General features: G+C 42.0%; 1 protein-coding gene across 1 annotated transcript; it reads left to right on the forward strand.

Annotated features, from left to right (window-relative positions):
• Nucleotides 1-3,953: 3,953 nt before the first annotated feature.
• Nucleotides 3,954-42,906, forward strand: LOC116333143 (alpha-2-macroglobulin-like). Its single transcript, XM_039609203.1, has 37 exons — nt 3,954-3,971; nt 4,267-4,391; nt 4,471-4,651; nt 4,746-4,899; nt 6,633-6,685; nt 6,783-6,803; nt 7,353-7,518; nt 7,594-7,678; nt 7,777-7,927; nt 13,758-13,875; nt 13,969-14,078; nt 14,176-14,343; nt 14,581-14,808; nt 19,769-19,832; nt 19,927-20,072; nt 20,479-20,628; nt 28,566-28,709; nt 28,816-28,918; nt 29,013-29,160; nt 29,479-29,704; nt 30,052-30,178; nt 31,449-31,570; nt 31,668-31,719; nt 31,943-32,026; nt 33,951-34,127; nt 34,378-34,453; nt 35,306-35,462; nt 36,045-36,119; nt 40,228-40,390; nt 40,461-40,648; nt 41,159-41,371; nt 41,868-41,992; nt 42,103-42,193; nt 42,281-42,349; nt 42,430-42,535; nt 42,683-42,727; nt 42,840-42,906. Exons 2-36 carry the CDS (start codon nt 4,312-4,314, stop codon nt 42,718-42,720), a joined length of 4,359 nt encoding a protein of 1,452 aa, XP_039465137.1. The 5' UTR covers nt 3,954-3,971; nt 4,267-4,311; the 3' UTR covers nt 42,721-42,727; nt 42,840-42,906.
• The last annotated feature ends 29,183 nt before the right edge of the window (nt 42,907-72,089 follow it).

The following is a 72,089-nucleotide window of genomic DNA, read 5'->3' on the forward strand; positions in this document are numbered from 1 at the left end:
TGATGTTTTCTTTGACTGTACTTTTGGGAATACTGGTCATCGCTAGTTGTTGTATCATTCCTTGTGTCAGAGGATTGTTGGTAAAAGTAATGGTGAGGGTTCCTAACCCTGGCTGGGTTGAGGCCATCTACCAGCCAGGGTTCCTAACCCTGGCTGGGTTGAGGCCATCTACCAGATGAACTTAGAACCCCTAGAGTGGGGCAGGGAGTGATACAACATGAAGTGTGGTGACATTCCTTGATGGAATGTCAAAAGAGGGAATGTTGGGATTTAGAGATTCTTTTATTGCTGCCATATACTCTGCCTTATGATAAATGCATTAATAACATGTTCTACAGTATTATTTTATCAGTAATATTGTTTACAGGGTTCATATTGCATTGAATATGTTTGTCATCACATTCATTCTATTCACAGGTTGAGTTCATTCTATACACAATGCATAACTGTGCTTGCTTAGAGTTGATGTTCTATCCAAGAGGGTTTTAAGCTTCACTGGTGAGAGTGTCCAGGTGATACATGTTGAGGGAAGATGAGAACATAGCAGGTTAATTGCATGCATGCTTACAATACACATAAATCTAGTAGCAGGCCTGAGCGAAGGCCCAAGTGTCTTCTGCTTCTTATTTGAGACCTGCGCCAATTCAGTCTACTTAGTGATTGAGGACGAGGGTCCATTATTAGCCCTTAGAGGCCCTGAAGCTTGAAGTTATTACCTTAAAAGGAAGGTGTTATCAAAGAGAGAAGTTATATGTCTGTTTATAGTTATTAGAGATGTACAAGATGTACCCTTGTCTGTAAACAATGACTGGACATAATGTATTTTTGACCTGTATTGACGTGTATGTGGGGGTGTGATCCTCTATGCTATAAAACCAGAACTCAGTGTATTTTTGTCAGAGCAAAACAGGCCATATGCTGATGGTTGTTCTCCGTTGTCAATAAACTCATCGTTTGATTGCACTTTTCTGGGCCTCCGTCGTTTGTTGTCTGGGCTGCAGTTGATCGATCTCGCTTCAAACTGTTCGTAAAGGTTATTATCAGTTAGGTGTAGATGGACTTGTGAAACAACTACTTTTCAAGAATTTTTGAGAGAAATGGTAGATTGGAGATAGGACGAACATTGTTAAAGTTGTTGGGATCTAGACCTGTTTTTTTTTTGTTTTTTTTTTCAGGATTAGGGTGATGGTGGCAACTTTGAAGGCGTCAGGAACAGTTCCAGCAGTGAGTGAAGAGTGAATAATAGCAGATATGAGGGGAAGGAGAGGGGGTAGACAGGCTTTGACAAGGACTGTGGGAATAGGATCAAGCTGGCAGGTAGAAGGCTTTGATTTGTGGATGAGATCAGCGATATCAGTTAGAGACGGAAGTTGAACAACAGAAAGGAAGTGAGAAGGGAGTGGAATTAACACGGAGGAGCTACATTGAGCATCAATGATTGAATGATTCAAAAGCATTTAAGATTATACATTCAACTCAACAGTTTAAAGTGGTTATCACTGCACCTATAATAAAGGTTAATTGGGTGCCAATATGTTTAAACATCTGAATACAATATCAATGCTGTAGATTATGTTATTAATGCAATGGTAATGATGACGATTATGAACAACAGCAGTAAAATATTTCCCCGATCTCCACACATCCCATTTGTCCATGGAACTGAATTTGTGTTGCTGGAGTCCGGTTTGTATTTCTATGAGAAACCTCTGGGGGAGTATCCCCTTTTCCTGAGGCTGCGAACCAGAATGGTGATGGACTCCTGGAGAGCTCCGTGTTTTGGAAGGGATTCTGTGGAACCTGATTGAGATTTTTACAATGCCTTTGTTTTGTGTTTCCTTTTTTGTTGTTGTTGCTGTTCTGTCTGAAGATCACCTGCTCGGGATTTAACTTATTAAGAACCGCAACTGGCAGATGCACATAAGCAGATTTGGTCAAGTTACTTGAAAATAGTACTTAGTTATTAATTACTTCTTCAAGAAAGTAAACCAGTTACTTTACTGATTACTTATTTTCAAAAGTAATTAGTTACTTAGTTACTTTTTAAAACATGTCACACAACTGGAATACGTAATAAAGCAATAGACCTTTCAGCACAATTCTATTTTTTTCTGTGTAATATAAATATAAAATGTAATCAAATGAAAAAGGTTTTATTAGTTTCAGTCCTTTAACTTTATCTGCCAAGCAAAAATAAAATTATATGCAACAGTCTCTGACTGGTAGAAATGTGTTTAACATTTAAACGTATTTTCTGCATATTCCAGCATCAAAGAAATAAATTTTTTGTGTTGACACTCACTCTTGTGAGTAAAAACACAGTAAAAAAGATTCAGCAGCTCTTAAATCTATTGTCACCTGTGTAGCAGGAGTGGGGCTGGTGGAGGTTTGTGTGGTGCCACAGCGGTCATGTCAGAGGGGGGATCCGGGGGTTTCTCTGTGAATTAAATTTTTCGCTGTAGAAAGAAGTTTTCTTCCCATGCAGAGTGTACAGCGGATGCTAATGTTTTTGTCACTTTTTACAGAATCAAACTTAAAGTAATGTCAGTATTTCCAAGATTTAAACGCTGCGTGGTCGGACTCTCTCCTGCACTCCATGTTATCCATCGTTGATTTACACAAGTCTGTTGCCACCGACGTCGCACACTCGTACATCATTGTCATAAAACACTCTCACAAACTAAATTGCAGTTAACACAGTGTGCTTACGGGAAAGTAAATGTAATCTAATTACTTTTTAATAATCCCTTACAATACTCATTACTGGAAAAAAGTAATCGGATTACTTGTAACATGTTACTGCCCATCTCTGCACATAAGTATGTCATTGTTTTAGTCCAGAGTTACTCATACATGCCTAAGAAATGCTCCAGCTCCTCATATAAGTGAGGTAATACAGGTGGATGCCAGTAAGGTGGGTGCTAGAGCTGCTTTTCTGCCTTGCAACACCCTTCGTGTTTTAATTAACCAATGTGCACGAAATAAAATTGGTATTTACTGTTTTGAAATTGATTTCATGAAAGTAGTTAACTTCATTTGGCATAACGGACTTTATTGCAGAATTCCTTAGTGTAGTCAAATTTATAAGAGAAAATTGTTGAGCTGTTAAAATGGGAGACAATCCAACTGAATGTTTCACCCAGATTTATGAAGTTTGTCACGATTTAAGACTTTTAAATATTGACATAAATGAACATGCTGTTCAGGGTCCTTGACCACAGGTTTCAGCACATTAATCATGAGTGAGCTCATATCATAAATACATGTATCATAATAAATATATAATAATATCATAACAGCAGCAGATATTCAGTATATCAGTACAGACTTCAGTCCTTCATGCGTTCAGTGCTGTTAACTGTTTTTTCTGTTATTTTCTGGATTTGTTAATAAGGATGAACACATCTGTATGTGTGTTTAAACATGCCTCACTGCAACACATTAGTAAGATAGAACAAATAAAAATCCTTTTCCCGTAAAGGCAAATCAAATAAGGCAAATAGAATGACATGGGGTAATACTGCTGGGTCCGGAGGGTCAGAGATAATGACTCATTCTCAGCAGTTTTACATCTCAGTTTAAAAATGAGAAAACATATCCATCCACAGCAGCAGTGTGACTGTCACTGCAGTTATTTCAGTGGGCTGAAGTTTGATCTGTGGTGTTTACTAAAGTACAACAAATAGCTGTTTAACATGTTTCATTTTTCATTCGGACAGAAACATTGTTATATTTGTCTTTTAAGCAAATATAACAGTCTGTGACATCACTGATGAATCCATCAGTTGTGTTTGAGCCTGTTATCACTACACAAACGTTTGTTTAGTCTTTCCCGAGAAATAACGTCACAAACATGGCAGTCAGACATCCCACGCTGGGTAAAGGTCACGGTTGGTGGCTACACTTAACTCCCAGTGATTTTAGAGAATATCAGTGGTTACACACTACAGTGGGATAGCCCACCACTGACGGTAAGAAAATGCACATTATTAAGTAACACAAGCACATTCGGAACAGAAATAACTTTTTGTAACAGCTGCATTACACTTGGAGCTGATTTAGAAACATCACCTCGGAGCACTGTATGTTACTGTAATGTTTTACACTGAATGACAAACTTTAGTGTCGTGTATAGTTTAGTGTTCAGTGCTGAAAGCAGGATTGGGATTTTGTAAATGTGTAAGTTATTGACTTTGTGGAGCTCAGAGTACATGAGTGCGTTTCAAACACGTGGCTGTAACAGTGTATGTGGGTGGGGACGATCAGCCGATATTTAGCAGAAGCTGACACTGAGGATTATCACAACCAGTCATGGACTGTCTCTGGATCCTGAGCTGCACTCTGTGTGTCCTCCTGAGCTGGATACATGTGGATCAAGCGGTGGCTGAACCGTGAGTTTGTCTTCAGCGTGTTTTTGTCTGTGTGAGTTGTTCACTGCAGTAACTGCTGTATGTGCGATGCTGTATGCAGCCAGTACCTGGTGGCCATTCCTGCAGTTATTGAAGCTGGAGCTGAGGCCAAATTCTGTGCAACTCTCCGACAGCCCAGTGGGACTCTGGTCATGACTGTCACTTTGATGTCCCGAGAGAAGAACACGACCTTATTCACACATACGTCAAATGAGGCCTTTCAAACCTGTGTTCAGTTTAAGGTCCGCAACCAGCACTTTCACACACAAAATGCATTTGTTGTTATCGTAAGCATTATTGGCTTTAACGACTATCTACAATATCCCACTGTCTCAGGCTCCTTTGGTACAAAAGGAGGTGCAACATTTTCAGGTGGAGGTACGAGGAGACACATTTTACTCCAAACAAGTCACAAAAGTGATGATCCAAGCGTATGATCCCTTCACATTCATCCAAACAGACAAACCCATCTACCTCCCTGGACAAAAAGGTAACAATGTGTTGTTATGTTATATATGACATGTAGTTCATTCAAATTCCATCGTCAAGAGCCAGCTGCTCCACCATCTCCAATTTGTGGAACAAGTTTTGTGGTCCAAAATTTGGACACACATACAGTGATTGATGTGAAATGTTTGCTTCATATAGCAAATGTCTTTCAAGATATTTAATATAACATTTAATACGGTCGATCGACCGAGATGTTTGTTCGCACTTTGAAATCCGACTCCATCTTTGAACATAACTATCGTATTTTCCAGACTATAAGGCGCACTTAAAATCCTTTCTTTTTCTCAAAAATGTGTGAAAAAATGTTTTAGTACGCCTTTGGTAAGGTACGAAGCCGCACCGCTTGATGGATTGTTGGAGCATTACGGCTACAAGAGTCAGAAGCCTTGCGGACTCGGTCTAATCTGGGTCCTAAACGCCGTCTACTTCAGGTCCTAAAGTCAAACGAACACTGCAGCATCACTGAGAGTTAAAAACTGTCTAAATTCTTTCATCTGTAATAAAATGGTCAGTGTTGCTGCTTTACCAGGTGTAACAATTAAGTTTAACATCCAGGAATACATGACAACAGAATTTATTAAATTTAACAGAGTTAGAAGTTAGCAGGAAGTTAGCTCGCTAGTTTTGCTAGCTACCTAAACATGATATAGCATGTTCTGACTGAGAGATTTCTGGATAAAAATAAAACGTAAAGCTCTGCTATCACTTTCAACATAAATGAAGACAGAAAACTAAACAGCAGTGATGTTAGTAGGGTTACTGAAGTTGGGCTAGCTGGTATATAATGATGTGCTATGTGATCGCTAGTGACACAGCTATGTTAGCATAACATAAACACAGTGAAGCTGTAGGATGAACGCTAACTTTTTTCCGCTCAATAAAAGTTTCTGATGGTTTTTGACAAATGCAATCGCATGGAAAGATGCTTTAAATGGCCCAAACTTCAGTCAGGAGAACAACTGAGATAATCCATCCACAATACCAGGTTAGTCATTATTATAAGATAAGATAACGTTTATTAGTCCCACACGTCGGAAATTTGTTTTGTTACAGCAGAAAGTGGACAGTGCAAAGTTACATAGCAAAAATTATAAGGCGTTTAATGCGCCCTAGAATCCAGTACGCCTTATGTATGAAAACAAACCCGTTTCAGACCCGTTCTTCGTCAGTGTGCCTTATAGTCCAAAAAATATGGTATTTTAAAAAACAACAAAAGGAAAAAAAAATCCCACAAGTTTGAGACCTGCTGCTGTGATGGAGAATTAGACAGTAATTCAGCTTAACTTTGTAAACGGGGACAGATAGCAAAAAATGAATCATGTCTGAGTCAAATTCTTTTTATGTGACAGTTTAATGGTTTTAATTTTTAAAACTTCATAATAAAATAAATATGTTTGAACATGGCTTTGGAATTCAAAGTACAAAAAAATCGTGAGGGAAGAATATGGAGGGCCTCGGGTGCCAAAATGTATTAAACACATAATTAAATAATGAATTAAATGTGTCATTAATTAAAATATAAATTAGCAATATCAGTTCAATTTCAATAAATTAGATATACGTATATGTCTTATACATGTTAGTCCATTATCTGAGATCTGTCTTGGCTTGCTGTGTAGGGTAACCAATCAGATCTATGTTTGATAAGTAGCAGTGACTTTGTTTTAAAGTATAAAGAGAGAAACAGAGGTAACCTCTCAATTTTTCTCAAAGTGAATTTCAGAGTCGTTACGATGGATAATAAAATGCGACCTGCCAATCAGCTGGTGAGTTTTTAAACAGTATTATTAATAATGCTGTTTGGAATTTGGAGAACAGTTTCTTAACTCCACCTGTCTTTCTTCCTTTTGCTCTTTCTTTCAGTATGATGTCATTGAACTTCAGGTAAGGGGGCGTCTCCAGAAAAGGCTTTTACTTCTCTTGTAAATGCATCAACACAACACTGAACACATGCAGTCAGACAGCCTTGAAGGTTCCCTGCTCACTGCTTGCATACACACTGCTTCTGCAGTATTACTCCAAGTTACTGACAGTGCAAGGTTTAAAACTTGGACAAATTGGGTTGCATGTATGTAATACACACCGTGCAGGGGCCGGTTCTGTCACTTGATGCCCCACATGTAAAAATAAAATGACAGTGATTAAATCAAAATAATAATCTTGATTTAATTACTCCACAAACACAGCCACAGCTTCCCTGTCATTACAGCTTAGGTTTCTTTATATCACTTAATTTTTAAACATTTATAAACAAGTGCTTCACATCTAGAAGGGGACAAAGCTGGTTACAAATGAAGACAGGTCATTTTTAAGTCCCTCTAAATTTATATTGTCCAGTTTTAGCTCTAATGTTGTTGAAAAAGAAAATAAAGAATCTAGTTGGTACTGTATTTACACCTGTGTAGTAGCTGTCACTGTCATTTGATTTAACAGGATCCTCACAGGAACAGGATTGGACAGTGGCTAAATGAATCATCCAATAGCAGAATACTGCAGCTTTCTTACTCCTTGGACACTGAGGCCCGTGAGGGACCGTACCAGATCATTGTGTCAATGGGTGAGAGGAAAATATCTCACAATTTTAAAGTGGAGAAATATGGTAAGTCAGTCTTATTTATTTTTAAATTCTTTGTTGTAATGGAGTGCAAATGCTGACATTCATATTTTTCCCCAGTTTTACCCAAATTTGATGTGACAGTAAATACATCTGAAGAAGTGAGTATTGGGCAGGAAGACATTGAAGCTGAAGTGTGTGCAAAGTAAGGCAAAGTTCTTTCAGGACAAATTATGTGTTGTTGAAAATCTGGAGTTTGGAGAGCAAATGACTCACAATGTTTATGTATTTTTCTTTAAACAGGTACACGTATGGACAGCCTGTACCAGGACGTGTTACAGTCAATGTGTGCAGACCTATTAATAAGTACTTTTTCCGTGGTGTATCAGTGCACAGTGAGGATGATTTGGCCCTATTGCAGATAAGTGCGCCCTGCCACACAGAGACAAAGCAGGTACAGTTATGGTTTTATTTCTCTCTAACCTTTTTTCCCTGATACTTTGGGTACATTTAGGCCACTGCATTAGCATTACAGCATACAGGTTGCCTGCTCTACCCAGATGAACTGGCGCCGTATGTTCTCTTCACTGTTTTTCCCTACATGTCATCATTTCGTACTTGTTTCATCCACGGATTTGAATTTTTAGTGATATCTCATCTTTCTTGGATGGACATGTCAGTTCCAAAGGAGTGAAGTGGTTATTGTTGTGCCTAAAAGGCTGCATAGGTTGTGTTGGTGTTTCTAATATCTGCTAGATGATTAGCATTACTGGTAAGGCTAAGGCAAGTGGTGTGTCTCATTATGTCTGTTACACAAAAGAATACAACTTCTGTGAGAAATCTAAGAACTTCAAAAATACTCTGATCTGACTGTGACACCTAAACAAGCTGAATGAATATACACATATCCAAAGATTCAGCTCCTGTTTTAAGTTTGAACAATTTAGACTGATTTACTGAGTTACTGCTCAGTGTTGGGAAGGTTAAAATGTATTCCACTACAGATTACAGAATACATGCCTCAAAATGTATTTTGTAATGTATTCAGGATACGTTACTCAATGAGAGTAACGTATTCTGAATACTTTGGATTACTTAATAACTTATCATTCTTTTTACTACTACATGAATGTACTATTTCTGTGTGTTTTATTAGTATTACTGAAGGCTACTCGCCATACCAATACCAACTAGATTTTTAAATCTTAATATAAATGAGTAACAGTAGGTGGACATTAGGTAAGGCTGCACTTTTTGCAGCGAGCTCGTATAGAAAACTATTCCGCGCATTTATAAAACAGGTCAGCGACTCCGACAGTACTAAAGGGACCTCTGGCTAATACGTCGGGTTTGTGTTGGGTTCTTAGCTGAAAACTAGCTTTACTTTGTTGTGTGGGTCAACTTTGCTAGCGAGAGACAGAGAGAGGCGTTGAAAGGCTGCTCCAACGGAACTTATTGTTTCAGAGAAAAACACGAACACAGAGTACAGTCGAGTCTCAGTACAGTGGCTTGCTAAAGTATTCGGCCCCCTTGAACTTTTCCACATTTTGTCACATTACAGCCACAAACATGAATCAACTTTATTGGAATTCCACATGAAAGACCAACACAAAGTGGTGTACACGTGAGAGTGGAACGAAAATCATACATGATTCCAAACATTTGGTACAAATAAATAACTGAAAAGTGGGGGAAATAGCTACAGTGGTTTACTGAAACATGCAAACACAAATGGAAATGCAGCCTGAACTCTGTCAGGCAAGCTTTCAAGAGTTCAAGCCCCGCTGTTGTTGGATGTGTTTTTGCAACAGGCTGCTCGACAATAGGATGAAGTTCAAACTGGTTCTTTGCTAAGTTGTCTGTTATGTGTAGAAACAATAATCCATTGAGGCAGGTGTCCTTGTTGTGCTTGGATGGTTCATAGGTCAACATAAAATGACTGATCCAAATAAAGGAATGAAAAAAAGTTCTCTAAGAATGATCAGGTATGGGGACTGAACTGGAAATGACTGTAAAAGCTGCCAAAGTCTCAACACAAACTGCTCAAGCCCATTTTAAAAAATCCCAAGAAAGTTTGGCTAGTCGGAAGCCAACAAACACACAAAAAGGTAGTGGGTGAAGATTTTTTCACAGTACTGTATAATGTATATATAGTAGTACAGAGATTTTAAGGATGTAAATGAGATACTGCTGGGAAACTTAAATGATAGTGGTTTTGTGAGGTGATACCGTCATACTGCTATACAGGCCCAGTTCCAAAGCATGTTTGGGATGTTGTGGAGGATACGGCGTCCGTGTTTTCCAAAAAGAATTTCAGATTTTGAATCATCTGAGCACAGAGCACTTTTCCACTTTGTCGTTTTAAATGAGCTTTTGCCCAGAAAAGAATGCAGTGTTTCACATTCACATTTGACTTCTTCAGAGCAGCGCCCTGACATACATGGGGCGCTGCTCTTGCAACACTCAGCAGGTTGTCTCTCTCTGTCAGTGTCAGTGTTTTAACTTATTTTATTTCATTCTTTTATTCCTTTATATATATATATATATATTTTTTGCCTGAGGAAATCCTACAGCATCGGCTTGTGCTTTGTGGAACTTCTTTTAATGAAGATGGGTTTTTTATTTCGCATGGTTTTATTGGCAATCCTGACGGTTGTTTGGAGTCAGTGCTACTCTCAAACAATTACATACTCACGGGAGTTTCTTCTGGATCTTCGTGGAAAGGCCCGTCTCTGGACTCTTTTCACCCTCCAGTGTTTTCCAGCTCTGGATTATCCAGTAACCACAGGGGCACTTTTGTTTTTAACAGAGTCAAGCTAGGAAGCGGGGTAAGAAGGGAGGCCTACGTCAGCGATTGCGGAAGCAAATACGATACAATTGTATTCCTTTACCATCAATAATCCTGGCTAATGTGCAGTCTCTGAGGAGTAAATTGGATGAACTGCATTTGAATGTCGCACATTTACGTGACTACAGGGATACATGTCTGATGGCATTCACAGAGACTTGGCTCAAGGATTCTGACCCTGATTGTTCTCTGGAACTAAATGGCTTCGGGTTTCCCATACGTTTGGATCGAGACCCCGGAGCTACCCAGAAATCTCAAGGAGGAGGGTGTGTTTGTATATAAATCAGAAATTGTGTAAAAACGTGACCGTTCAGTGAGACAAGTGTGTCTGCCTGAAATTGAACTCCTCTCTGTGTCTTTGAGGCCGTTTTATCTGCCGAGGGAATTCCCACAGACCAACGTCACCGTCGTTTATATCCATCCTAAAGCGAATCCTAAGAATGCGACTGACACCATCTCCAACGTCATCCACTCACTACAATCTCTCTCTCCTGAAGCCCCTAATATTGTTCTTGGGGACTTTAATCGCTGCGACTTGAAGAAAACACTGAGCAGTTTTTATCAGTATGTGAACTGTCCCACACGCTTCAATAAGACTCTGGATCTATGTTACGGTTCCATAAAAGGTGCATACACATCTGTGCCTGGCCCCGCCCTCGGATCCTCAGATCACAACACGGGGCATCTTCTGCCAGTTTACAAGACTGTGCTGAGAAGAGAGAAAGTGAGGAAACACCACATAAAGGTTTGGAGTGACGACGCCTCTTTAGCCCTGCAGGGCTGCTTTGACTGTACAGACTGGTCAGTGTTTATAGAATCATGTAGAGACATTAATGAACTCACTGACACTGTCTGCAGCTAGATCTCCTTTTGCAGAGACATGATTATCCCTTCAAAGGTTGTGCATTTTTTCCCTAATAACAAACCATGGTCTTCAAAAGCTCTTATGAGGCTGATTCATGAAAGGAAAAAAGCTTTTTCAAAATAAAATACAAGGATAAGGTAGAGGCGGAGATGGGTAGCAATAACTTAAGGGTTGCCTGGGCAGGCATGAAACACATGACTGGTCACTGTTACAGTGACTGTAATAAGATAAGTCTCCCTGGTTTTAGTTCAGACTCTCAGTTAGCCAGTGAGCTGAATAGATTTTATTTGCGATTTAATGATAATTATAATTCAAGGAATACACCAGGGGCCCCTCAGCTTTGTTCTTTGATGAAAGAAGGGTGCAAAATCTTTTTAAAATGACTAAGACTAAAATAAGTCCAGGTCCTGATAATATATGTGGCCAGGTGCTTAGAACATGCGCTGAGCAATTATGCAGTATTTTTTATTACATCTTTCTTTTATCTCTTCAGCAACAGAAGGTTCCAGAGGTATGGAAAAAATCAATTATCTCTCCAGTTGCTGAGACCACAAAACCTACATCATTAAATGATTTTAGGCCGGTCGCTTTAACATCCTTAGTGATGAAGTCCTTTGAGAAACTTGTCAGGAAGGAAATCCTGCAGTAAGTAGAGAAGCTTATAGACTCAATACAATTTGCATACAGGCCTCGTAGAGGTGTTGATGATGCAGTGGTCACTCTGTTGAACTTCCTTTATCGCCATCTTGATGGCGCCAAAGCTCATGCTCGGCTCTTAATTATTGATTTTTTTTCAGCTTTTAATACTATCCAGCCACATCTTTTAGTTGATAAGCTTCTTAACCAGTTTAAACTTGAGTTTAATCTCGTTGGTTGGATTTTAGACTTTTTAACTGACAGATCTCAGTGTGTGAGAGTAAACGGCTGTTTTTCCAAACAGCTGAACTCTTCTACTGGCTCACCACAAGGTTGTTGTCTCTCTCCTCTACTGTATATCTTGTACAGTAATGACTGTCGCAGTACACAGGCCAACAGGCATTTCATTAAATATGCAGATGACACAGTCATTGTGAGCCTCCTTCATGGTGAAGAGGATTCCCATGGGCCTGTTGTGGATGAGTTTGTTTCGTGGTGTGATCGGTCCTTCTTAATGATCAACACCTTGAAAACCAAGGACATGGTTATTGACTTCAGGAAGACATCCCCCCATCCTGTGCTAACAGTGGTAAATGTGCAGCCATTGAACTGGTGGACAGTTATAAGTATTTGGGGGTTGTTCTTGATAAGGCTCTGTCCTTTGAGTCACATCTTGCTGCTACAGTGAAAAAGGTTCAACAAAGACTGTAGTTTTTAAGGAGGTTGAGAGGTTTCAATGTTTCATCTGAAATGATGACTCTTTTTTATAAAAGTTTAATTGAATCTGTTTTAACCTTCTGTATCATTGCTTGGTACGGTAATATGTCCTTAAATAATAAGACCAGACTTAACAACCTGGTTAAAGTGGCTGGTCAGATTTCAGGGAGGTCTCAGGTCCAGCTTGTGGACTTTAATAACAGGCAGGTGCTGAGGAAGGAAACCTCTGTCCTGTTGTGTTCAGATCATCCTCTCTTTAATGACTTTCAACTGCTTGATCGTCATTATAAAGTCCTGCAGTGAAGACAAAGAGACATAGATTGTCTTTTGTACCTACTGCTATTATCATAGCTAATAGCACTAAACCCTGAGTGTTGTTGCCATTGCACATTGCACTTTTTTGATGAAAAATCTAGGTTGTTTTCTCAGGCTTATATCATATTATATTATATTATTTTGGTGTGTGTATGTGATGTGTTGGCTGTCTGTTTGTTTGTTTGTACGGACATACTGCAAATCAATTTCCCGTTAGGGACAATAAAGTTACCATTGACCATTCTTTGCGCAATGGAGCTTTAACCTGCGTTTGTGGGTGGCACGGTGAACTTTGTGTGCAGATATTGATTTGTGAAAGTGTTCCTGAGGCCATGCAGTGATCTGAGTGGCAGAATGATGACAGTTTTTCATGCATTGCTGCCCGAGGGCCTGGAGACTGCAGCCATCTGATAGTGGATTTCAGCCTTATCCTTTGCTCGTTTTGATGACATTATGCGCTGCAGATGATGAGATATTCCCCATCTTGATAATTTTTCATTAATGAAATTATTCTGTTATTGTTCTACAATTTGTAGACACAGTCCATTGCAGATTTGTAAACCTCCGCCCATCTGTATTTCTGAGAAACTCTGCCTCTCTATGAACAGAGGCCTGTTGCCAGGTAACATAATCAGTTGCAAAATGTTCCTTCAGCTGTGTTAGTTTAGTAACACTGACCCCTCCAGACTTTTGTCCCCCCACCCTACATTTTTTAAGCATATTGCTTTCGTCAAATTCAAAATAAGCTCATATTTTTCATGATTCTGTAAAATCTCATAGTTTGAACTTTTAATATCTTTTATAGATTCGATTGTGAATGAGATTTGATTCTAATTTTGGTTTATTTCTAGTAAAATTGTATCGCACACAGCAGTGATTTTCTTTCTTTATTGTTCTTTCCAGGCAGACAAGACTGGCTGTGCAACGTTTTCCTTCAACATGTCAATTTTTACTAAAGTTGACCAAAAGGTGCTTCAAGATGTTCTGGATATCAGGGCCAAAGTGGAAGAAGAGGGAACAGGCAAGTTGTGTTTTTCCTTTAAAATGACACATCAATGTGTATTTAACCAAAAAGACATTCACAGGATTGTAACATGAATGTTTTTACATTCAGGTATTTCACACCCTCAAGAGAAGAGAATCAGGATTTCTTATGTCCTTGGAAAAGTGTCTTTCATTAACATGCCCAAGGTTTGGGAACGGGGATCTAATGTGGAAGGAAAAGTAAGCCTAACATGTTGTTTTCAGCTCAGTTTGTCGTAGGAAAGCACACTTATGTTATTTGTATTTTCCATTGATAGAGCATTGTGTTTTTCAACAGGTCAGAGCAGTGTACCACAATAATACACCAGTTTGTGACGCACCGGTCTACCTGTTCACGGGACAAATGAGACAAACACACTCACTACAAAATCTGACAACTGACAGCAACGGTGTGGCCTCATTTTCTTTCAGCACTGATAACTTTGACCAGGATATCCAACTCCATGTGAGCTGACACACTGAAACAATGTGTAATTTAATGCAGTCATCACAGCAGCCTGAAGCCACAATTGGTTTCTGATAGGCTGCAAATGTTCAAATACCTCCCACAATAAAATGTGGCAATACTGAAATAGTTTATGACTCATCTTCCTCCACCTTTGCCTTGCTTATAAAGATGGCCTTATTCACCAATGTTATTTTTAGATCAGTTTTTAAATTTTTGTTTCCTATCCTCAACTAGGCAAGCCTGACACCAACAGTGGACTACCCAAGATATAGAGCTGCATTCTATGACAGGGGATTTCACATATTATCCATGTCCCAGCCGTCTTCTCCTGATATTAAAACAATCAGCTCTCTAGAGGTACAGACGAACAATAAAGCAGTGGCCTGTGACGCAGAAGAAGACATATCAGTAAACTACACTATAGTGGGAGAGTCTCCAGGGTCTGTGGATGTCATTTATCTGGTGAGTTATCTCTGGGTTTACTACAAAGTTGAACATGACCAGACTTTTGTGTGTTTGCTAAAAAACTACTGTTGTAAAACCCATCATGACTGAAGAAGACACTCTCAGTCCATCATGAGAATCCAGCAGCCTCGATCTATTTCAGCATAAATACTGATCCAGCCCAAACTATATGCTTTAGCAAAACTTAAAACTAGAGATGGCATGATACCACTTTTTTATGTCCGATACCGATATCATAAATTTGGATATCTGCCGATACCGATATGAATCCGATATAATGTATTTTTTAATCAATAAAACTGTTTTTTTAATATCTTGCTGCATTTTGTATAAGTTCATACTCAAGTTTAAATAAACAACAACACTAAAGCTATTCTGTTATACCTGTATGTAAAAAATACACTGCACCCAAAATATTTCATAGTTCAGCGATACTGATCAATCTAATAAACTTAATCCTCCCTATTCTGGTATTTTAAAGAGTACTTAGTAGAAATATTAAGCAACCTAACTAATAGGGTTGCAAACTCCCAGCAAAAAAAAAATAGGGAACCACCCCCCACCCTCCACCTGATGATGCTTAATCGACGTAATCAATTTTAATTTGATGCAGGGTGAAAAAAAATGCACAGAAATAAATTATTTTTCAAGAATAATTAAATAGATTCAACATCTTTCTTCAACAGAATTGCAGAATTCACAGACGGTATCTTCCCAAAGGAAAAAGTGCTATAGCTTACTAGGGTATATTAGACTTAACAGTTACTATATAGAGTAATGGACTTCTATACATTTTACATCAGATTAAAACTTTGGGTGTAAGATTCAGATAATTATTTATTAAAAGCTAGACATTTTAAATGAGAATAAGAAAGAAAAGTATGTCTTTGTGCCCCTTTTCCCTGTTAATGCCCCTATCGGCCCCCTGGCTAAACTTTGCTAGATCCGCCCCTGCACAGTTACCAGCCGTCAGCTACGTAGAAAAGGATCCTGGTGTAGAAAGTAATATTAAATAAATTCTAACAACAGTTTATCAAGCTTAAACGTGCTGCTGTTGTTCAGCCGCTGGTTTCCTCTTTCTGGTGCAAAGTGGGCCAAAAACAAATGTAACGCTTCCGTTCTTCATGAATCACAGACGCTCAGAAAGGTTGGCTGTTCACTGTTTATTCTGCACAGTGCAAACGTGCCTGCAGAAGACAGAAAACACTTAACATGTCTTCTGGTGGTACCCGCTATTGTAGCTCCCTCACAGTGCAAACGCGCGCTGTGTTGACAGACTTACAATCTACTTCTTAATAAAGAAAAGATGGAAAATAATAATTTCTTCCATTTTACAGTCTGTCACACCGTACTTGAATACAAAAAGACATCTTACAACTTATAAAAATTACATTTCACAATCATATAACACAAAATAACAGGATAACAGAAATATCACTGGCTAAACATTTCCCTCTAGTGGACAAATTAACAGTAGTGCATTACATTTTTACTTGCTTGTGCTTTACAGACAAGATGACTGTTAACAAGCTCACGTACCTGCAGAAGACAGAAAACACTTAACATGTCTTCTGGTGGTACCCGCTATTGTAGCTCCTACAATGTAAAACAACATCACAAAAAGCACAGAAAAACAGTAAGTCCAAGCACATTTCCTGCTATGCGCAGCAACCACTAGGGGGCCGACAAACGCTTACTGCCAAAGAGCATAAAAACGGCAGAAACACTGTTTAATTCAATTCAATTCAATTCAATTTTATTTATATAGCGCCAAATCACAACAAAAGTCGCCTCAAGGCGCTTTATATTGTACAGTAGACCGCACAATAATAAATACAGAGAAAAACCCAACAATCATATGACCCCCTATGAGCAAGCACTTTGGCGACAGTGGGAAGGAAAAACTCCCTTTTAACAGGAAGAAACCTCCGGCAGAACCAGGCTCAGGGAGGGGCGGGGCCATCTGCTGCGACCGGTTGGGGTGAAAGAAGAAAAACAGGATAAAGACATGCTGTGGAAGAGAGACAGAGATTAATAACAGATATGATTCGATGCAGAGAGGTCTATTAACACATAGTGAGTGAGAAAGGTGACTGGAAGGAAAAACTCAATGCATCATGGGAATCCCGGCAGCTCACGTCTATTGCAGCATAACTAAGGGAGGATTCAGGGTCACCTGGTCCAGCCCTAACTATATGCTTTAGCAAAAGGAAAGTTTTAAGCCTAATCTTGAAAGTAGAGATAGTGTCTGTCTCCGAATCCAAACTGGAAGCTGGTTCCACAGAAGAGGGGCCTGAAAACTGAAGGCTCTCCTCCCATTCTACTTTTAAATACTCTAGGAACAACAAGTAAGCCTGCAGAGCGAGAGCGAAGTGCTCTAATGGGTGATATGGTACTACAAGGTCATTAAGATAAGATGGGGCCTGATTATTTAAGACCTTGTATGTGAGGAGCAGGATTTTGAATTCAATTCTGGATTTAACAGGAAGCCAATGAAGGGAAGCCAAAACAGGAGAAATATGCTCTCTTTCTAGTCCCTGTCAGGACTCTTGCTGCAGCATTTTGGATTAGCTGAAGGCTTTTCAGTGAGTTTTAGGACATCCTGATAATAAAGAATTACAGTAGTCCAGCCTGGAACAGCAGCAACCACCCTTTGTTTTCGGTTACACAGTAACATCCTAACATCAGTATAAACCTATATACATCGACATGTACAACTTATGTATCAACAGTCACACCAGAAACCATAAAAATGCCAGAGCCTTTCATTACAGAACTTACCCTCACAGTGCAAGCGCTGCGCTGAGGAGCGGAAGCCTTAGCAGCTTCCAAACGCTAGAGTGAGATCCGGTTTCTGGGTTTTCAAAATAAAATACAACAAAATGATAAAATTCACACTTAAAATAATAATTAAGACCAGGTAAGTGCATGTTTTTCAGATGTCTTTTTAACTCCGTTACACAAAGAAGAGAGACGGACTCGCGACAGAAAAGCCGATCAGCTGATCATTGAACAGTTTCACGATTGAAGTAGCGGCAGGAGAGGGAGGGAGAGAGGCAGTCGCTCCATATATCGGTTGTTAAGCTTAACGTGGGAACGCTTTACAAACATTCAGAGATGAACTTACACACTTGCTTTACTTCTCTCTGGGATAACTTCCTCGGAGATGAAATGCTGGTTTGGTAGCGAGGCTACAAATACACACAGCCGCTCTATCACGTGATGCACACTGCTCCGACGTGCTACGGTTATGAGCCGAGTTACGCCGTGTCGCAAGTTTTGTGAGGTGTTTTTTTTATATTTAATGGATCGGATTACATTTTTTATTTCTCTCCGATATCCGATCCAGTAATTTAGGTCAGTATCGGACCGATACCGATACGTAATATCGGATCGGTCCATCTCTACTTAAAACTAGGGAGGGCGTCTGTCTCCTGAATCCAAACTGGAAGCTGGTTTCACAGGCTTCGTGTCTGGTCCCTTTACTTTGTCCCTTATCATTTTCTGTCAGCTTAGTAATTAGCCTCAGTGTTTAGTCCTTTGTTCATGATATCCTCAGTGTTCTCTCTCTGCTAAGTATTTAAATTCTTAGGCCTTCTTAGTTTTAGTCATCTGGGTTCTGCTCTCAGTTAAAGTTGTTTGTATTCTAGCCCTCATTATAGTTATTATGCTTTTCCTGTGTTCCCCCTGCACTTTTGACTGATTGATTGATGAACTTTATTGATCCAGAAGGAAATTGGGTTAAAGGCTGCCAGCAGTCCAGCGCCATCTTACCCTTCCAGCCATACATACATTGCACAAACATCACATGGGGACGACAGGTCAGAAGAATTAGAACAATGGAAATACACAATACACGAGGAAAGACGAGGAGAAAAAAGACCCACCCAGACTGAGCCCCTAAAGGGAGATCGGTTTGAGAACAGAAAGAACACCTCAGCACATGAATCTTCAAATCTCACAACATAAAAGACATCAGAGGCATTATTAAGAAGAGAAATCTTGATCCTAATGTTCTTTCTAACTTCAGGCCAATTTCTAAACTCTCTTTTACGTCCAGAATTTGGGAAAAAGTTGTTTTCAAGCAACGTCAGACCTTTTTAGATGTTTGTGGCATTTGTGAAGCATTCCAGTCTGGTTTTAAATCTCGTCCTGAGACTGCACTTTTACGAGTTTTTAATGATCTTCTTTTAACTGTAGACTCAGGTTGTTCTGTTGTTTTAGTCCTTTTAGATCTGACTGCTGCCTTTGACACAGTTGTTCACAACATTCTCTTATGGAGACTCAAACACGTTGTTGGTCTTAAAGGCTCAGTTTTATCATGGTTTAAATCATACCTGTCAGAGAGCTCATGTTCTGTTGCTATTGGGCAATGCCCCTCTTCCTCTGCCCCTGTGTGTTGTGGTGTGCCACAGGGCTCTGTTTGGGGTCCAGCTCTGTTCTCCTCATACACGCTGCCTTTTTTATTTTTATTCCTATATTTAGGAAATACAACATTCCCTTTCATTGTTATGCTGATGACATCCAAATTTGCTTCCCCTTGAATGTGGATGTCTCTGTCCCACTGCAGCCTTTGCTTAACTGTCTGCATGATGTTAAAGACTGGTTAACACAGAATTCTCTCACCCCAAATGAAAATAAGACCAAAGTTATTGTTTCTGAAAGTCATGCCCCTTGGATAAGTTAACTGATACCCTCGGTCCGCTTGCTTGTCATCATTCTCACACTGTATGAAATCTCTGAGTATTTTTGGATAGCTCTTTAAATTAGAGAAGCAAGTGTCGACAGCTGTGAAAACTAGTTTTTATCAGTTACATGAAATAGCCAAAGCAAAGCCATAAAAAAACAAATTAAAAAACACATTGAATTAAAAGGTGTCAAAACTTTTCACTGGTAGTGATGTCCACAGATATCAGTGCTAGTTCATTCTTGTTTTTAAATGATGTCTGTCTTCCAGGTGTTGTCCAGAGGAGCTGTCACCATGCAAGGACAAAAACAGGTTGAAGTGCAAGACAGATCGGGTAAAATTCCCATATTTCCACAAATGCCACAGCCAAGCACTGACGTTGGTCTGTTTTGTTGATCTGTGGATGTATGTTTGGACCTGTGTTTCAGTGACTGAGGGCCAGGTGTCCTTTAAAGTCAGAGTGTCTCCTGAGATGGCTCCAGAGTTCCAGGTTGTGGCTTATGCCGTCCTGCCAAGTGAGGATGTAATTGCCCACAGTGCTGACTTCTCTACTGACAAATGCTTCAGCAACAAGGTGAGTGTAATTCTAGAGGTGTGCTGTGTGCTTGGTGTCTGCAGTTATGCACTGGTGTTCAAATCAAAGTCAAATTCAGTTGGCTAAATCACCTGAGGATTTCTAGCATCAGTAAATGGACTGGTTGTTCCACAGCTGTTTCTACTCTACCTGAGGACTCAAAGTGCTTCTTTATATGACCTCATGACCTGCTCACTCCCATTTATGCAAGCACCTTTTTCAATGATGATGCAAGTCCTACCTATCTAACACTGACACAGTGTTCATACAGTGTCCAATGTAGTGTACAGCCATCTCATGGGACTCATGATTTGTCACTCACCACAGTGAAGCAGCACATTTAGCCAGCAGTGAGTGGGGAGTTATCACAGTCACTAAACATCTACGGGTGTTTTGTGTGTGTCAGGTGTCAGTGGAGTTTTCACCGTCTTCAGCCGTCCCAGGTGAAGAGACCAACATGCAGGTGACGGCCCTGCCACATTCTCTGTGTGGTGTGAGCGCCATCGACAAGAGCGTTCTCATCAAGGAGCCTGGGAAGACTCTGGATGCAGATAAGGTAACTGCTGATATTAACACCAGTGAGATGGACACATCCCTTATTTCCAGAGCCCGTAGTGTCACAAGTTACCAACAGCTCACGCCCGCTCTGGTACTTGTGTCCTGATAAGTACTCCTTCTTTGTGTTTTTGGACAGTCATAATGATAGGTTTGTAGCATAAACCTATTCGCTGGAACGTTCAAGACAATTCAACTACACAGCAAACAAGACACGAGTAGACAAAGTTCTTTATGTTTCTCGTGCACGGAGAGAACTGGACAAACGCCTCGTTCCTTCGCTTGACCCCAGTTGCTCTCGTCCGCTCCCCGTAACACTGCTCTTTTATTGAGGTTACACGAATATGCATAGGTTCATTAACTTACAGAGGTGGGTCGAGTATCCAAAAATGTACTCAAGTAAGAGTATCATTACTTTAAAATATTATTACTCAAGTAAAAGTAAAAGTAGTCGTCAAAAAGTTACTCGAGGAAGAGTAAAAAAGTACTTGGTGAAAAGGCTACTCAAGTACTGAGTAAATAGTGAGTAACTGTTTGAAATGTCCAATTTATTTTATAAATAAATGCTATCAGACAATCAAAAATAAATAAATATACAAATTTTAGTATTTTCAAAAGGAATATATGTAAAAACATCCACAAAATAAGGCACAACAATTCTAATTTCAAGATTTCAGTTTTCACAACGTAAATTAAGTAAATCAGAAACAAATGACACAGAGATGCAACAGGTATAATCAGGAAAAGTTTATTCCCAAGGCGGACAGCAGGAATTAAAAAAAACAAAACAAAACAAAACATCTGTGCTAATCTTCCACAGGAATAGGCATTCTAACAAAACTTATTTTGTATACTAAAATACCCTGAAGTATAGACAGTGGATTAACTCAATGTAATATGTAAAAATGTAAAAACTACACTCACAAATAAACACTGAAACCAGAGTAAAACTAATTATAAAAGACAAATACAAATTTCCACTATGTGGATGTACATATGTGTATGGCTCACTTTACCATAAATTGTTTCTTCAGTCAGTGAAATGGTGGTTCAGCTTCAGCAGCAGTTGGCTCTCAAGGTTCTTGCTGTGAAGCTGCGACCGTTTGGCAGTGAACAGGAGTCCTGCATGACAGCTTCTTGATCTGAGGAAAGCCATGCAATAGTTCCACACCTCCAGTGATTGGACAGTGAAAAGTATCTCTCCAGCTCCTCTGCGTCTGGCTTTCCTGACCCCATGGATCCATCATCTTCGTCGGTTAGGCCGCTGTTTGTGCTGGCCTCATCCAGCTCTGTGTCTAGGTGATGTCTGATGAAGTTGAGACCTCTGGAAAGATGTAAGGTTTTCAAAAGAATTAGGTCTGGTCATTATAGTGCTGTATACACTGCCAAGCTGCAGATGTTTGTTTGGAGGAAGCCTCCAAAAGCTGCCCATACACTGTGCGATTTGGCCCATTTTGAGACGATTTTTCAATCGCGCAACCGTTTTGGGGATAGGCCGTGTTTTGCCTTAATCGTGTGTGCATTGTGTAGTATACATGGGGTAACGATAAGCAGTTCACACCTCACGACCAGCTCCCAATCATCAATCGTATGGTCGCATGATAATCAAACCCGTTTGAAATCCTGTCGTCTCTCACACTGCGCACGCACAAACACAGAAATGAAAAGAAAGGTGGAGCGGCACGGCAGTGCAGTGTGTGATCTGGACACAAGAGATGGAGGCACAACTTGTAGGATGAGGCTCATCCGAGTACGCAAGCGTAGAGCTGCCACCCAGGCAAAAGAAAAATAGAGCTATGTCACATTATAACGTAAACAGTTTATTGTTCTAACAACATACCTTTCACGTTTGAACAATATAATATTTATATTGTACGAATGTGATAATTATGTATATTGCAATAACGTGATATTATATTGTTCAAACATTAAAAGTATATTGTTAGAACAATAAAGCTTTCATGTTATATTGCATCAGAGCATCAGGCCGGCTAGTGTGAAACCCTGCATCGTGACCTATGAACTTCTAACCGCTGCGATTTAATTGTACAGTTTAAGCAGGAGCTGAATAACGTGACTGAAAAAAAAAATCGCACAGTGTTTGCCCAGCTTAATGCAGACTGTTTAAACTAAACAAGCTGCTGTTTCACATAATAAACCATGTCACCCGCAGTCAAAGGAGTTTGCAAAGAAAAGCGTCTGGACTTCTTTGAGTTGCTTGAAGACGTTTCACCTCTCATCCGAGAAGCTTCTTCAGTTCTAAGGTCAAATGGCCGAGAGTCCCAGATTTAAACCCAGTGGGAGTAACCCCCCAAGGAGGGACAAAGGACCCCCTGGTGATCCTCTAATCACATGCGCCAAGGTGTGAAAGTGGGTGTGGGACCTAATCAGCTAGGGTTTCCGCAGTATTGCCTCTGTTTTAACAGTTAAAGCAGTAGAGACGAGCTGTTTGCATGTTCGTGGAACTCTAGCGTCATTAACCAGCCTAGCTGTTAGCTTATAGCTCACGCTAGCTAACCAGCGAGCAGTTAAAAAGACAGCTGAAGCTGCACAAAACACCCACAAACTTATCTCACTACAACGTAGGGCCGGAAATATGACTCGCAGCTCGAGCTCGACACAGCTGCTGTAACGTAAGACCGACATCCAGCTAACCACAGCTAAAAAGATATTTAGAGAAAACTTACCGTTTCATCAGGTTACGAGCTGATTTGTTTCACGCTGAAAAGTTGGTTTGTTTTGGCTCTCCCTGAAGACACCGACACTGCAGACATAGCTGTTCTTTTGTGCTGCTTTTAAGCGAAACATTCTTTGTATGTGAGGCCAAAGGTGTTCATCCTCTTCAGCTCTAGCGTAAACTCTGCCATCATATTTCTTCTTTCCGTGTGTCGCTACTTTGAAACGCTTGGGCCGCTCTGCCCGCCACGGTTTCAAACTGGTCATGTGACTGTATGGCCACGTCTCATTGGTAAAAAAGTTACCGGAAACTCCACTGGCGGCATGTTATCTAATGTGTTAAACTAAATTTTTTTTTTTTAAAGTAACGAGTCGAATTTTGCAAATGTAGCGGAGTAAAAGTACCGTTTCTTCTTCATAAATGTACTCAAGTAAAAGTAAAAGTATCGTGCAAAAAAAGGTACTTAAAAAGTACATTTTTTCAAAAACTTACTCAAGTAAATGTAACGGAGTAAATGTAGCTCGTTACTACCCACCTCTGTTAACATATGACATGTACACAGGCATACACTTGAACAAAGGTACCAGTCTGTGTGTGTGTGTAGTTTTGTTTATCCTACCATGAAACAATAAGAGAAGGTACGACTCTCCCATGCTCCCAGGATGTGGGTGTGAATGCCAGAACACTAAGGAATGCACACAAAGTCTTTGCAGACTATTAAGGATCAAACCTCTACCTGTGAAAGTATCTAAATAAAAAGGCCTTGTTAAGTCATGACACATGCTCTTCATCTCAGGAGGGTAAATCATACCAACCCTAATTGGCAGGCTCAACTTTGCAACAAAAGAAAAATCATCAACTAGATTAACTCCAAAACATCCATCCATCAGCCACACAACACACAACATAACCCTAATATCTTATTAGATACGAGTTCAATCCCCAGGCCTGAGCTATTCCCTCAGTTAGGCCACAGACCCGTTTTATTCAGTTTTCCTTCTTTCCCGTCAAGACAAAACATGAGATATGTTGTCATACATTTCACAAAATAAGTTTGTTCTTATGTATTCAGAGTTGTGTATCTGGGTGCAGGATTCACTCGCACATCACAACAGGAAACTCAGTGTTTTAGAGTTTCCACTCCAACAGACTCCAACACATCCCATTCACTCGTGCTAGAATTCAGTCACCTTTCATTAATCTAAGAACCATCAACTAATTTGCATCTCAGCTATTAACCCACTAAGATGACAGGACAACAGAAATGCATGTTCAAAATATTATCACAAAAATAGAATTTCCCTCATACAGTAAATTACTTGTGCTGCATCAATCAGGCAGAAAGCATCTCCCAATTTACTAGAATAGAATAGAATAGAATAGCCTTTATTGTCATTGTACAGGGTACAACGAAATTGGAGTGCCACTCCCTTGGTGCAAAATGCAATAATAAATATAATAAATAAAAAATAGTAAGATATAAAAGGTACAATAAAACAAACATAAGTACTCAAACAAAGTAAGTATGATATTTACAGGATAGCAGCATTAATATAATGACAGTATGACAGTATGAATAGCAGCATAGTATAATGACAGTGACAGTATGGTATGGCTAAGCAGGTTCAATTGTTTTTGTGCTTATTTGCAATGGTGATAGCTCTGGGAAAGAAGCTATCCCTGAATCTGTTTGTTCTGGTTTTATGTGACCTGTACCGTCTGCCTGACGGTAATAGTTCAAACAGTTGACTGCTGGGGTGAGAATGGTCCTTGATGATATTGCCAGCTCTGCTGAGGTACCGAGAGTATATTAACAACTAAATTTATTGTCTGATCACTGGTTGGTCAAACCAGAATCTTTTTTCCCACAAAAATTAAACTGTTGTCCTGCAACCCAGAGAGTTAACTGTCAGCATTGGATAAATTCAGCATTTGATAACAAGTTGATTTTCATTGCATGTGTGTTTGTGTTATTAGGCAGGTTTAGTCGATATCTCTGGAGCTGCATCTCCAGCAGGGCATGTTCTTAAAGCTGCCTTTCCTACACACTTCTCTGCAATTATTTGATGATTTCTTAACTAATGTGCTATGAGTCCACTGATCTTTGCATCACACGAGGTGACTTGGACAAGATGATGGACAGACTCACATGCTTAAGATGTTGTCTAATCTTCATGAGCTCTCTTTTGTTTGTGTTAGTAGGGTTAATGCATGTTCTGCTTGTGTGTGTGATTTTGTATATGTTTCTTTTTGCAGTGTTTCAGACTCCTTCACAGTTTTCCCACTAAAGCAGTCAGTTTTCTTTTTCCCAGGTTTGCTAACCCAAATTTGATTTCCCACATTAAACAACAGCTTTCCTCTGTGTCCTTACTTACTCTCACTCTGTTGTCCTCTCCCACTTCAACAGTCCAACAGCCGGCAGTTCTCCTTCAGCTTTGTCCTGTGTTCCACTGTCTCTTCTTGCCATTTTCTCCAAAGGTAGCAAATATCAACCTCCAACAGTCTCCTCATAAGTTCTTTTCACAAGCACAGTGAATTTGCAGCTTGTTGGAAACACAGTGTCATTCATCCAATCAGTCAGGATGATGGTTTGCTCTTCTTCTCTGATGCTGTTTGTCCACACTGCTGCTGCTTGCTGGGTCTCTCTGCTCAGGACTTTGCTGTTGTCTCTTTATCTGCCATGTTATTGCTCTTTGGAACTGCATTCCTTGTCTTCAGGGAGGAGTGAGAGCTCGCTTGTGAGGTTGAGGGACACATGGAGCTGTAAATAAGTTAGCCAGAAACTTGGCCTGAACGTTTCCAATGATATTAAACTATAACTTTCTTCCGGCCGCTGCATGTGGAAAATCGATCCAGGTCTGCTTTTCATCTGAAAGTGACAAAACTAAAACATTTCCATTATTATCATCACTGCTTAACCAACACACAGAACTCTCTGTTTTTGTGAACTCTCCTTTCTTAAAAGCAGAAATTGAGATTGTAGTTATTCTTGGCTGATAAACACAAAACGTTTTTCCTAAGATTATTTTTCATCTACAATTTAAATTTTGTCTCTTTTTTATTCTTTTTTTTCCCCTGGTGACCTGCAGAATCACCGCTCTCACAATTGGAGGCAATTACCTTTACACAGCACACACACACTGCGACGTCAGGCACATTCACACTCACTTTTTCATCTGCATAAATAAACCATATGGCTGATGATATGTGCCATGGTGATTCATGAGCATGATCACAAGTTTATTTAGTTAATTTTCAACCCAACAAAACAAATAAACAGAAACATGATGCTGATGCTATGAACACTCTACACACATGAGTCAAGATCCAGGAAAACTGCTGCGCATCTGAAAGAAAGAGCTGAACTCACGGATACGCTGCACACTCCAGTTATCATAGTTCTCTTCCCCTTTCTTTGATGAGTTCTCAGCCAGCTCCTGATCTGATAATGTGTAGCTTGCTCATCAGCTCAGAAGAGACAGCAACGCAGTCTCACACAGTGGTTGTGTGCTTTGCCGCACACAGTGGCAAAGACTTGAAACTTACTTGGTGTTGCTTAGTGTGTAATATTAGCCTTGAATTCATCGAGGAGAGAAAACAGACAGCTGATCTACCGGCCCGATGACGAATTCTCACGTCTCGGGACTTTACTACAGAAACTTCCTGGCTGACATCAGTATTTCAGCGTGTCTCTTCTCCCCTTGTTGAATGTCGACTCCAGGGATCCAGCATCGAAGGACCAATTAATGATAGGTTTGTAGCTTAAACCTATTCGCTGGAACGTTCAAGACAATTCAACTACACAGCAGAAAGCACTGAACACCAAGCAGAGCTCTTTATGATTCTCGTATACGAGGGAGAGAACTGGACAAACGCCGTTCCTTCGCTTGACCCCAGTTGCTCTCGTCTGCTCCCCCGTAACACTGCTCTTTTATTGAGGTCACATTATTATGCATAGGTTCATTAACATATGACGTATACATACACACAAAGAGTACCTTGCCTGTGCGTTGTGTAAGTGTGTGTGTGTGTGTGTGTGTGTGTGTGGGGTCAGAGTGTGACCCCATAAACGACTTCCCTAAACCTGCTGGTCTGGAAGTCCAGCAGTTCATCTAAACAAAAGGCACTTAGACTAAAACAGATATAGATACGTTTATCCTACCACAAAACAATAAGAGAAGGTACGACCTCTCCCATGCTCCCAGGATGTGGGTGTGAATGCCAGAGCACTCTGGAATGCACACAAAGTCTTTGCAGACTATTAAGGCTCAAACCTCTACCAACATGACATTGATTATACAACTCTAAGCTGGGGTGGCTGTGGCTCAGGTGGTAGAGCAGCTACTGATTGGAAGGTTGGTGGTTCGATCCTAGGTTTCCCCAGTCTGCATGTCAAGTGTCCTTGGGCAAGATGCTACCCCAAATTGCCCTCCGATGTGTTCATCGGGGTGTTTGAATTTAGATTAAGTTTGCACATTCGTTTAGAAGTGCTTGCATGAGTGGGTGTGAATGGGTGAATGAGGCATGTTGTATAGAGACCTTTGAGTACTCCGGGAGAGGAGAAAAGCGCTATGTAAGAATCAATCCATTTACCATTTAAGCATATATGAGTAGATATTTCTAAGCATAAATGACAATCTAATAATATAAATCTAACACATACATTCAACTTTATTAAAATGTTCAATGCTGAGTTTATCTTAAAGCAAACTAGTATAGAAATAATACAAGGTTACAAATGCATGTGTCTGTGATGACAGTCAGGTAAATGTATCACCTGCCAGTCAGTGTCTACTTTACTGAGAAGACTTTAACTTTACATTAAAACTGCTCAAACACATGAGTATTTGTTGATGTTAAACATACAGCAAAACCTGGAAAAAGTGAGACTTAAAGGAGGTAAAGGAGCTACAGAGACAGCTTCAAATGGAGAAGACTTACTGTAGCCATATAAGTCACTAAGAACGAACAGTTTATAGAGAAATTGTACAACTTCTGTAAGATCGCTCAACTACAACACCTCATATCTGTGGAGGCTTACTGCTAACTTGATCATTTTTATTTATTTATTTTTAAGAACCCTTCTTAGGTAATCTAGCATTTCAGTTGAACCTAATCGGTTCTAGTATTTACACCAGTACTTCATTTAAGAGTTTAACAAATATGTGGACCAAATGTGACATTGATCATGATAGATCAGTCAAAACTTCATAGGACTAAAAAGGTTTGGAGGTTTTGCTGAAAAGTACTTTTCTTTTCAGATATTTGACTTGTTCCCACTCAAGAAATCGTCAGGTATCCCATATGAGGTTGATGATGCTACAGAATGCCTTAATGTGAGACCAAAAAGATATGTTTTGCCGTACCCCAGACAAGAGCAAAATGACGCCTATGCAATTTTCCAGGTAAAATACATGTATACCTGTGAGTCAGTCAAACATAATGTAAATGCAATAGATTTTGTTGTTGCACCAGTTTTTGCTGATCTTTGTGTGCTGCTGAAATATCTAGAAAGTCGGACTGAAGATGGCAACAAACTTGCTTATTCGATTGCCTTCATGCCTCCAGTTCAAAGGAAAATTTTACCATGAACGCTCTCATCGTGTCTACTATGGTGAATCATTCGCTTGTTTGTGTTGTCTGGCTATACATTTTGCTTTGCATTTACCAAAAGGAAAACAGGTAATTATTTTTCTTTTTTTATTTAGCTATGGCTCCCCGGTTTAGAGATAATTCTATTCGACTAAGTAGTCCTGTTGCGGCATCTGCTGGGAATCTTCCTCCTGAACCTGCCCCAATAGAGACAGTTCGCTCTTTCTTCCCTGAGACTTGGATCTGGGATCTGGTGGAAGTTGGGTAAGTATCTCTTGTGAAGAGATCTGATGCATATTACATTTTTAAAAAGTTTATACGATCACATTTAGAAACCCATGTGAACTTTCTGCTGTCTTTGCACACATGGAAAACAAAATTAGAATAATTGTGAATTTTTTCTTAAGCATGTTTTGATGCTTCAGGCTGATTTTTTGACATATTTAAAGTTGTGCTTTATTTTTGGGTATTATTATTTAACTTTCTTCAGCAACGCAGAGCTCTTTTACTTTGTCAATGCAACATATACAAGAAATTCACACTGCAGTTATAGAATATGTTTGTGTGTATCTGCTACTTCAGAGACGATGGAAAAAGGGGCGTGTCCCTGACTGTCCCAGACACCATCACCACCTGGGAGACGGAGGCTTTCTGTTTGTCCTCTCAGGGTTTTGGTTTGGCTCCTCGTAAAGAAATGAAAGTCTTCCAACCTTTCTTCCTTGAACTCACCATGCCCTACTCCATCATCCGGGGGGAGCACTTTGAACTGAAGGCGACTGTCTTTAACTACCTGACCAGCTGCATCATGGTAATGAATGATTAAAGTGTTTAAATACATTTCTGTTCATAGCCAAGGAAAACCATACCTAAACATTACTTTCTAAGCAAAATTTATATATTTATAATATATAATTATATTATAGTTATAGAAAATATTTTTTTCTTTGGCAATATAACCATGCAGGAAGCAGGCCGTTCTTGAAGGGCCCCTGCTCACCAACACCTACAAGCTCACCTGCAAATACTGACAACAGGATCGCCCAATCAAATGTCTTTACACTACCAACCCTCCTCTAGCTTTCTTTGTGCGCTCATGCACCTTGTAGAACAGGGTTTAGTTTAGTTTAAAATATAACGTCTGTGTTCCTCGTACAGGTTACTGTCACTCCTGGGCCGTCCTCAGATTACACCCTCACGCCTCTCTCTGGTGATCTGTACACATCCTGTTTGTGTGCCAACGAGCGCAAGACCCTCAGGTGGACCATGATCCCAACAGCCTTAGGTGAGAATCAGGCTTTGGTCCTCCACACTGCCAGGAAACCGTGTGTGGCAGGCTGAGTACGACCCAAGTGCAGGACCCAGAAGGCAGGAAGTGACTTAAACGCATCTTTAAGAAAAAAGAATCCACATAAGATGACTAAATAGAATAAATGGAGATTAAAACATTAAAGAGAAATTATAAAAACACTATGTGAGAAATACTGCTGAAATATAAGTTATCATAATAAAATGAGTGAATCTGAGACCCAATAAGCTTTATTCATGGAATTTAGAATGCTGTATGTGCATTAGACAACAGTGAGTGTGCAGTGTAGAGCTAGGACATGTAGACAGTCAAATCCAGCTGCAAATTGAGGTAAACCAAGAATATAACCCCTGTATTTGGAAGGCTAAACGTGGGGGTTGTAGGGAGTGGGGCAGAACGTTGATACCTCCAGTCTGAGGGTAGCAGCTGCCTCCATCCTCATGCTTTACTTAATGCAGCTGTCTTAGCCAATTATAAGTCATTTTGAAACCTTCCTTTCAATTCTCATCAGTTATTTACATCAGCGGTCCCCAACCTTTTTTGCGCCACGGACCGGTTTATGCCCGACAATATTTTCACGGACCGGCAATAAGGTGTCGCGGATAAATACAACAAAATAAAACTAGTGCTGGTACCGAAAAAAAGAAGATTTATTCATAACACAGTGAAAAGACCCAGGAAAACCGAGTTAACGATAAAAACGATAACAAAATAACGCTGAAAACCGATAAAAACCCTGAAAACCATACATTTCACACCTGAGCCTCAACTCTCGCGGCCCGGTACCAAACGACTCACGGACCGGTACCGGTCCGAGGCCCGGGGGTTGGGGACCGCTGATTTACATTATGCATGCTTCCCTTGGACAGTATCATTAGAACAGACTGTTTGCAGTTGCATTGCCATGTAAATTATTTCTTCTTAATCTTAATTAGTATGATTTGCAGTACTTTGGCCTCCAGCAGGACTCAGCAGCAACCCTGACATCATTTTGGACTGTTTTTTTTTCCAGCTCATGTTTTTCATGCCTGATGCAGTAAAATGTCCAATTATAATTTATCTTACCTTCGATTTAGAACCAACATTAAATCTAGAGATCTAGATTTAGATCTAGTGTGATCACAGTTAACTGTCTCCTTTTGTCCCAACACATTTCCTTCTAGTTTCTACAAAATCTGTAAAATAACCTCAGGAACCTTTATTTTAATGGAGAGATAAAGAAGGTGACCTGTGCTGCTGTTTTTAGGGGCTGTGAATGTGACTGTGTCTGCTGAGGCCGTAGCGTCCCATGTGTCATGTGATAATGAGGTTGTGAGCGTACCAGACAGAGGTCGCATCGACGTGGTCACCAAATCTCTCATAGTGAAGGTCAGTACCATAAATACAAGACCAGAAAAACATTTTTACTCATAAAATTTAAATTGTTACTCATTTTAAAGATAATTTTGCACGTCCTCTTCCTCAGGCTGAGGGAACTGAGATGACAAAGACGTACAACTGGCTTCTTTGTCCAAAAGGTCAGTGTGATGTCCATCAGTCACAAAGTTTAAATAAAGAAATGACCTAATGACCTAGTTAGCAGTGGAGTGCACTGTGTACATAAAATGTGCCAAATTTTCATCTTTTACTTTCACAAAATGTAACGATATGTGCTGAAGATCAGGCCACCTGGTGACTTTGAACAGTAACTCTGTTGTAGTCGTGACTTCCTGATTGGACTTTTGTTGTGTCTGTACACAGGAAGCCCGCTGACAGAGGAAGCAGAGATACATCTGCCTGAGAATGTGATAGAAGGATCTGCCCGCACTTCTGTATCAGTCCTGGGTAAACCTCATGATTTCATCTCAATTTTGATTCAGCCAAATAAAAATATGGCAAGTTAAAGCTTTGTTAAAAAGGCAAATAGCAAATTACTAAAACAACAGAAGATAAAAGAGACATCATGTTCAAGTAAAAGTAAAAACTGTATTCAACTTTTAAAAGATGATTTCATTTATTAGTTTATTAGTTTAGGGCTGGAACGTCTATTACCGCGGGAGCATCATTGCACTGAATTTCAGCCATAACCTGCCGCGTACCATAAGAACGCTGAAGGTCTCCTTTCGTGTTCCTCAGGAACGCCGCGGGATGTGACAAAACGTCGGCATGTTACGCCTGGGGAGTGAGAATGGGCTGTGCTGTCAGACCTGCAGGGTTTAGGCCTGTGCTGTTCTCCTCTGTCTTATACTGAACACAAACTATTTTTTTTGGACTGGCACAAATAATTTGTGTGCCTTCTTATTTGATGAAGCACACCTGATTGTTCTGTAAATAGATTTAAATGGTTATATAAAAAACGCGTGAGGCCTTGGCTGCAATTTCAGGTAAATAGTATCATATAACTTTGTTGTTTGCAAAACTTGTGCATAATTTTTAGAAATGTACAACTTTTATTTGCATTTCAAGTTATGAAAATGATTCGTTAAACATGTTTGTGGGTTTTACAGTAAAAAACATAACTTTTGTTCTACTCAGATTTTGAATTTTTTGTGTGAATTTAGATCAACTGTGCTAATATAGTATGCCAAAATGAAAAAAATAACTCAAATTTTAGATATTTGAAGTTGTGCTGAAAGTAATGATACCAAACAAGGCAAGACAAACAGTTTTTAAAGGTGAGATATAGAGGTAAAATCAAGAGTAGTCAAAAACAGCCAATTATACCCTGACCCCAGAGGGTTAATTGCCCAAGTTTGAGATTTAAGGCACAAACTGATAGCTGGACATTCTCCTGGTAGAGAGTTCTTCCATCCAGGTCGTGGCGTGCTACTGAAACAGCAGAGGCATGATTTAACACTGGGCACCAGACTCCTCCATCGCTAACCACCTGAACCCAATGCCCCACCCCTCCCCTGCAGCTGAGCCACAGACACCCCTACGCCTCATAGCCCCAGAGCATCACACTGCTACCACCACTGTTAGTATGATGTGATGTTCTTTCTATGAAATAATGCGTCACTTTTAAGCCAAATGCAACAAAACTCAAAACTTTTTCTCTTCAGTCCATATAATATTCTCCCAAATATCTTGTGGAGCATGGAGATGTTTTTTGGCAAATGTGAGATAAGCTTTTGTGTTCTTTTTGGTCAGCAGTGGTTTTGTCCATGAATGCTGTTTTTGCCCCGTCTCCTTTGTATTGTTGAATCGTAAACTCTGACCTTTACAGAGGAAGGCAAGGCCTTCAGTTCTGGGTGTTCTTGGGATTCGTTTGACTTTTTCAGTGAGTCGTCGATGTGCTAATGGAGTCATTTCAGCCACATCTTTTCTAGTTTCCTCAGTTTGTGGATAATGGGTTCCAACATGCTGCACTGGCGCTCCAAACCTGTAGAAATTGTTTTTAACCCTGTCCAAACTGATAGATCTCAAGACTTCTCGCCTATTTTTGAATTTCTTTCAATCATGGCAACGACGTGTTTCTTTTAGCCTGCTTCCCTTTGTCAAACAGATCGTACTTGAGTGATTTCTTGATCCAGCAGGTCTGGCCTTAATCAGGTCTGGGTCTGGTTGGTGAAATGAAACTCAGTCTTCTCAGAAATATTTGGTTAATCACAGTAAATCTACGATTTTCAGTTTGGATGTTTTTTCGCTCAGCAAATGAAATCATCACTTAAAATTACATATTGAAATTATTCAGGTTATCTTTGCCCAATAATACAAAGTTGTTTTACACTAGTTTTGTTAGTTTTAGTGAATCAGTGTTTTTGATCAGGTGACATCCTCGGCCGGGCTCTGAAGAACCTGGATGGATTGCTGCAGATGCCGTATGGATGTGGGGAGCAGAACATGGCTCTCCTGGCCCCCAACATCTACATCCTCCACTACCTGAAAGGCACACAGCAGCTCACCACAGCCATCATGGAAAAAGCTACTAACTTCCTCACCAGTGGCAAGTTTTTATTGTTTCCTCTAAGAAGGAAATCATTTGAATCACTTCAACACACACGGTTCAAGAAACAAGCCGACATGAGGCAGAACATTAGCCACAGTTTTGGGTCAAATGTGTCTTTTTCCTCATCTGTCAGCAAGAGTCGTAGAATTTCCCAAATCTTGATGTACACATGCAGATCCATAAACAAATGGAGTCCAATCATCACCATAGCAACAATGTCTCGATCATTGTGTCCCTGTTGTTACAGGATACCAAAGACAGCTCAACTACAAAAGTGCTGATGGTGCTTACACCACATTTGGAACAGGACCAGGAAACACTTGGTGAGAACATCACTGATCAAACATGTCATAAACCAGAGAGCATTAATAACATAAACATGTCTACCTCTAATACTTTAAATAATTCTCCATTTAATCCTTTGACTATGATAACATTACCAATAACTTTTGGTTAATACTGTGTAATTTAGTAGGTAGGAAGGAGCATTAGAGCCACATAAAAAATGTTATTGATCATTATTAGAATAAAGTCAAATTTTATTAAAGATTAAAGTTGTAATTCTACTTAAAAAAAAGTCTAAATACTATTTCAATATTAAAGTCTTAATACTGTTTTGTGAAAAAAGTCAAATTCAAATCTAAGAAAACAGTTAAAATGATTACAGTTGTTGTTTCAAACGACTGCTATACCCTGTATAAAATGCCTTGAGTAGATGTAGTGAAATAAATCAGTCGTCTTGTGATACAGCATAGATCCTCTTTATTCCACGAGCGTGTAACCATCGGTATCCTTGCATCTGTGCATTAGCAGCTATTTCCTTTTATACAAATCTAACCACATGCAGATTTCTGCACCACTTTCTGCTTTTCAGTGTACTTATACTTACTGCCACACGGTTTTTATTTGCTACAAGTGACATCAGTTCCTTCCTTGTTACTAAAACTGAGTCTGAAGTAGGATTTCACTAATTCAGAGGGTAAAGCAACCGTGGCAGTTTGTCCTGAAATAACTCGCCCACATTTTGGCTTTTTTCTCAAAATACATTTTCAAATTTAATCTTGAAATTTCAACTTTATTTTCAAAATGATCAGTATTTCTTTCTCTTAATGTGACCTCACAGCCAAACATTTCCATCGTTGTAAGACGTGTAAGTGTTGTTTTCTTTTTGTCAGGCTGACTGCGTTTGTGGTAAGAAGTTTTGCCAAAGCTCAGTCTTTCGTCTATATTGATCCCAGAAAGATCGAAGAGTCTAAGTCCTGGCTGCAACATAAACAACAAGAAAATGGCTGTTTTGAAAAGTCTGGGAAACTCTTCAATAACAGAATGAAGGTAACCTGCAGTTCTTTGCTGTTAGACTGTGGAAACAGCCTCCAGTGTGGACGCACTTTAACAAACTTTATTAATAATGTCATGCATACATGGAAAACACTGTATTAAATACTGTAATAGCTAACACCAGTACATTCTATTATTTTATTTAAGAAATAATTTCCATACATCTTGCTCCATTCACACCAGCACTGCCTTCTATGTAGTATTCACACATATTTATACAAAATACAAAGTATGCACCAGAGACCAACTTGGGATTAGTATCTTGCCCACAAATGTTTGGCATGCAGGCTGGAGCAGCTGGGAATCAAACCATCAGCCTTCTGATTAGTAGATGACTACACAAACTGTTTATAAGTTTGGGGAAACCCGAGGTGAAGAAACATCCATCTCACTGGAAATACAATGTCCAGATGAACAATATCAATTTCTTGTTCAACTCTTTAGCTGGATGTTTGAACATGCATCAAGACATTCATGATACTAAAACCACATGCAGCTAAAAATCATTTTCATGACTTCATATCCCTGAATGTTGGTGCATTGATGATAAGTGTCTATGATGTCTTCTGCTGACAGGGTGGTGTATCTGATGAAGTGACTCTCAGTGCGTACGTTACAGCTGCCTTCTTGGAAATGAATACATCCCAACATGTGAGTAGACTCAAAGAATATCAAGGTATTTAACAAAAAAAGCAGTAGAGTTTGTCCTGCTGAGCCATGGAGTTAGGTTCAAGCAGTCCCTACACATAAGCTGGTCTCACTACCAGCCAACATCACCAGATGACACAGCTCACTTTTGCTATTTCTATTGGCACTCTTATATGGAACATGCATCAAGTTACCGTTACCGTCACCCTCCACATCTTCCTGAGCTCTTCTCTGAGCCCTTAGCATTTCTCGAGCTTCTCCTGTCCCTACTTCCTGATGTTGTTGTCGTTCGGAACCGCTACATCAATCACTACAGCCGTCTTCTTCTGTTTGTCTACCACTACTATGTCCGGTTGGTTAACCACCACCATTTTGTCTGTCTGTATCTGGTAGTCCCACAGGATCTTAGCTCGGTCATTCTCCACCACTTTAGGGAGCGTCTCCCATTTGGACCTTGGGTCCATACTCTGTACAGATTTTTCTGTATACTATGTTGGCCACTTGGTTATGGCTTTCCATGTATGCCTTGCCTGCTAGCATCTTGCACCCGGCTGGTAAGTTATGTCTCAGGGGCATCTTTACACAGCCTGCACCTGGGGTCTTGCCTGGTGTGATAGACCCCAGCCTCTATGGATCTTGTGCTCAGAGCTTGTTCCTGTGCTGTTATGATTAGTGCCTCTGTGCTGTCTTTCAGTCCAGCTTTGTCCAGCCACTGGTAGGGTTTCTGGATATCATCTACTTCCTCTATCTGCCGGTGGTACATACTGTGCATGGGCCTGTCCTTCCATGATGGTTCTTTGCCTTCCTCCTCTTTCTTGAGTTTCTGCTGCCTGAGGTATTCACTGAGCACTCGGTCAGTTGGGGCCATCTTCCTCGTACTCGTGGATATTCGTTATTTCATCATGGAATGTGGTGCTGACACTCACCAGTCCCCGGCGTCCTTCCTTCCATTTAGCATGTGGGACTTGGGGTGAAATCCTCCATGCATTGTCAGGAACCTCCCTGTCTTGATGTCAGTGGCTTTTGCCAGCTTATTATCCCAGCAGGGTACCTGATGACGGGCAGGCCGTAGGTTTTGATAGGCCAGATCCTGTGACTCCTCAGGATTTGCCTGACCCTCTGCAGGTACTTGGTGGTTGCAGCTTTCCCAGCAGCCTCTTTGTGGTTCCCATTTCTCTGTTGGATCCCCAAGTACTTGTAGCTGTCCTCTATGTCTGCAATGTTGCCTTCTGATAGTTCAATTCCCTCAGTTCTGACTCTTTGTTATCATCTGACTACATTTCTCCAGTCCAAATGACATTCCAATGTCATTGCTGTATATCCTGGTGGTGTGGATCAGTGAATCGATGTCTCGTTCACTCTTGACATACAGCTTGATGTCATCCATGTACAGGAGATGGCTGACAACTGCTCCATTCTGTAGTCAGTATCCGTAGGGACAGAGCATCTCCTTGGTAGATGGTGATTGTGCTATGGGCTTGAAGTTGGCCTCTAGTGTTGTATGCCACATCCCCATTGAGTTTTTGATGAAGGCTCTTAGAGTCCTGTTGATCTTGTACAGGTCTAGGCATTCCAGGATCCAGCTGTGGGGCACTGAGTCATAGGCCTTCTTGTAATCAATCCAGGCAGTCTCGGCTGATTGTTACAAGTAGCTGGTGTTTTGCACCTCTTGTATTCTTGCCAATGAGTGGGGCACAGAAACATGTGTCTGTTCATCTTAGCCGCTATGATGCCTGACAGGAGCTTCCATGTGGTACTGAGGCAGGTTATTGGTCAGTAGTTGGATGGGACCAATGGGACCGATCCCTTCAAGACTGTCTGGCCTAGTTGGATGGGACCGATCCCTTCAGGACTGTCTGCCCTACAGTTAGCCATTCCGGGTGTCTCTCGTCAACTAACAGCTGGTTCATTTGTGCTGCCAGACGCTCATGGAGTGCAGTCAGCTTTTTCCGCCAGTAGGCGTGAGCCATACTAGTGTATGGCAAGGTGCTGGCAAAGGCTGTTAGTCGTTGCTTGGCAGTTTCCATGGACAGCTTGCTATACTTCTTCTTGGGCACCATCTTTGTCACACCTTTCTGCAGCTCCGATAGTTGGCTAACCTCCCTCCTTGATCTTAGCCTCTAGTCTCCTTCTCCTTGTGGCTGTTCAACCTGTAGCCAAGCATCTCTCTGATCACTGCTGCTGTTGTGTAGATCAGCTTGTTAGTCTCGATAATTGTGGCTGTATGTATCGCATTTACATCATCTAGGAGATCTTCACCATTTGGTTACCATCTTGGTAACCAAATGGTTACCATCTTGGTAACCAAATCAAATCAAATCAAATCACTTTTATTGTCACGTCACATGTGCAGGTACACTGGTACAGTACATGCAGTCCAGCAACGGGGGATCCAGGTTTCAAGTTTTGCCATGATCTTATCTTTCAGGTCAGTTCTTCTCGCACTATAGCACTTGGGGCTTGGTACAAATCTCGGGTGGAGGTGATGACATCTGCCCCCTGACCTGTCGTCCTGGCTCCCCCTTGCCGTAGCATTTGTGTTGTACCTCGTCAATCTCTAGCTGTGAGAGCAATTCCCTTTTTTCAAATGTTGGAACACTGAGCTATTAGTTGTTTCACCGTCAATGTGGATGCTGGGTATCGAAGATTCCATAGGTCCCTCATCCTATTCATGTAACCCTTTCCGCCAGGGTTAGTTGTATAGTAGCATTCCAACAACGCCCTATTTTCATCTCTTGCCCACCAATGCCTTCTTGTTCCAATAGTTGATCTGGGCGATGTCCGAGCCGGTATGCATATATACATACATACACAAAAGTGTATAAACCAACAATATAATATACAATCTAATATATATATTACATATACCCCAAAAAGTTGATTCTGTTCATCTGCACGTTTTCAGTGGGAGAAACGTTTCGTCACTCATCCAGGTGAGTTCTTCAGTCTCAGCTGACTGCAGGTTTCCCCAATCTTATAAACAGTACATTTGCATAATGACTAAAACCAGCCCACTGAGGGAACAATGGGCTGGGAGGTCAGTTCTTTAATCATAATTATGCAAAATCTCATGACCATTGATCAACAACCACTGACCAAAACCCACTGATCAAAGACCACTGATCAATGGCCATGAGTACCATTCACAGAGAGTTTGGGAATGGCTGCAATAACAGCTTTGGCCCCCTCCTCGATTCAGAGATGGTCTTTCCTTTTTCACGTAAATGGCCTCCTTGATCACACGCTCAAACCAGCGTTCCTCCCTGTCCAGGATGTGTACATCCTCATCCTTGAAATAGTGTCCACTGGCCTGTAGGTGTAAATAGACTGCAGAGTCCTGGCCTGACGAGGTAGCTCTTCTGTGTTGTACTATCCTCTTAGCCAGAGGTTGTTCGATTTCCCCGATGTATAGATCCTGGCAATCCTCCTGGAACTTAACAGCGTACACTATGTTACTCTGTTTGTGTCAGGGTGGACCAATTTTTGGCGCAGCGTGTTTTGGGGTTTAAAAGCCACAGAGACACAGTGTTTAGAAAAAAATGCGCCTCAGCTGTTCTGATACTTCTGACACGTACGGGATCACTACAGGTTTTCACTTAGGCAGCAGTTGTCCTTCTCTCCTGGATCGGCTGGAGCTTAGGATTAAGGTACACATCAGCTTTTAAATGTCCCCCATTACTGATGGAAATCTCACAGTCTAAGAAGGCTAACCTGACACTTTTCATATCCTCCCTGGTGAATTTGATGTGTCGGTCCACCTAGTTAATGTGATCTGTGAATTGTGGAACGTCCTGAGAATTGATTTTCACCCAGGTGTCATCCACATACCTGAACTCTCACCAGCAAGAACTTGTATCACCACCCAACCTGTACTGTGTTTTTTTCAATATGTTCTTTATATTGTAAATACTACTAGAAGATTGCTCCACTCTTTGCTTGATCTGTACTTTCCTCTAATTGCTGTGTTTTCCCACATCTGCCACTTTCTATTATCACGCTGATGTTTTGAGTGACTAAATCAGGAAAACTGCCTCCTATTCTTCTCATACTGGGTTTAATGAAAGAAGATTTCTGTTTTTCCATTGAAGTTCTTTGTTTTGATCTTTTAAAGGATCCTGTGATGAACAAGAGCCTGGCTTGTCTCAAGCAGTCTCTCAGTGACCTGAGCAACACCTACACTACAGCTCTGCTGGCCTATGTGTTCACTCTGGCAGGAGACGTGGAGACCCGAGCTCACCTTCTGCAGCACTTAGACACAGTTGCAGTGAGAGAAGGTCAGTCATCCTTTAGCAGGACATCATTCAGGCTTTATTAGCATAACTGTGACTGTTATTGTGTTTGTAGGAGGTTTCCTCTACTGGTCTCAGACAGCAGCAGAAACATCAGCCTCCCTGTCAGTGGAGATCAGTTCTTATGTGCTGTTGGCCAAACTCAGCGCCTCCCCGACTGCTGAGGATCTGGGATATGCCTCTGGTATTATCAGGTGGCTGACTGGGCAGCAGAACTATTATGGAGGCTTCTCCTCCACTCAGGTACTACACCACCCGAACAGCATGAAGCTCATCTTTGAGTTCATATACAGTCTTAGACAAAATCAGAGACAGAAGAAATAATACTGAAGCTTTCATTTTTCTATCAGATATGTAAAACAGATTTGTTTTAGCCAGGCAGGGATGTTTTTATTCTTTAGTTAGAATATGACATTTAAGTTTTGTCTAAAAATTCATTGTTTTAACAGAATAGCAATGTTACCTCAGACTTCTGTACACCAACTACACGTAACAGCCTGTAAATAACAGATCACCTGCAAGTTTATACCTGTAATTTCTATACTTTGATAATTCTCAGTTAAAGATATTTTAACCTGTTTAACGTTTATTTAACCAGGAAGTGAAAATTGGAAAACTTGAGATTAAGGATCTCTTTTGTGAGAGGGTTTCAAAGTGACACGGGCAGTTTTAACTTAATGTCTATTCCACTTAAGTCCATGTAATATGGAGACATATGCTGTGTGTGTTAACCACAATGCATCCATCCTGTAGGACACGGTGGTGGCTCTTCAGGCTCTGGCTCTCTACTCCACTCTGGTGTTCAGTCCTGAAGGTTGGAGCACAGTGACAGTTCAGGCTCCCAGCAGTCAGCTGACATTTGATGTAAATCAGAGCAACAAACTGCTCTACCAGGAGGAGGCGCTGCAGGACGTGTCAGGAAAATACAGCCTGGAGGTGAAGGGCACTGCATGTGCTTCAGTGCAGGTCAGTGACAGCATCATGTGACAAGCTCCTGGTTGATGTCAGAGAAAGGCTTTCTTCTTTTTCTTTTTACTTATAAAACTTTAGAGAGCATTAGCATTTCCACATGTAATAAAGCTCATCTTGCACATGTATTTTCATACACAATAAAGACATTAGACCTGGCAGTAATAACTGTAGAAAGGACAATGCTATTTCAAACTAAATTAGAGAACTGAGCAAAAATAAATGAACTTTCTGTCTGTATCAGAATCAGGGAAACTATTTATACCAGAGGGAAAATGAGTTGTCATTGCAGCAAATATACAACAAACATCAAGCACTCGTATAAAATGAGTGTAGATATAACAGAGATACTCATATTAAGATGAATATAGACATATAGGTATGAATATAAAAGTATGTGTGCAAATATGTGTCATGGTGTAGAGCAGTGACAGCAGGGTGCACTGAGGTGTGATTAGTTCTGTTCCACACGTGACCCAAGTGTGCTTCCCAGATTTCTGCCACCTACAACATCCCAACACCTGCTGATGTCACCACTCTCAGTGTGAAAGTCCAACTAGAGGTCAACACCACCAGTGAATCTGCTAGACCCAAATTCACTGTGCAAATACAATCGCTGTAAGTATGTGACAGGTTAGAGGAGTGCTCTTTACCCGTGTGGAGGAACTGCTGGTAGATGAAAAGCAAGTGTGCACACAGGTCAGTATAATCACACTGTTCAAACACAGGTACAGTGGAAAGGAGAAAACTACAAACATGGTGATCCTGGACATCAAAATGCTCTCTGGATTTTCCCCAGACCCCGAGTCTTTGAAGAGTGTGAGTAATTAGACAGATTCTACCAACGAGTGTGTCTCATGTGATAATTGTGATGATAATAATAAAAATGATGTCATCTCCTCACAGCTCAAACATGGCCTCCTGGTGAGTCGTGTTGAACAAAAGGAGGATCATGTTCTGGTGTACTTAGAGGAGGTAAGTGAAAGTCACCGTGGGGACACCAGATGATGATCTTTGGTACAAACTGTGTCTGCGATTGTTTCTGTCTCGTCCAGTTACCAAAGGACACGCCCATCAACCACAGCTTAGACATCATCCAGGAGCTCCCAGTGGACAACCTGAAGCCAGCCGTGGTCAAGATCTATGACTACTACCAACCAGGTCCAAGTCTAGCTAAGCTTTACTCCAACAGCACACTGACACACTTCAGAGGATCCATCAGACTGAACAGTTCATACAAGCTGATGTTTCCATCAGTGGGACACAGAGAAATGACACTTTCATGTTTTTCTACCATGTTTCTGTCAGGTGACCAGGCTGAGACCCAATACATGTTTGTCTCGTGAGCTGCAGGTAAGAAGCTGTAATAACACACAAGTACACCTTTCACACACGTTCATGTTCACAGCATCAATGAAAAGGACCAACTTTGAGCTTTTACTAACTTTTATTCTTCGTCTCACAGTTTGAAGAAGGTGTGGCTGGTCCTGAGGTTTCAACCTGCATTTTAATAAAGATACTTTTTCTGCTCACATGTGTGTATGTGTGTGTGTGTTAACAGCTCCAGTATTATTAATGCTTCTTTAATAACATGCTTCATTATTAATAACAGGCAGAATGGAAAATATAGTGCTGTGAATGCACCCCTGAGACTGGCCTTATGCCATTTTTCTGTCTTTGTGCAGGTTTAGGCAAAAACAAAATGGTGCAAGTGGGCAAAACATTAAAAAAGCAAAACGTGCTCTTGGGAGACGTTCAGTGACAGCTGGCAAGTGACGTCCACGGAAATAAAAGAAAGAAACATAATGCGTGTGTTACACCGCTGAAATGTTGGGCCAACTCATCTCCCGTGCAACATACTTATTTTTACAGAAAAACTGTAAAAACAGAAAAATATGACAATCAGTTCTCTTTGGCGCGCAGGCCGTACGCTGCCTCTTCACCACTGACACTACTTCTTCTAGTGTAGCAAACATTACTTTATACAAGTAACTTATACAGTTTCTGTCACGGTGGGGTGCGCCGATAAGTTTAGTTTACAGGACCCAGAAGCAGACACTAAAAGGCGGAGTTGCTGGCTGAACAGAAGACGATCCTTTATTTGGATGTTGGCACATGAGAAAAACATGAAGCTATGAAAACTAAGAAAACTGTGAACACTCAGAAAACCAAACGACTAAGAAACTCAGTGAAAACACTAAGACAAAACTATGAACATTGAGTAAACTATGACGAAACACTGTGGGGATGCAAACAGACGACCTGACAACAAAACATAGAAAACAGAGGACTTAAATACACACATGAGGTGATCAGGGGAAGTCGAGACACATGAGGAAACAGCTGACAAGGATGAACATAACGATGCACAGGATATGTAAACTCAAACACAATGACATGAAAACTGGACTTTCAAAATAAACAGAAAAACATGACAAGACAGGCATGACAGCATCAACCAGAAACATGACACAATAAACAACAATGGGAACATTGAACACCACTGACACACATGAACCTAATAACAAGGCAGGGGAAGGGAACCTAAATACAATGAACAAAGAACATACTGGACTCTTACAACATAACACAGGAAACATGATGAGGCAGACCAAACAACATGGGCTTGACACATGAGACATGAAACACAAATGGCAGGTGAGACCAAAGCCCAGGGAAAGGGGAAATGTGGGGATCAATAACAAAACTAAGGCTGAACCACTTAGGGGTTTTACAGGAGCTAGATGAGCTTAACCCAAACGATAAATGACAAAACATGAAGCCTTAAGTTCTAACTAATAATGCAAGAACAAGAACTTAACATATCCCCATACTAAAAACAGAAATACACAATATATAATGAACTCAAAATGCTGGGTCACAGACCCAGCCATGACAGTTTCATATTCATATGCACCACTTGATAAACTGCTTAAATCACAAAAATACATTTTACTATACACATGAATAACATAGTGAACTCTGATTACAGTTTTATATTGTTTTTACTACTGTTTTAATCTATTTATGAACCTGTCTTCTTAACTGTATTTATTAAACTAGATCTCTTTCAAATAAATGTTTTTCTTAACATATTTTTACATGAACTAAACATAAAGCAATTCACATTTTCTCTTATTGTGCAAAATATATATATTGTGACTTTAACCCAAAAATACCTGCACCGAGCTCAGAGTTTCGGTACAGTCTAACACTTGGATCGGCAAAGGCTAACAACTGGACCAACTTGGAAATTAGCTCTTTAGCTTAACATTCGTGGCGAATCAACCACCCAGCTTACCTGTAAAAACAGAAAAATAAGACAATCACTTCTCTTCGGTCGCACTGCCTCTTCCACTGACACTACTTCTTCTAGTGTAGGTCAGCTACGTATGCGTACAGGACCGAGCGCCCCCTGCTGGCGGAACTTATACAACAGTAAAACTGACATTGCAGTGGCCTTACTAAAAGAAAGTGTCTTTGAGTATAAAATAAAATGGGGGGCTACTATTTTCATGTCTCTGTCTTTAACATAGTGCCACACGTGCATGTGTGTGTGTGTGTGTGTGTGTGTGTGTGTGTGAGCCTTTAACATACAGAGTGTGTCTGTGGAATCCAACAAAGCAGCGGCTCTTTCACTTGTGTACTTCATGTACTTCATGTACTTCATGTACTTGTGTGTTTGTGACAGTGGAGCAACATCACAGCTGTTTCCTCCCCAAAGACTGGACACCTTTAACAGTGTACAGGATACAACAGCCAACCATAAATGCTAACTGTACATGAAACTGTAAAAGTACACAATGACATCATTCAAATAACATCTAATGGTACATGTACATTTCTACACAGCAGTAAATAGCTGTTCCTGACAGGCTGTGTTAACAAATTAGTCTGAGTTTGTAAAACATTTTTATCATTTTACAGTTTTATTAAACTGTGTGCATGTTTCATACTCCACTGTGTTACATGGAAAAATACAAAGATCAGTTTCAGAGAGCTTGTTAGAACAAATGTATCATTATTAATAGTCTTGTAACGTTGAGCACACAGTCACTACATGAATCTGTGACTGTTTAGTTCAGTTTGAACGTTTGCCATTAAATAACCATAAGCCTTCTTCATACAGCTGACAATTCTATGACATTAACAGCTCGTCCTGTTTATGACAAAGCTCTGACACGATCTGCTCCAGCTGCTGTTTCATTCACTAAGCTGCTGTTGTTCTTTCAGCTCTCAGAGCTGCTGCCTGTCCTCGTCTCCTCATGAGGACATTTATCATTCATATCTGTCAGTGTGCCTGAAACACATTCACAGTATCTCTCTCTGTTTGTGTAAATATGGAGAAAACACAGTACATACAGAGAAATGTACCCAGAGCAGTAAATGATCTAAATATCAGCTCTTTATAAAATCACCACCATTAACAGACATTTGAATCATTAAACTGACATCAAATGATTTCAGCTTTGCTGTTTCATCTACAATAATCATGTCATTGTACATATACGCTGACAATAAAGATTCTCTTTTATTGTAAAATGCTGAGATGATTATTAGACAGAGCGGCTCAGCAGAAGCCTGCACTGAACATTAATATGACAGTAATCACACAGTCCTCCCACTGTCACTGTGTTGTTTCCTTTGTGCTCTTGTTGCTTTTATATAAATGACAAAGAGGTGGACAGACTCTGCAGCCCTGATAGATGAGTATGTTTGTCAAACAGCTGTAAGAAATCTTCTGTCTTACACTCTCGTTACGATCAGCTGATTTCTGTTCGCGTGTCAGAGGATTAAAATAGTGGTGCAGTCTGCAGCGTGGATATGGACATTACTGAGAGCGTGATGATAAAGTGGAGTCTGCTGCAGGAGAGAAACACCTGTGTTATGCTGTTAACACAACTTTGGCTCATGCACAGACAGCTAACACTAAGCTAGCCAGGAGCCCAGAATGAATGAAAGCTGAGTGAATGTTGACCCCAGACAAGCACCGTGATAAAGTGAGCAGTCAGGTTGCAGCCGTTTCTAACTCTTCATGTTTCTACAGTAGAATCCAAAAAGTCTCTTTGTGCCATTTTTCATCTTTGATTTGTGTTCATACCTAAAACTAAGAGAACGATCATGTCCTCATCAGGGATCTGTGTTGGTGTGTGGGGCTGTAGCTTTATATTGTTAAATGGTGATTATGAGACACATCATTTTACAGAATAACATTAACCAGTAGTATAACCAATGTCTTTCTCCTGGGAGTAATGAAGTACTGCATTACTTTTAAGAAAAGTGTTTCGTGTAATAATGATTTTTTGAGTAATGGCCCAACATTGATCACAACAAAGAGGGGACACGCCTCCAAAATGCACAAACATTTGAGCATGTGGCATGTAATTCACTTGGATGATTTTAATGTTTTGATATGCTGCTTAGAGATGGCGGAGACTCTCAAAGTGGAGCCAGTGAGAATTGAAAAGGGAATCAATAAGTGATGTATAATGGGAAATGCTAAATTCTTATCAAGAAGCGGCTACAGCTGTTCAAAATCCCACAACGCTGGCCGACATGATAGACGATTGGCAGGGCTGTGAGTACTCAGACTGTTTCGAACACAATATGGATAACATCTTGGAGAAGAACAACTGGAATTGAGAGAATTGGTGACCAGTGATGGACATTAGACCATCTGTAAAAATTGGATGCAGTTGTTCGCACTAAACCTAAACATTCACCATCTTCACTCATGCGGCTATCCCACTGGCGCCAGCTGAAGGCCTGCCAAGGTCGAAACTGACTGGAACAACAAATTCTTCTATGATAACAGGATTGTTGTCAGAACTCTTTGTCCCTCCTTCAAGGTCACCCGCGTCAACCGAAGATTGTTGACTTTTGCTTAACCGGGTGAACGGACACTTTCTCTTGGTTGAACACAGAGCACACACACACACACACACACACACACACACGCACACATACGCATGTACACTGACACAGATCTGCACTCACCCCCCCATACCCCACGCCTTCGAAGCTTATGTCTTTTACGTTGTGAGACGTGATGATTCATGTGCTGAGCTGTTTTTTTTTCTGTTCTCAAACTGATCTCCCTGTTGGAGCTCAGTCTGGGGGGAGTTCTTTTTTTCTCTTTGTCTTTCCTCATGTTGTGCATTTTCCATTGTCATACCTCTCTGACCTGTCTTCCCCATGTAATGTTTGTCTAATGTATGTATGGTCGGAAGGGTAAGATGGCGCTGGAAAAGGTCGGCAGTCTTAACCCAATTTCCTTCGGGTCAACCTTCATGATCAATTTTTTGTTTCCTTAAGATGGCGCCGAGTATGGCAACCTCGTCGCGAGCTCCCCCAAGCAACAGCTGGTTTTTGTGTTTAAGTTTATTTTTCCTATTTTTTCACGAGTAGCACGTCTCCTTGTGTACGACCGACAAACCTTACTGGACATAAGAGACGGACTTTCTCATCACTTTCCGGAGTTCAAGTTTTGCAACACGGACCCTCCGTTTGCAGACCCCCATTCATCTCACCTGAGACGCCTTTGTTCTCTGGCCCTGGAGGCCGCAAACGCCGACGCAGAGGGAGAAGATCTGGCGTTCTGGTTCGACTGAGACGGCGCACTAACAGACCACTGCTACCCAGTTTATTACTGGCTAATGTGCAGTCTCTGGACAACAAGCTGTGCGAGCTTCGGGCACGGATCTCATTCCAGCGAGAGATGCGGGACTGCTGCGTGACCTGCCTCACAGAAACCTGGCTATCGGACAAGGTACCGGACTCTGCAATACAACTACCGGGGTTCTCTGTGCACCACGCGGACACGTCACAGGACCTTACTGGGAAAAGCAGAGGCAGTGGTGTGTGTTTCATGATCAACAACAGCTGGTGTGATTATGCGAATGTGCATCCGGTCAAATCCTTCTGCTCACCGGACCTGGAGTACCTGATGATTAAGTGCCAGCCATTCTGGCTACCGAGAGAATTTACAGCAGTGATTATTACGGCTGTTTACATTCCCCCACAAGCCGACACTGACCGAGCACTCACGGAACTGTACAGCGCGATCATCAGCGAGGAAACCGCACATCCAGAGGCGGTGTTTATCATGACCGGGGACTTTAACAAAGGAAACCTGAAGAAAGTTTCACCAAAACTCCACCAACACATCAATTTTAACACTCGTGGAGACCGGCTATTTGACCACTGCTACACTTCCTTCCGGGATGTGTACAAAGCCCTCCTCCATGCCCCATTCGGCCAATCAGATTACCGCTCCATCCTGCTCCTGCCCGCCTACAGGCAGAAGCTGAAACAGGAAGCTCCAACCCTGAGGGCGGTGCACCGTAGGTCAGACCAATCAGAGTCTACGCTGCGGGACTGTTTTGATCACGCGGAACGGGAAATGTTTCACGTGGCTACTAATGACATTGATGAGTACACAGACTCAGTCTGCGGATTTATCAGGAAATGCGTGGAAGATGTCATCCCATCCAGAACAGTTAAATCCTTCCCAAATCAAAAACCCTGGATTAACAGAGATATTTGCACGGCACTGGTGGCACGGAACACCACTTTTGCCTCCACGAACACATTGGACTACAAACACGCACATTGCCAACTCCGGAAGACGATCAAAGTAGCCAAACGTGGTGAACGCACGCAAAGCTACTGATCCGGACGGGATTCCTGGCCCCGTCCTCAAGTCATGCGCGGCTCAGCTGGCTGGAGTGTTTACACACATCTTCAACCTTTCCCTCTCTCTGTCTGTAGTCCCAGCCTGCTTCTAAATGGCCACCATCATCCCTGTACCCAAATCCTCCACCATCTCCTCATTGAACGACTGGCGACCTGTAGCCCTGACCCCCATCGTGAGCAAATGCTTCGAGAAGCTGGTCAGGGACTTCATCTGCTCTGCACTACCCGACTCACTGGACCCTCTACAATTCGCATACCACCACAACACGTCCACTGAAGATACCATAGCCCTGACACTACATACCGCCCTCTCACACCTGGAGAAGAGAGACACGTATGTCAGAATGCTGTTTGTAGACTACAGCTCAGCATTCAATACCATCGTTCCCTCAAAGCTGGACAGGAAACTGCAGGATCTAGGACTGAGCAGCTCCCTCTGCAGCTGGATCCTTAACTTCCTGTCTGACAGACCAAGTGTGATAAACGTATATTCTTTTTCATCCTCCTTGCTTTTGGGGTTCTGGAACGTTTTGTAAGTGTTTCTCAGGAACGAACGGCAATAACCCCTTTTTCTTAACACTAGAAACAAAGTCCGTGTGGCTTCTAAGTAATTGGGATTGGCTGCAAATCCTATGGAAAGGAAGCAATTGTGACCGAATTAGTTCTTGTATGTATGTAGCGGCAAAAGCTGATCTTACACAGTAATGCATAAGATAAGATAAGATAAGATAAGATAAGATAACCTTTATTAGTCCCACACGTGGGAAATTTGTTTTGTCACAGCAGGAAGTGGACAGTGCAAAAGTTATGAAGCAAAAATTAGAATAAAATAAAATAAGAATAAATACAGTACACAACTGTACAGAATAGAATAAAATAAAATACTATATACAGTAGAATAAAATAGAATAAAATATACAATAAGATAAAAATAGAATACAAATGCTATATACAACTGAGTAAAAATACAACGATGCCAGAAAAGATTATTGCACATTAGTGTTATTGCACATGTGTGGATGTGTGTGTTTGATCAGTTGAAGTCTTTGTTGTGGAGTCTGACAGCAGTGGGGAAGAAAGACCTGCGAAATCTCTCCGTCCCACACCGTGGGTGCCACAGCCTGCCACTGAAGGAGCTGCTCAGTGCTGTCACAGCATGGGGTGGGAGATGTTGTCCAACAGGGATGACAGCTTAGCCACCATTCTCCTGTCACTCACCACCTCCACTGGGTCCAGAGGGCATCCTAGAACAGAGCTGGCCCTGCGGATCAGCCTGTTCAGTCTCTTCCTGTCCCCAGCAGAGATGCTGCCGCCCCAGCAGACCACACCATAAAAGATGGCTGAGGCCACCACAGAGTCATAGAAGGTCTTCAGGAGTGGGCCCTCCACTCCAAACGACCTGAGTCTCCGCAGCAGGTACAGCGTGCTCTGCCCTTTCCTGTAGAGGGCGTCTGAATTATGAGTCCAGTCCAGTTTGCTGTTCAGATGAACACCAAGGTACCTGTAGCTGTCCACAGCCTCAATGTCCATACCTTGGATGTTCAGTGGTTGCAGTGGAGGATGTTTGTGCCTGCGGAAGTCTACCACCAGCTCCTTGGTTTTACTGGCATTGATCTGGAGGTAGTTCAGCTGGCACCAGTCCACAAAGTCCTGAGTCAGTCCTCTGTACTCCCTGTCGTCCCCATCAGTGATGAGGCCGACTATTGCAGAGTCATCAGAGAACTTCTGCAGGAAGCACTGAGTGGAGTTGTGGGAGAAGTCTGCAGTGTAGATGGTGAAGAGGAACGGAGCCAGAACCGTTCCCTGTGTGGCCCCCGTACTGCAGACGACCCTGTCCGACACACAGCCCTGAGTCCTCACATACTGTGGTCGGTCGGTGAGGTAGTCCAGAATCCAGGTAGTGAGGTGATGGTCCACTACAGAGTTCTCCAGCTTGTCCTTCAGAACTGAGGGAAGAATGGTGTTGAAGGTACTGGAGAAATCAAAGAACATGATTCTCACAGTGCTCCCAGCGGTCTCCAGGTGAGCGAGGGAACGATGTAGGAGGTGAATGACGGCATCATCCGCTCCAATGCCAGGTTGGTAGGCAAACTGAAGTGGGTCCAGTGATGAGCTCACCAGGTGCCGAAGCTGAGCCAGGACCAACCGCTCCAGGGTCTTCATCAGGTGGGATGTCAGAGCCACCGGCCTGTAGCTGTTGAGGTCCTTGGGGCGTGAAGTCTTTGGCACTGGTACAACACAGGAGGTTTTCCAGAGCTGTGGGACTCTCCCCAGCCTCAGGCTCAGGTTGAAGAGGTGCTCCATCACCCCACACAGTTGGTCCGCGCAGGACCTGACGACCCTCGAGCTGATGCCATCTGGACCCGCTGCCTTCTTGGCTTTAATCCTCCTCAGTTCCCTCCTAACCTGGGTGGTTGAGAGAGACAGGCTGGAGCCTTGTGTTGAGTGTGTATTGGATGCTGTTGTTGGGGGTGGGAGGGGTGAGCAGGGTGAATAGAGGAGGTGTGAAGTGTCTGAGGTGTCAGAGGTGGAACAGCAGCAGTGGGGGTGGGTGAGTCTGCAGCCGATGTTGGAGACTGCCTCATGGCTGAATCAAATCTGTTGAAGAAATGATTCAGTTCATTTGCCCACCTCACATCCCTCCCAGGCAGAGAGTTCTGATGTTTGTGGCCTGAGATGGTTCTGAGGCCTCTCCAGACTTCACCAACGTTATTTTGCTGAAGCTGGTTCTCCATCTTTTGCCTGTAGCTGTCCTTCCCATTCCTTATCAGTCCCCTCAGCTCTCTCTGCACCATTTTCAACTCCTCTTTGTCTTTGGATTTGAAGGCCCTCCTCTTCTGCTTGAGGACAGCTTTAATTTCTGGGGTAATCCAAGGTTTGTTGTTGGAGAAACACCGTACAGTCCTGGTAGGTACAGTGTTATCCACACAGAAATTAATATAGTCAGTAATGCATGTAGTAAGGCTGTCGATGTCCTCTCCGTGGTCGTCACAGATCACCTCCCACACAGTGGACTCAAAACAATCCTTAAGAGCCTCCTCGCTCTCCTCCGACCATCTCTGCACTGTGCGGGTGGCTCCCTGCGCACTAAGGGCTCATACACAGGGACAAGGTGCACCAGGTTGTGATCAGATCTGCCTAGGGGAGGGAGAGGTGATGAACTGTATGCCTCTTCTGCATTGGCATACAGTAAGTCCAGTGTTTTATTGTCTCTGGTTGGGCAGGTCACATACTGGGTGAAGGTGGGCAGTGTGGAGTCCAGTGAGGCATGATTGAAGTCCCCTGATATTATGAGAAGGGCTCTCGGAGATTGTGTTTGCAGTCTGCTGACCACAGAGTGGAGAGAGTCACATGCTGCATCCGCGTTGGCTGAGGGGGGGACATACGGTGTTATCGCGATAACATGCGAGAATTCCCGGGGCAGGTAGTACGGACGCATGCTAACGGCTAACAGCTCAATGTCTCTGCTGCAGAGTTGTTCTTTTACAGTGATGTGCCCAGGGTTACACCATCTGTCATTCACAAACGCTGCCAGTCCCCCTCCTTTCCTCTTACCGCTGTCTCTCGTCCTGTCCGCTCGCAGCAGCTGGAATCCCGGTAGTGTCACGCTCGTGTCCGGAGTTAGCGGTGTTAGCCACGACTCCGTTAGCATCATGATGCTACATTGCCGGTACTCCCTCTGTGACCAGGTTAGCGACGTGAGCTCATCCATCTTATTGGGCAAAGATCGTACATTTCCAATAATTACATGTGTGTCTGTGTCTTTAAAATATACCTTAAGGTCCAGCTTGTTTGTCGTTCGAAACTGAGGTCCTATAAAAGTAATGATGTCTAAGAAGTTGACAGAATTTTTGTACATTGTGTATTTTACTTGTGATGATTGTGATGATTATTGAGCAGGTCAATGACTATTACTGTTACTTAATGTCTCCCAAGAGCACGTTTTGCTTCCTTGTCATGTGTCCAGACACCCCAGATGTCATCCAGATACCTGTAATAGTATAACAGTTTCAGGGGGGATTTTGCTAATGCCGTTTCCTTCCAATCAGCCATAAAAATACTGGCATACGAGGGCACAAATGTTTTGCCCAATGCTGCCCCACTGATTTGTAGATGGAATTCATCATTAAATTCAAAGTCATTCCTGGTTAGGTTGATTTCTAAAAGCTGGATTAGGATTGTTGTATCTTTGTAACCCTTTCTTTTCTTTTTTTTAACACTTATATCTCTGATAGTCACTACACCTACATTGTAACCAGATCAATGTCTATGGTGAATAGGATTGAGTCCCCAGGGATGTCAAGGTTGCTGATTTTTGCCAGGAAATCTGGTGTATCCTTGATGTAGCTGGGATGCTTGTTCGGGGTTAGGTAAGAGGCAAGCTAGGTCTTATAAAGTAATTTCCGGTGCACTAGCAAATCATGGCCTGGCCACTGTTGCTTTTTCCTTACCCCTTGTGTCACATGGGTCCATCTTATCCCAGATAGCAAATATTCATTGAAACAATGTTAAATCAATATCAGGCAATTCCACTGAATCAACATTGAAATCTGAAATTGAATTTACATCACTTTTGCACCCTCTGTTAATATTAAAACAATTTCAGAATTTGATATTGAATCATTGTTTATTTCTTAGCAAAAACAATTTCAAGTACAAAGTCATGGAAAGACAAAATTACATATACTCATGACTTTTTTTTACGTCTTTGTAAACTTACACTATTGGATAGAAAAAAATACTTTACATAATATTTGAGTGATTTCAAATTTTTGAACCATAATATGTTTTTATATCACTGTATGCATGTACCATACAAATGTATAAAAGGGAAGAACATACATTGCTGAAATTGAAAATCATTATTTTGAAAAAAGTTTTACTTAGGCTGTCTTTTAAGATACAGTAGCTTGCAAAAGTATTCGGCCCCCTTGAACTTTTCCACATTTTGTCACATTACAGCCACAAACATGAATCAATTTTATTGGAATTCCACGTGAAAGACCAATACAAAGTGGTGTACACATGAGAAGTGGAACGAAAATCATACATGATTCCAAACATTTTATACAAATAAATAACTGCAAAGTGGGGTGTGCGTAATTATTCAGCCCCCTGAGTCAATACTTTGTAGAACCACCTTTTGCTGCAATTACAGCTGCCAGTCTTTTACGGTATGTCTCTACCAGCTTTGCACATCTACAGACTGAAATCTTTGCCCATTCTTCTTTGCAAAACAGCTCCAGCTCAGTCAGATTAGATGGACAGCGTTTGTGAACAGCAGTTTTCAGATCTTGCCACAGATTCTCGATTGGATTTAGATCTGGACTTTGACTGGGCCATTCTAACACATGGATATGTTTTGTTTTAAACCATTCCATTGTTGCCCTGGCTTTATGTTTAGGGTTGTTGTCCTGCTGGAAGGTGAACCTCCGCCCCAGTCTCAAGTCTTTTGCAGACTCCAAGAGGTTTTCTTCCAAGATTGCCCTGTATTCGGCTCCATCCATCTTCCCATCAACTCTGACCAGCTTCCCTGTCCCTGCTGAAGAGAAGCACCCCCAGAGCATGATGCTGCCACCACCATATTTGACAGTGGGGATGGTGTGTTCAGAGTGATGTGCAGTGTTAGTTTTCCGCCACACATAGCGTTTTGCATTTTGGCCAAAAAATTCCATTTTGGTCTCATCTGACCAGAGCACCTTCTTCCACATGTTTGCTGTCCCCCCCACATGGCTTGTGGCAAACTGCAAACGGGACTTCTTATGGTTTTCTGTTAACAATGGCTTTCTTCTTGCCACTCTTCCATAAAGGCCAACTTTGTGCAGTGCACGACTAATAGTTGTCCTATGGACAGATCCCCCCACCTGAGCTGTAGATCTCTGCAGGTCGTCCAGAGTCACCATGGGCCTCTTGGCTGCATTTCTGATCAGCGCTCTCCTTGTTCGGCCTGTGAGTTTAGGTGGACGGCCTTGTCTTGGTAGGTTTACAGTTGTGCCATACTCCTTCCATTTCTGAATGATGGCTTGAACAGTGCTCCGTGGGATGTTCAAGGCTTGGGAAATCTTTTTGTTGCCTAAGCCTGCTTTAAATTTCTCAATAACTTTATCCCTGACCTGTCTGGTGTGTTCTTTGGACTTCATGGTGTTGTTGCTCCCAATATTCTCTTAGACAACCTCTGAGGCCGTCACAGAGCAGCTGTATTTGTACTGACATTAGATTACACACAGGTGCACTCTATTTAGTCATTAGCACTCATCAGGCAATGTCTATGGGCAACTGACTGCACTCAGACCAAAGGGGGCTGAATAATTACGCACACCCCACTTTGCAGTTATTTATGTGTAAGAAATGTTTGGAATCATGTATGATTTTCGTTCCACTTCTCACGTGTACACCACTTTGTATTGGTCTTTCACGTGGAATTCCAATAAAACTGATTCATGTTTGTGGCTGTTATGTCACAAAATGTGGGAAAGTTCAAGGGGACCGAATACTTTTGCAAACCACTGTAGGTCCGGCTTTCTTCTTCCGACTGTAGGTCTGATATATCACAGAATTCACTCAGATACTTCTGAAGACTTCTTTCTGCTTCCTCAAATGTGTCTGAAAGTACAAACATAAAGTAAGGTAAAACAGAAATTATTACCCAAGAATTTTGTTATGATTATGATCATAAAACATGAGCTGATAATACCCACCATGGCTTATGAGAAGCCTGACTGATTCATATGTTTGCCATGACTCACTGGGATGGAAGTGGGGACAGTTTTTGTACCACCAGTACTGAACTGCACAATGCACCACTCTTTCATGTTTACTTTTTTTTTTGATTGTCTCGTTGCCTTGTCTAGGATAAATAGGAAAACAATAAAAAAGGGGGAAAAATGTTTTAATTAAACTTATTGACGTTTTGACTGAACCTAAGTATAACTAATTAATAAAAATGTCTACAGGCAAGAATTACTGTCTTGGCTCTAAAGCCCGATAAAACAAACGGATTCATTTTTATTGGCTATGTATAATAGGCATGACAATGAAAGCTCTGGTGTCAGGACAAAGAAAATATTTCCTAGTAATATTATGGAGCTTTCTTATACCAAGACTGCTGTTCAGCTGCCAAACTCTGTAGCGTCCGATTCTGGATGATGTAAGGGGTATTTGGAAGTAAGACTCCTTGTGACAAAGCTTTTGGATAATTAGAAATGTGTCAGTAGCTACTTTCAAATATTGCAGATGATAGAAATTGTTATTGTATTTTGCACAACTCTGTTGCTTGTGAAGCTTGCACACAAGAATTTCACTCGCATGTACTGTACCAGTGTACCTGCACATGTGACGTGACAATAAAGGTGATTTGATTTGATTTGATTTGATTTGATTTGAAATGTCATCTACAACTTTCACACAGTTATCCCCATCTCCTGAAGACACAAAGTACTTTTCCGTTATTACCTTTTTGTATTGTTCTGAATGGCCTATTTGACCCAGAAGATGACCATCATAATGCAGATGCATTAATCTGTCTTTTTTTCCAGTGGTGATGGCTTTACCTCTGTTTTTTCTGAAAGCCTTTTAACAATCTACCGTAAAGGCAAGTGAGGCTTTAGCAAGAGATGTTTACACGGAAAGTCACGTGGGTATGCCACGTGATCATTCAGTCTCAGGCGATTCCTTCACATGTGTTAAAGGTTTTGTGTAGCGGGTGCTCTTGAATCTTCAAAAGTAACACACTCATTGTACACATTTGTAGAGGTAACTTTACCTTTCTGGATCATATTGCACACATATGCAGATCTTTTGAGGCAATTTACTTTGCATACAGCAGCCATAGAGCGAGAGTCAGGGTAAACGGGGGGCAAACCGAATGCAGGGCTAACAAAAGCACTCTTATAGCTTTATGCTAGCTTTATAACGGAAAGACATGAATTTATGACATGAAAATGTTTTTGTTCAGAGTTGGTGTTTTCCGTAAAATGTATACTTTTCTCATTTTGTTTAAGTTAGCTTTAGAGATATCATGTATGCTTGTGAACCAAATTAACTCTATGTTGTAGAACTCTCTAATAAGCAGAAGGTAGTCAGCGTGTTTTTGTTTTATTGCCTAACCTAGAAAGTTATAAATGATTAAGACCCCCAAACAAGAGAATGTAACTATAGAGAAACACAAAATTGTTTAAGGATGGACTTGGTGACAAACCTTGTTCTTTTTGACCCCAGATAACGTAAACAGCCCAGTGATGGTAAGGTCTTGCAGTGCCCCCCTGCCCTTTTTCCCCGTCCCTCTTCTCAGGTTTTTTTTTTTTCTTTCCCTCTTTCTTTCTCCCCTTTCTTTCCACCAGTCAAGTCTGTCCCGTATTCAGCAAGTGAAAATAAAATAAACAATAAAGGTAAATCAGATGGACCATTACGGCAAGGCTGGGATGGTCCAATTTGGTAAAGTAAATCCGTTGGGCATCTTTCTTCGCCTTTAGACAATAATTCTGATGGCAAAAGAACCAAACGGGACAGGTTTAAAAAAAAAAGAAAGAAAAAAAAAAAAAAGGAAAGGAGGACCCAAAATGCAGGCAGTGACTGATGATTCGAGTGACATTTATTTACAAGTGGTGGAGAGGCAAAAACAGGCAGTGAGGGAAGAGAATGAACAGAACAAACCTAAACTGGGAAAACTAAATAACAAACCTGAGAGGATACCAGAATGGGGTGAGAGGCAGAGAGACACGGACGGGGAACAGGACACCGTGGAACACAGACGAACCGGCAACAGGCAGGAGAACACACAGGGCTTAAATACACACACCAGTAATCAGGGAATGAGAAACAGGAGGGCAACAAAGCTGGGAGAAATCAGAGCTGACGGGACAGGGGAAACGTAAACTGAACACACTCACAACAGACGGAGACCTTCACAATAAAACAGGAAACTTAAACACAGAACCAGACAAGACACTGAACTAAACAGACAGATTCACAAACAAACAGTGTCACACCATGGACAGACGGAGGGAACACAGAGAAGTGGGGGCAGGCAGGCAAAGAACAGAAACCTAACAAATGGCAAATCACAACAGAATACATACTCGGAATGAACAAAAGCATAAGGAAACACAAAACACTGAGTCGGCAGGCTCAGGACCATGACAGTACCCCCCCCCTCAAGGGCTGGCTCCAGACAGCCCAACAGAAACACAAACACAACCAAAAAACAGAAAACGACCCGACCAGGGCGGGCGGTGGGGGTCCAGGACGGAGGGACCGAGTCCAAAAAGGCCCAGATGGCCAAGTTCAGGGGGCCGACCCGGAGGCCGACAGCACAGGAGGCCAAAACAGTTCAGTTCCGGAGGCCGACCATGCGAAAAGCAGCGGTAGCGGGGCAGGTCCGAAGGCGAGTCATGCAGTAGGCAGTGGCATGGAAACAGCTCTGGGGGCCGACCGTGCGGACGGCAATGGCGGCGACGGGCAAACAGTTCTGGAGGCCGACCGTGCACACGGCAACGGCGGCGGCGCAGGCAAAACCAATCAGGTGGCCGACCACTTGGAAGCCAGTGGCGGCCACAGGGCAGGTCCGGAGGTCGGCCGCGATGCCAGCGGCGGCGACGAACTCTGTCCGGAGGCCGTCCCTGACGGCCATGATGCCAGCTTAGAGGCCTGGAAAACGGCCGGCTGAGGCAAGGCGGAACAGGCCGAGCTGGGTCCAATGACAGAGTGGCAACCGCAGGACCAGACGAGGCTGAAGCTGGGCCAGGCGAAGACGAGGCTGAAGCAGACGAGGCTGAAGCTGGGCCAGGCGACAGCGTGGGTGAAGCAGACGAGGCTGAAGCTGGGCCAGGCGACGGCGTGGGTGAAGCTGAAGCTGCTGCAGGCGTGGGTGAAGCTGAAGCTGCTGCAGGCGTGGGTGAAGCTGAAGCTGCTGCAGGCGGTGCTGGAGCAGATGAGGAGGCTGCTGCAGACGAAGCGGATGAGGCCGCTGCAGACGAAGCAGATGAGGCTGAAGAGGAGGCCGCTGCAGGCAACGCTGGAGCTGATGCGGGAGCTGGACCAGACGAGGATGAAGACACGGAGGCTGGACCAGATGCGGATGAGGCAGCTGAAGCGGAGGCTGGACCAGACGCGAATGAGGCGGCTGAAGCGCAGGCTGGACCAGACGCGGATGAGGCGGATGAAGCGGAGGCTGGACCAGGCAAGGATGAGGCGGATGAAGCCGGAGCTGGACCAGGCAAGGATGAGGCGGATGAAGCCGGAGCTGGACCAGGCAAGGATGAGGCGGATGAATCCGGAGCTGGACCAGGCAAGGATGAGGCAGATGACGCCGGAGCGGAGGCTGGACCAGACGCGGATGAGGCAGCTGAAGCGGAGGCTGGACCAGGCGCGGATGAAGCCGGAGCTGGACCAGGCGACGCTGAAGGTGAAGACACGGAGGCTGCAGCTGGAGAGGATGAAGAGGCTGCAGTTGGCGAGGATGAAGAGGATGATGAGGCTGAAGCTGGCGAGGATGATGAGGCTGCAGCTGGCGGCGGTGTGGAAGCCGGAGACGCTGCAGGCGACGCTGAAGCCGATGATGAGGCTGGACCAGGCGAAGCTGAAAGCGAAGACACGGAGGCTGCAGCTGGCGAGGATGAAGAGGCTGCAGCTGGCGAGGATGAAGAGGCTGCTGCTGCAGGCGGCGTGGATGAAGCAGATGACGAGGCAGGAAGCTGGCTAGGTTCTCCTGAACCTCCAGCTGACGAGGCAGGAGGCTGGACGGGCTCCTCGGGCCCTCCAGCTGACGAGACAGGGGGCTGGACGGGCTCCTTGGGCCCTCCAGCTGACGAGGCAGGGGGCTGGACGGGCTCCTCGGGCCCTCCAGCAAAAACAGTCTCAGATCCAGTAGGCACTGGGGCCCCTGGCACACACAGGACAGAACCAGCAGGTGCGGAGACCCCTGGCAGAGACAGAACAGAACCAGCGGGTGCGGAGACCTCTGGCAGGGACAGGTCAGAACCAGTAGGCGCACGGGCCTCTGGCAGGAACGGATCAGAACCAGCAGGCTCACGGGCCTCTGGCAGGGACGGATCAGAACCAGCAGGCGCGCGGGCCTCTGGCAGGAACAAAACAGAACCAGCAGGCGCGCGGGCCTCTGGCGGGGACAGAACAGAACCAGCAGGCTCGCGGGCCTCTGGCGGGGACAGAACAGAACCAGCAGGCGCGCGGGCCTCTGGCGGGGACAGAACAGAACCAGCAGGCACAGTGGCCTCTGGCAAACATATAGCAGACTGCGCAGAGCATTGACTCTGCTTAGGCAGTGACAGCCGGGTGCAGTCCTCAGCTGGCTTCTTAACCTCCAGGGGGCCAGAGTCAGCTGGGGGCTGAAACCCAGCCTCTGGGGAGGCCCTGGAGTGCATCTCAGTCTCAGAACTGCCCAGCTCTTGAGGAATGTTTTCATTATTATTGTTCTGGCATAGATCACACGTCTCCTAGGAGAGGCCGTATCTTCTCTTGCTGATATATGGTATAACAAACACACGTATATCTGTTTGAGTCTAAGAGCCTTTTGTTTAGATGGACCGCTAGACTCCTGGCACCAGCTTTGGGGAGTCTTCACGGGATCATATCTCGACTCCACACACACACACACACACAAGGTATACGTCATATGTTAATGAAACTATGCATATTCATGTAACCACAATAAAAGAGCAGTGTTACGGGAGGGCGGACGAGAGCAACTGAGGTCAAGCGAAGGAACGGCGCCTGTCCAGTTCTCTCTCCGCACGTTAATTTGTAAAACCTGTCTGAGTGTCACTTATTCCAATCTGAGTTGCATTACAGGAAAACTCCTGACATTTTTGGTCCTCCGAGCGGATTAACATAACACTTTTGTGTGATCCTACGGGAAAACCTCATCGAGTCCTGACGTCGTGAGAAGCCCGCGCTGAAGTCTGTCGACAGCTCCTGTCTAGGTACAGGATAAAAGACCAGAGACGTGAATTCGGGTTCTGGCCAGCGTTTTTAGAAGTGGTCCACGACGGTGGGGGTCGATGAGGCGGACCTGAGAAACCGGCAGTGAATCAGCAACCAGGTGAATATTGACACTCTGAGACACGTTGCGTAAAACCGTGTAAGCTCGCCCAGAGAGGCTGGTAGCATTTTAAAATAAAGATAGAGCTCGTCTGGGACTGGCAGCTCCCCCGTAGTGGGTAAAAAAAATAAAATAAAATAAAGATAGAGCTCGTCTGGGACTGGTAGCTCCCCCATAGTGGGTAAAGTCAGCGCGCGCATAAAGGTATTTATTGTTTTATTTTTGTGTTGATGGAAGAAGTTGATTTTACAGCACAATAAGGAGGCTGAAGTATTCCATTAATTTGTTTACTGTTGGCCACCCAAGTACTGGTGAAGAGAGAAAAAGGTCGTGTTTTATCACATAAAGGTGACACCGCTTTCAAGAATAGCTTGAAAGTAGAAGGCCGTGTCAACTACCTCTCTCGATTCTCGTACCAGAGAAGGTGCCGCAGTTGTGTAGTTGTAAAGGATTAAAATGGGTAACGAAGCTTCAAAACTCACTGCTGACGAGCAGTGGTTAGAGAAAAAATGTCCAGGCGCTGGACAAATTAGTGTATATAGATGGAGAAATCAAAAAAAAAAAAAAAAGAAAGAAAACTAAATGTCCCACGTGGGAGGGAAAATGTATTACTAAATTATAAGAAACCCTCCAAGCAGAAATAAATACTGAAAAGGATGCTAAAAAGAAAACAAAGCGTACACAAGAGGTGTAATGTTTTAAAGCATGGAAAGAGGAATGAAGTGGAATAAACAAAAGGTTAAATTAAATTAGAGCTTATTTAATGTATTCAAATTGATAATAGAAGGATAACAACCTGTAAACTGGTATTAACAATGAAATATAGTTGGCAGGACGACCGTGCCTAGAATGGATAGAATGCATGAAACCAGATAACTCACACAAACACATATTAAATGAAATAGAGAGATGCATAAGGTATATTAAGGTTGTGTCATTGTTCAGCCAAGGAAAGTGTGTGAAAAGGAAAATGTCTCCAGCTTGGGAAAGGGTGAGACTGCAGCTCACCCTCAGCCCTTGGTGGACACAAATAAAATATAAATAAAATACTGTAATATACTATTGCTGTTATATAAAAAGATAATAACATTAATAATGAAATAATATTAAATATGAAGAGGCACCTCAGTCAGTTGTGATGTGAGGTGGATAATTGTTAAAAGTAGTCTGCATCAAGCTTAAGGTTTGCTCAAATTCAGTATAATGACATATGAGATGAAGAAAATAAAGAAAATACCTAATCTAATCAGGTGTATAGAGACACTTGACCTGCTTGTAAACCTGTCATCTTAGATGAGTTTTTGTTAAGATGAAGAGCAAACCTATACTAACAACTAATGAGCCAAACCCTGTATACAACAGCTAAAGCTACAAGACTGAGAAGTTGAATTAAATATGTGGACACTACCAAGCTAATGAGCAAGTTACACACTCTTTATTTTGTATTAATTTTTTTGTTTTTCAGAACAGAAGCTGCATGATATTAAAAGCTCACACATGCAGCAGTCTGTGAGCTCAGTTTTTCCTCACACTTCTGCTTTGTTTCTGACAGCAGTTCTTTTCTTTTGTGTCCCAACTTGTGTGTAAAGCGTTCATGCCATCAGCAACTTGTTTTTGTTTTTATTTGTTTGTTTTGTTGGTTTGACAAACAAATCTGTGATCATACTTGTGGATCACAGTGACACGAAATGATTAGGCACATGATTTACTGATGCCTAGTTTTAGAGCTGTGAGCTACGAGCTGTAAGCAATGCAAAGTTTTTCCCAACTTAGAAGTTTGACATATGTAACATGTATGACATATATGAATTATTTTAAAACAAAATAGAAATTGTCCAAAATGCCTTAAGAAAATATGTAGTGCTGTATCTACAGAGAAAGAAAAGAAGAAGAAGCATGCAGTAACTTGGAAATAGCCTTTCTACTTGCATGTAGATGGAAGTGCAGGTTACATGAAAGCTGTTTTAACACAGGCATTTGGAGAAAAACAACGTCTGCTTGCATTTTACTTCTGCAAATTAGACTCTGTTGTGTGCAGGCCGGTGTAGCTGCAGCAGAGGCAGTAAAAGGTCAGCTGACATTGTTTTAGGACACACTTTAATCATCAAAGTGCCCCATGCAGTGACTTCAATTTTAAATCTAAGCCAATTTGTCTTACTTGACACATGTGAGACAACTCACAAATGTTGGACACTTATTGTCGCTATATGGAAAGTTCAACAAAGAGTTTGGTTAGTCTGGAGAAACAGGAAATATGTGTGCCTGTGGTATGTCTGTGACAGGAACTACATGCCCATAAAAGGAGCTGACTGTGTCAAGGACGCAGACAGACAGAGAGACACACAGACAGTTAGTATGTTTTTTCAGCAGTACATCATTTTTGCAAAAATTTGGCAGAATAGAGGTATGATTACTTCTACTGGCAATCCAGTGCAACATGGAAATCTTTTAAAGGCAATAACCGCAGATCAAGCCGCAAAAGCAGCAGCACAACAAACAATAGACACATTAATGTCTGAATCCTCAATGCAAATACCACTTGATGTGCTTAAAACGAACAAAAAGCCGCACCAACTGCAGAACAAAAGAAATGGTTAAAATGTGGTGCACAGCTAAAAATGATTTGATGACCTGTAATGGTAATCCAATACTACCAAAATCCCTACACAAAACAGCAGCATTAGTGACACACGGTTCCACTCATGTGTCAACCGGAGGGAGATGGTAGATATAATCTCTAAACATTTCTTTACTCAAAATTTCGAAAATTCAGCAAAAGAATTTGTCAGAACATGCATGATTTGCCAAAAACATAACGCACAGGGAAACCTCAGACCAAGAAGAGGTAACTTTCCCACACCACCTCATCCTTTTCATACCATTCACATGGATTTTATTGAGCTAAATGAAGCCAAGGTTCAAAAATACGCTCTAGTGATTATAGACGTGTTCTCAAAATGACCAGAAATTTATCCTGTGAAAAAGGCAGATGCAATTTCTGTAGCAAAATGCCTATGCAGCCATTTTGTTCCAACATATGGCATCCCCACTCTGATAAGATCAGACAATGGGACACATTATGTTAATGAAGTAATCAGCAAGGTCTCTGAAGCACTAGGATTCAGTATCAAACACCACTGTGCTTACCACCCTCAAAGTGCCGGACTAGTGGAAAGAACTAACGGCACGATAAAACAGAGAAGAAACAGGGAGACTATGGGCTGTGTCTCTGAGTAGCTTTTCTGCTTAGCAATTTAATTTAAATCTTTTGATACATCCCTTTTTCATAGTATAATCTTAACGTGCTTCATCTGAATCACCCTTTCTGTGTGCTCACTACCTAATTTATAGCCAAAGTATTCACTCACTGTCTCTTTACTGTGTTTTAGCTAGCTTAGCTTAGCTCGTAGCCGACTCGTTAGCACCATGGCTACTTCACCTGTCCCTCCTGCACTTTCCTGCTCATTGTGTCAGATGTTTAGTTACTCCTCGGCCTCCTTTAGCAGTAATGATACCTGTAACAAATGTAGCATATTTGCAGCTCTGGAGGCCAGGATTACTGAATTGGAGACTCGGCCGCACCCTTCATTCACCCGTAGCTAGCCAGGCCCCTGTAGCTGGTGCAGCCGAAGATAGCGTGAGGCCCGCTAGCTGTTCCCGGCAGACCCCAAGCAGCTGGGGAACGAGGGCGGCTGGGTGACAGTGAGGAGGAAGCATAGTCTTAAACTGAAGCCCCAGGTACACCACCAACCTGTTCATGTGTCTCAACCGTTTTTCCCCACTCGGCGACACACCGCCGGGGTCAAACTCTGGTAATTGGTGATTCTGTTCTCAGACATGTGAAGCTAGAGACACCGGCAACCATAGTCAATTGTCTTCCAGGGGCCAGAGCAGGCGACATTGAAGGAAATTTAAAACTGCTGGCTAAGGGTAAAGCGTAAATACAGTAAGATCATAATTCACGTCGGCAGTAATGACACCCGGTTACGCCAATCGGAGGTCACTAAAATCAATATTGAATCGGTGTGTAACTTTGCCAAAACAATGTCGGACTCTGTAGTTTCTCTGGTCCCTCCCCAATCAGACCAGGAGTGACATGTTTAGCCGCATGTTCTCCTTAAATTGCTGGCTGTCTGAGTGGTGTCCCAGAAACGATGTGGGCTTCATAGATAATTGGCAAACCTTCTGGAGGAAACCTGGTCTTGTTAGGGAGACGGCATCCATCCCACTTTGGATGGAGCAGCTCTCATTTCTAGAAATATGGACCAATTTATTAAACCCCCAAAATATGACTATCCAGAGTTGGGACCAGGAAGCAGAGTTGCAGTCTTACACGCCTCTCTGCAGCTTCTCTCCTCCTGCTACCCCCAAAACCCATCTCCATAGAGACCGTGTCAGCTCCCAAACAGACAAAAAACAAACTAAAAACCAGCAATGAACAATTTAAACATAAAAAATCAGAAAGAAAGAACAATACAGTATCCACATCTGAACCAAAGAGTAAAACAGTGAAATGTGGATTATTAAATATTAGGTCTCTCTCCTCCAAGTCTCTGTTAGTACATGACTTAATAATTGATCAACAAATCGATTTACTCTGCCTTACAGAAACATGGTTGCAGCAGGATGAGTATGTTAGTTTAAATGAATCAACACCCCGAGTCATTCTAACTACCAGAAATCTCGAAGCACAGGCCGAGGGGCGGTGTGGCAGCAATTTTTCACACCAGTCTATTAATTAACGAAAGACCAAGACAGACTTTTAATTCATTTGAAAGCCTGATGCTTAACCTTGTCCACCCCAGCTGTAAAACTCAGAAACCAGTCTTACTTGTTATCATCTATCGTCCACCTGGGCCTTACACAGGGTTTCTCTCTGATTTCTCAGACTTTTTATCTGATTTAGTGCTCAGCTCAGATAAAATAATTATTGTGGGTGATTTTAACATCCATGTAGATGCTAAAAATGACAGCCTCAACATGGCATTTAATCTGTTATTAGACTCAATTGGCTTCTCTCAAAATGTAAAAGAACCCACCCACCACTTTAATCACACTCTAGATCTTGTTTTAACATATGGCATAGAAACTGAACATTTAACAGTGTTTCCTGAAAACCCTCTGCTGTCTGATCATTTCCTGATAACATTTACATTTACAATAATTGATTACACAGCAGTGGAGAGTAGACTTTATCACATGTCTTTCTGAAAGTGCTGTAACTAAGTTTAAGAATATAATCCACCCACTGTTATCATCTTCAATGCCCTGTACCAACATAGAGCAGAGCAGCTATCTGAACGCTACTCCAACAGAGGTCGATTATCTTGTTAATAATTTTACCTCCTCACTACGCATACGACTCTGGATACTGTAGCTCCTGTGAAAACTAAGGCCTCAAATCCAAGTACCTGACTCCGTGGTATAATTCTCAAACACGTAGCCTAAAGCAGATAACTCGTAAGCTGGAGAGGAAATGGCGTGTCACAAATTTAGAGGATCATCATTTAGCCTGGAGAAATAGTTTGCTGCTTTATAAGAAAGCCCTCCATAAAGCCAGAACATCTTACTATTCGTCACTGATTGAAGAAAATAAGAACAACCCCAGGTTTCTCTTCAGCACTGTAGCCAGGCTGACAAACAGTCAGAGCTCTACTGAGCCAACAATCCCTTTAACGTTAACTAGTAATGACTTCATGAACTTCTTCACAAATAAAATTTTTATCATTAGAGAAAAAATTACCAATAATCATCCCACAGATGTAATATTATCTACAGCTACTTTTAGTACCATCGATGTTAAGTTAAACTCTTTTTCTCCAATTGATCATTCTGAGTTAACTTCAATAATTAATTCCTCCAAACCATCAACGTGTCTGTTAGACCCCATTCCTACTAAACTGCTCAAAGAAGTCCTGCCATTAATTAATTCTTCGATCTTAAATATGATCAACCTATCTCTAATAATCGGCTATGTACCACAGGCCTTCAAGGTGGCTGTAGTTAAACCTTTGCTCAAAAAGCCATCTCTAGACCCAGCTGTCTTAGCTAATTATAGGCCAATCTCCAACCTTCCTTTCATATCAAAAATCCTTGAAAGAGTAGTTGTCAAACAGCTAACAGATCATCTGCAGAGGAATGGCTTATTTGAAGCGTTTCAGTCAGGTTTCAGAGCTCATCACAGCACAGAAACAGCTTTAGTGAAGGTTACAAATGATCTTCTTATGGCCTCTGACAGTGGACTCATCTCTGTGCTTGTCCTGCTAGACCTCAGTGCTGCATTCGATACTGTTGACCATAATATCCTATTAGAGCGATTAGAACATGCTGTAGGTATTACAGGTACTGCACTGCAGTGGTTTGTATCATATCTATCTAATAGACTCCAATTTGTTCAAGTAAATGGAGAGTCCTCTTCACACACTAATGTCAATTATGGTGTTCCACAGGGTTCAGTGCTAGGACCAATTCTATTTACATTATACATGCTTCCCTTAGGCAGCATCATTAGAAGACATAGCATAAATTTTCACTGCTATGCAGATGACACGCAGCTCTATCTATCCATGAAGCCAGGTAACACACACCAATTAGTTAAACTGCAGGAATGTCTTAAAGACATAAAGACCTGGATGGCCGCTAACTTTCTGCTTCTTAATTCAGATAAAACTGAGGTTATTGTACTCGGCCCTAAAAATCTTAGAAATATGGTATCTAAGCAGATTCTTACTCTGGATGGCATTACCTTGGCCTCCAGTAATGCTGTGAGGAACCTTGAGTCATTTTGACCAGGACATGTCCTTCAATGCACATATTAAACAACTATGTAAGACTGCTTTCTTCCATTTTGCGCAACATCTCTAAAGTTAGAAATATCCTGTCTCAGAGTGATGCTGAAAAACTAGTTCATGCATTTATTACTTCCAGGCTGGACTACTGTAATTCACTATTATCAGGATGTCCTAAAACTCGCTGAAAAGCCTTCAGCTGATCCAAAATGCTGCAGCAAGGGTACTGACAGGGACTAGAAAAAGAGAGCATATTTCTCCTGTTTTGGCTTCCTTCATTGGCTTCCTGTTAAATCCAGAATTGAATTCAAAATCCTGCTCCTCACATACAAGGTCTTAAATAATCAGGCCCCATCTTATCTTAATGACCTTGTAGTACCATATCACCCTATTAGAGCACTTTCGCTCTCGCTCTGCAGGCTTACTTGTTGTTCCTAGAGTATTTAAAAGTAGAATGGGAGGCAGAGCCTTCAGTTTTCAGGCCCCTCTTCTGTGGAACCAGCTTCCAGTTTGGATTCGGGAGACAGACACTATCTCTACTTTCAAGATTAGGCTTAAAACTTTCCTTTTGCTAAAGCATATAGTTAGGGCTGGACCAGGTGACCCTGAATCCTCCCTTAGTTATGCTGCAATAGAGCGTGAGCTGCCGGGATTCCCATGATGCATTGAGTTTTTCCTTCCAGTCACCTTTCTCACTCACTATGTGTTAACAGACCTCTCTGCATCGAATCATATCTGTTATTAATCTCTGTCTCTCTTCCACAGCATGTCTTTATCCTGTTTTTCTTCTTTCACCCCAACCGGTCGCAGGAGATGGCCCCGCCCTCCCTGAGCCTGGTTCTGCCGGAGGTTTCTTCCTGTTAAAGGGAGTTTTCCTTCCACTGTCGCCAAAGTGCTTGCTCATAGGGGGTCATATGATTGTTGGGTTTTCTCTGTATTTATTATTGTGCTATCTACTGTACAATATAAAGCGCCTTGAGGCGACTTTGTTGTGATTTGGCGCTATATAAATAAAATTGAATTGAATTAAAGGTCTAGTGAAAATGTGGATGAGATTAACACAAGGCAGGCTCACAAAAATTGACGCCATTCGAAATAATTCATGGAAGACCTTTTCCCACTACTAATACTGAGTGAACCAGTAAACAAATCAGCTAGAGAGACTACTCTAGCAGAGTGGATGGCAAAGTTGCTAGAAAATACAGAAACTGTGTTGAACAACAAACTGCTGTGTGACTCTTCTCCAGTATCTTGCAGGTTGAAGGCAGGTGATTGGATCCTGATAAGGGTGCTCCAGAGGAAAAAATGGGAGCTCACCCCGTTGGGAAGGACCCTACCAAGTACTCCTGACCACACTAACAGCCTGCAAAATAGCAGAAAGACCGTCCTGGATCCATCAAAGCCACTGTAAAAGAGTGAGCGAGAGCATAGACTAACCGGACACTGACTTCCTTACCCTCGGGTGATTCGTCAGGTGAAGGAAGTGCCGATTGGGTATATCCCGCACTTTCTCTTCTTGCCTAAGTCCCCTGAGACGTGAGGTAAGCCAGGTAAACATGAAGTCGCTCTTAATCTCACTAACTCTGACAGTCCTAGTGGCAGGATGTCTCATCCCACTGAAGATGGATCCGAGGGAACGAACAAAGAAAGCTTGGACACATGACAACTCACACCTGGACAAGATGACGCAGGACCACAATCATCCCTGGATGAACAACGCGTGGTACAGATATGTATACAACCGCATACGACAGAAAAGAACTACTTTGTTTGCTCACACATGCCTGCAACTTCTGTCCATGCAATTATTTATGGAAGGTTCCGTCACTTGAAACGAGCATGTGCATTCATATGAAAGTCATAAATGGAACTTGTTCACATAGAGACATGTTTATAGTGAGAGCCCTAGCGTTTTCACTGCTGACCTACGACGTGAATAACCTAACAGCTACAAACTGGACTGTGACGAAGCACACTGGGTGAACGTGTCAAACAAAAGAATAATGACATTTCCAGCTTTCTTGCAGAGTGAAGAACGTCACCCGATATGTTTCGACTTCTCATACGGAAGGACAAAACTTGGTCAAACCAAGAACTGCAGTATAGTCTGGAAGGACAATGCCGATGCAGCTATGACTTTTAAGCGTGGCACATACTGGGTCCAGGGGACAGCTTGGGTGTGTGGACCAAAAACGTACTACATGCTGCCCCCCAACGCAATAGACGACGGCGTTCAACTGACACCGGTCCAAAACCACACGATCGAATATGGGGCTCCGATGTCCCACAGGAATTCAAATTCTGGACCACTGGACAGAAAGTACTTCATGCCCTGTTTCCTTGGGTGGGCACAGGAAAAAATGCGCTAAGAATTGAAACTTTGGACTACCGCTTTGGACTGTTCCTGAATGCCTCGTGCAAAATCAACAATCAACAAAATGAAGAGATTGATGCCCTGCGCATAACTGTGATGCAACACCGAGTCGCACTGGACAAAGGAAAAAGGAGGACTCTGTATACTCTTTAACAACACATGCTGCACGTACATTCCAGATAATGTACACTCATCCAACATGACTGATGCTTTGAACATACTTAGACAACTCAGGGATGCACAACAACAAGACTATGTTACAAAAACAGAAGACTGGCTCACGTGGTTGTTTCAGCGGCTCTTGGAAATCCCTGCTGTTTAAAGGACTTGTTTTAGTTGGTGTTCTACTATTGTTATTGTGTCTTTTTACTTCATGCGTCATACCTTGTTTGAAGAACCTGGTGTCAAAAATGGTAACTGCTTCAATTAATGCTTACATCACCCTACCACAGAATGAAGAAGATGATAATGAGATAGACATTTGGATATAACATATTCACAAAACCTACTAATTAATGATGTCCTGGCTAAAAATGTTTTACAAGTGGCCATAGACTGATACATTGTTAGTGAGTTGTTATGTATATATAGGAGAAAAGATCAAACAACAGGAGGGAATGTTGAAAGATTTTTATTATGTTTATGTTTAGAAGTACATTTCATTTAAGGTTTTCTAGATGTGTTTGCTCTTTTTTACTAGAGAAGTTATGTTGTGCAAGCTTTGTGTGCTTTCCAGAGCTCTCTGGCTTTCACACCCACATCCTGGGAGCATGGGAGAGGTCACACCTTGTCTTATTGTTTATTGCCATTTATGCTTAGAAATGTTTACTCATATATGCTTAGAAGTATATAATCATTTGTAGATTGAAAGAATGTCTTATCCTAGGAGGTCTGTAACAACTCTGTGTAGCATGAAGAGGGGAGTGCGTTCACTCCTCCTCAGAGTGTTCTGGCATAGATCACACGTCTCCTAGGAGAGGCCGTATCTTCTCTTGCTGATATATGGTATAACAAACACACGTATATCTGTTTGAGTCTAAGAGCCTTTTGTTTAGATGGACCGCTAGACTCCTGGCACCAGCTTTGGGGAGTCTTCACGGGATCATATCTCGACTCACACACACACACACACACAAGGTATCGTCATATGTTAATGAAACTATGCATATTCATGTAACCACAATAAAAGAGCAGTGTTACGGGAGGCGGGACGAGAGCAACTGAGGTCAAAGAAGAAGGCAGGCGCCTGTCCAGTTCTCTCCCGTGCACGTTAATTTGTAAAACCTGTCTGTCACTTATTCCAATCTGAGTTGCATTACAGGAAAACTCCTGACATATGCTATCCCTCTTATGCCATATCTCTATAGTTTATTCATTAATATAGAATGATCAATTGTATCAAACGCCTTTTGTAAGTCTATAAAAACACCAACAGTTTATTCCTTATTATCTATTGCATTAGATATCCCTTCTACAAGTTCCATCACTGCCATCGAAGTGGACCTTTTCACTCTAAAGCCATATTGGTTATCACTTAGGAGATTATGCTTCTCTATATATTTATCAAGTCTATTAACAAATAACTTTTCTAAAATTTTTGAGAACTGTGGGAGTAGTGATATTGGCCTGTAATTGGTAAACTGACATCTCTCTCCGTTTTTATGGATTGGAATAACTTTTGCTATTTTCATTTGTGAGGGAAACACACCAGTTCGAAAGGACAGATTACAAATGTATGCGAAAGGTTGCACTATATATTCTATAATACTCTTAACTAATTTCATGTCAATACCAAAACAGTCG

The sequence above is a fragment of the Oreochromis aureus genome, linkage group 3, assembly GCF_013358895.1.
Source record: "Oreochromis aureus strain Israel breed Guangdong linkage group 3, ZZ_aureus, whole genome shotgun sequence".
Taxonomy (NCBI): Eukaryota; Metazoa; Chordata; class Actinopteri; order Cichliformes; family Cichlidae; genus Oreochromis; species Oreochromis aureus.

Bases quoted from the DNA above. Each gene is read 5' to 3' on its own strand.
- LOC116333143 (XM_039609203.1), top strand. From the start codon at position 4,312: ATGGACTGTCTCTGGATCCTGAGCTGCACTCTGTGTGTCCTCCTGAGC. The intron at 4,652-4,745 runs GTCCGCAACCAG...CCACTGTCTCAG, and splicing joins AAACCTGTGTTCAGTTTAAG to GCTCCTTTGGTACAAAAGGA. The intron at 6,804-7,352 runs GTAAGGGGGCGT...TTGATTTAACAG, and splicing joins ATGATGTCATTGAACTTCAG to GATCCTCACAGGAACAGGAT.